Source organism: Moschus berezovskii, chromosome 26 (genome assembly GCF_049115385.1).
Source record: "Moschus berezovskii isolate FMDL1 chromosome 26, NW_MosBer_1.0, whole genome shotgun sequence".
Taxonomy (NCBI): domain Eukaryota; kingdom Metazoa; phylum Chordata; class Mammalia; order Artiodactyla; family Moschidae; genus Moschus; species Moschus berezovskii.
Genome location: NC_142485.1, coordinates 23,127,309 through 23,199,397, shown reverse-complemented (window position 1 = coordinate 23,199,397; position 72,089 = coordinate 23,127,309).

Here is a 72,089-nt window from a genome sequence, read left to right as displayed (position 1 = left end):
TTTTATTTTGATAAAAAGACATCCTTGCTAAAATATTTTTGCTTTAATCTTTATTAACAATTAATTCACTCACAGAAATATGCAGCTTATTTACAAAGATTGTACAAATAGGATTTTCCTGACTGCATCCATAGGATTTTTTTTAGATGGTATAATATGTGTTTTGTTGTAAAAGTATATGATGGGTGATATTTTCAGTCATCTGCGAGAATTATCCACAGAAAAATGTATGTGTTTTAGAGTAGGAAGCATTTTATCACTGATTAAAATCCTAATAATTTTAAAGGAAGTTCCTAGAATCAAATATTATTAGCTTAATAAATGTGTGATGGATGACATTATATGAATATAATACTGAGAAGAAGAAACTGGATGGTTGTGTGAATATGGAGAAAGAAAATAAAGAAACATGTAATCATAAATGCTCGGCATTAAATATCACAAATATAAAGAGAATAAATTCTGAAAGGAAGGCTAAGAAAGATTTCAGTATCTCAAGGGAAGAGACGACCCTAAACATCCCGTTCATTTTTTAAAAATGTAATACCCTACCCATTTAAAAAAAAAACTGAACAGAAAACAGCACCTCTTGGTTGATAGCAGTATTTTAAGTATTTTCATTAAAGGCATACTGGACTTAGAGCAGTAATTATGGGCTGTTGACCACATGTCTCCCTGTGTTAGTGGGGATACACTGTATAACGACTACATTTTAGAAGCCAGGCCAGAAGTGTCAGTCTCATCAGGTGTGCCAAGGAGCTAAGTTTGGAAAGCTTACCATGTGTAAGAGAAGCACCTGGGCAAATTATTGTTGGACACAGAGTGTTTCTCAGCCTGAGTGTCACTGTGTGGTCATGGATGACCAGGGTTGGGAGGAAATCCAGACGATCTCTGAAATTCCTTTGATGTACTTTTCTAACTGTAGTTATAACTTTGAGAAAAAGCCAGGTGGATACAGAGCTTCTCAGTCATCATTTTAGAATTAGTTTTTATTTCCTTCATCGCACTTTCTGTGACAGCAGTGTGGGAATCATCACTAGGCTGTTACCAGAACTTTCTATCTAGTCAATCTTCCTATGGTTGTGAAAGTCACCGAGTCGTGTCCACCTCTTTGCGACCCCATGGACTGTAGCCTGACCATGGAATTCTTCAGGCCAGAATAAGGAAGTAGGTAGCCATTCTCTTCTCCAGGGGATCTTCTCAACCCAGGGATTGAACCTAGGTCTCCCGCATTGCAGGCAGAGTCTTTACTAGCTGAGCTTCTAGGGAAGCCCACAGGCATCTAAATGCATGTATAAGGAGATATGCTCTCTGGTAATTTTTAAGTGGATTCTGTCTTAGAATCTTAAATTTTCATGTAAATTATTACTTCTTAGAAGTGACCACTGTCATAAAAGTAAAATGTTGCTAGCTTCTTCAAAAACTAAAGGGATACAATTCAAGCATATATTGTAACCCTGAAAATCTTAGACTATTGTCTATGGAGATTTCTATGAACATTAGATATATCAGAGTATATTTTAGTAGTAATATTGATACCTGATATTTTGTGTAATGTACACAATTTATAAAATAGTTTCAGTTCAGGTCAGTTCAGTCACTCAGTCGTGTCCGACTCTTTGCGACCCCATGAATCACAGCACCCCAGGCCTCCCTGTCCATCACCAACTCACAGAGTTCACTCAAACTCATGTCCATCGAGTCGGTGATGCCATCCAGCCATCTCATTCTCTGTCGTCCTCTTCTCCTCCTGCTCCCAAACCCTCCCAGAATCAGGGTCTTTTCCAGTGAGTCAACTCTCTACATATGTGTTATTTAATCTTCATAATAAACTATGAGATTCATAATGTAGTTTTTCCATAATATAGTTATTATTATACCATTTGAATATGAAGAAACTGAATTTAAGAGGGGGTAAGGGACTGATGCTAAAGCTGAAACTCCAATACTTTGGCTACCTCATGTGACGAGTTGACTCACTGGAATAGACTCTGATGCCGGGAAAGGTTGGGGGCGGGAGGAGAAGGGGACGACAGAGAATGAGTTGGCTGGATGGCATCACCGACTCTGTGGACATGAGTTTGAGTGAACTCCGGGAGTTGGTGATGGACAGGGAGGCCTGGCGTGCTGTGATTCATGGGGTCGTGGAGAGTTGGACACGACTGAGCGACTGAACTGAACTGAACTGAACTGAACTGAAGGAATGGCTTAAGGGCTTCCCTAGTAGCTCAGATGGTAAAGAATCTGCCTGCAATGCAGGAGACCTGGTTTCTCTCTCCAGGGAAGATCCCCTGGAGAAGGAAATGGCAACCCACGCCAGTATTCTTGCCTGGAGAATCCCACGGACAGAGGAGACTGGCGGGTTACAATCCATGGGGTTGGAAAGAGTCGAACATGACTGCGTGACTAACACACAAGGACTGGCCTGAGGTGAGTGTTCTCCAAGCACGCTCTTCTCTCTTCACTGAATTGCCACTCAGTGGTAGCTACAGTTTCCAGAACAGTCCTGGCGCTTAATGACACAGAGAACATAGACAAAGACCATTTCCCACTTGGGTGTATCCCCAAATTAACCTACTGGCAACTGACCTCACAAACATGCTCTCTAGATAACTCATCTCCTGGGACTTTCTCAGAGTTAATGGTATAATAACAATATCCTTTTGACCACGCTAAACAGACCTGGAATCATCTTAGAAAATGCCTTATCTTTGTCCTCATCCCCTATTGCGTGCCCGACACTTTGCAGCCCCGTGGACCGTAGCCCGCCAGGCTTCTCTGTTCGTGAGATTCTCCAGGCAGGAATACTGCGGTGGGTTGCCATGCCCTCCTCCAGGGGATCTTCCCATCCCAGGGATCAAGCCCCATCTCTCACGTCTCTTGCATTGGCAGGTGGGTTCTTACCACTAGCAACGCCTGGGAAGCCCCGTCCTCCGCTATGAATCATCTCCAAAAGCCACTTCTTAATTCTTTCCCACCCCCTCTCTTCCTCCCTCTCCATTTTGTCACCATCTTTGATCAGGTGGCCATCATCCGGCTTGTGCACCATTGCAGCGTTCCCTTGGTTGTTTACTGTCTTTGTCTCTGAAACTTGTCATCTATCATTCGGGAAGAGGCCGAGATGAACTTTCTAAAGCATAGAGAGACAGGGACGTTGCTTAGTTGCTCCGTCGTATCTGACTCTTTGTGACCCTTTTGGACTGTAGCCCAGCAGGCTTCTACAAGTATACCAGATGGCTGGCTCCAATCAAACCTGCCGTCCAGATTCCGCATCCAGATGTCTCTCATGGGCCATTATTTACCCCACTGCCTAGATTGCTCAAATTATGCTTTCTCACTGAGTGTTTTGCCAGCTATTCTCTATGAAATTATGAGCATATACCCTCTTTGGTCCAAGTATTTTCCATACTATTTTTTTCTCCTTTATTTTTCTTCATAGCACTCCTCACCATCCTGGGAATATTTGTTTATTTATGTCTATCTCCATATGACTGGAATATAAGCTCCATCATTTTCATGTGTTATTTCCACCAGATATTTCCATCTATTATTTTGCTGCTAAAACATCATTCCTCGAATAGTGTTTGGCTTGTGCACACATAGTTAATGGTTAATAAATATTTGTTGAGTGTATGAGCAAGTGACTGAAAGATGAAAATGAGGAGAATTTTTGCAAAGGTAGGAAATAAACAAAGGACCTGCGATAGAAGAGACCTACCACTTATGAATAATGAACATAAGGTCAGTGTGAGATTAGGCTAGAATGGCAGATACGTGTCAGATCATGAAAAATCTCATAATATTGGTATTTAACCTAAGCACAAGGGAAAACTCTTAAATGTATAAGTGGGACATGTGACAATCAGCTGTTTTAAAGAGGATTAGTTCCCTCCTCTAGTTTATTTACTTTAATATTTATTTAGCTACATTAGGTCCTAGTTAGGTATGTGGGATCTTTTATCTCCATTGCAGCATGTGAGATTTTTTTAGCTATGGCACATGGAATCCAGTTCCTTGACCCAGGATTGAACCTAAGGCCTCTGCATTGGGAGTGTGGAGTCCCAGACACTGGACTGCCAGGGACTTCCCTTGATCAGCTTTGAATTTTGTGAAACTGTTGGCAACATATCAATCAGGGTTTTAATAATATTTTGAGTAAGAAGGCAGATAGGAAGAAGCAGATGAATTCAAGAGCTATTTTATAAGATTTATGAGTAGATTGGACATAGAAGATAGGTATGGAATAGATTTTAAGTTTTCTTACAGCACCCTAAGGAGCTCTAGAAGAAGGCAAGATTTGGGGGGGCAGAAATTCATGAGTTAACTGTGGCTATATTGGGCCAAAGTGCTTTGGTGACACCCAAGGAAAGCACCTTTTGCCAACAAAGGCCCATATAGTCAAAGCTTTGGTTTTTCCAATAATTGTGTATGGATGTGAGAGTTGGACTGTAAACAAAGCTGAGCACTGAAGAATTGATGCTTTTGAACTGTGGTGTTGGAGAAGACTCTTGAGAGTCCCTTGGACTGCAAGGAGATCCAACCAGTCCATCCTAAAGGAAATCAGTCCTGAATATTCTTTGGAAGGACTGATGCTGAAGCTGAAACTCCAATACTTTGGCCACCTGATGAGAAGAACTGACTCATTGGAAAAGACCCTGATGCTGGGAAAGATTGAAGGCGGGAGGAGAAGGGGATGACAGAGGATGAGATGGCTGGATGGCATCACCGACTCATTGGACATGAGTTTGGGTGAACTCCAGGAGTTGGTGATGGACAGGGAAGCCTGGTATGCTGCAGTCCATGGGATCACAAAGAATCAGACAACAACAGTCTCCTAATTCAGGGTCTCTCAAACTTTAATGCTCATATAAATCACTTGCAGACTTTGTTATAGTGCAGATTCTGCTATAAAAGTTCAGGAGTGAGTCTGATATTCTACATTTCAACTAGCCTCCCGGTGATAATACTACTGCTGGTCCTTGTATCATATTTTGACAAGCAGAGTACTTATTACTAGGTAGTCTATTTAATTATGAGCTTCCCTGGTGGCTCAGCAGGTAAAGAATCCACCTGCCAATGCAGGAGATATAAGAGACTGCACATTTGGTCCCTGGGTCAGGAAGATTCCCTGAACAAGGAAATGGCAAGCCACTCCAGTATTCTTGCCTGGGAAATCGCATGGACAGAGGGTCCTGATGGGCTACAGTCCATAGGGTTGCAAAGAGTCAGACATGACTGAGCACATGGAAACACACACACACACACACACTGTTAGAAGAAATGAGAATAAAGAATTCCGGCAGAATAAAGAAATGATTATCTTTAGTCTGAAAACTATGCATACAGGATGTAAAGCAGTAAAGAAATGATAAATAATAACCTTTTGCTTTCTAGAATGTTAATATTTCGAGGTGGTATAATTGTATGTGGTTTAAATTCATTAAGGTTTTTAATGGTCTGCTGTATTTTCTAAGTTAAAAAATGATACTATGTGGACAATGTTAGAGCAAAGAATTATGTTTGAATATAACCCACTTTCAGCTTCCTGCTGCTGCTGCTGCTAAGTCGCTTCAGTCGTGTCCAACTCTGTGCGATCCCATAGACGGCAGCCCACCAGGCTCCGCCATCCCTGGGATTCTCCAGGCAAGAACACTGGAGTGGGTTGCCATTGCCTTCTCCAATGCAGGGAAGTGAAAAGTGAAAGTGAAGTCGCTCAGTCATGTCCTAGATGCCCCTAAATCATATGCTGAGATGGGTGGGGAGTTCCAAAGTCCTTTGAGATTTAAATAAATTTGGATCACACTTCTAATTGCCTCTGTATCTCAAGAGACTTTTTGTATGAGGTGGTGGGTGCAGGCTATTCTTTAAAGTTAACTGTTGCTCTGAATCCCACTAAATTTTCAGTTTATACTCTGATCTTCCACACCAAGCTTGGTGCTCTGTTTTTATAATGCACATTGTGTTAATCGCTGCGGCCCTGATCTCTTCAGAATACCAAAAGAGATGACTGTGTTGGGAGCAACATTTGACTGAAGATTTTGGAGCTGAGAGGTGAGGATGTTGGTCATCAGTAAATAAAAAATGAAACGGCTTAATGGTAAAATATGGATGACTATTGACGGGTCTTCCCCAGTGGCTTAGTGGTAAAGAATCTGCCTGCAATGCAGAAGATGAGGGAGAGGCGGGTTTGATCCTGGGATCAGGAAGATTCCCTGCAGGAGGGCATGACGACCCACTCCAGTATTCTTGTCTGGAGAAGCCCATGGGCAGAGGAGCCTGGCAGGCTACAGTCCATAGGGTCGCAAAGAGTTGGACACGACTGAAGTGACTGACCATGAACACACATGTTATTGATAGGGCCTCAGTGATTCCTACCTCCAGGGTCTTCGCACCTGCCATCCTTCTACATAGAAGGGACACCCAGATCACGGTACTTCACTCAACCCTCTGCCACTCAGCCTCCAACTCTCTTCTTTTTAGCTGTTTATCCACAAGTCCAGATTACCTTATTTTTGTAATACACATGGTTGTTTTTTCTAACAAGCAGAGGGCATGAAAACAATGAAATTCTAATATTTTCCCCTTTTTTTCTGTTTCTACACGACTAAGGAGTGCTCGCTTTTACTGATGACAGAAAATGTAACCTTGACAGTGGAGGGTTACTAGGTTATTCTGGATTGATATGTCTTCCGTTTAAGGTTTTCGTCCAAGAGTTCAAGATCTTGATGGGATCCTTGCTTTCTTAGTGAGCAGAACGGTTGAGGTCTCTTCTGCTCTGTGGACTCTGCTTACTCAACTCCATACTTCTACTGAGACACAAGAAACCTGTCTTTTTCCTACACCCTATTGGGGAGCACAGGACACTGATGTAGGCCCCCTTGGGATTATCCTTTTGGGTGGCTTCCTCAGTTATTGTGAAAGTACCACTCAAAAGCCATTTTAGATTTGCATTCCTTACTAGTTTTATGGTATGTCAAGTTATCATTTATTATTCAGGCTACAGATCTTCTAGGCTGGGAATCTCCTAAATTTAACTAGATTTCCATTGCTCTGACCACTACGCTTGGAACTCCTGTTGGAATAAACCCAGGGAGTTTTACTCTCCTACCTACTTGGAGAGTATAGACCCTGTGCCCTGAGTTCTTAATAAAAATCCATGCTGAGAGTCCCATGAAAGATTTTTTTTTTTCTTAATAGCCTGAAATAACAAAATTATTTTTTGAAACTCAAACTGAGCAAATTTTAATTTTTCTAGCCTTCATGATCACTTTCCCCACCAATGGCACTGATTCAGTTAGCAGAGGGCCACATGGCAACTTTGCATATACAGGAATAAATGAGGATTAAAAACTTATCTGGTCATATTCCCAAAATATTTTTCCTCTCCATTTCTTAAGAAAAAAATAAGAGCCACACATTTATTTCTTAACTGAAAGTCTTCTATTTTCTCAGTGAAATATTTCTATTGATGTGTGTTTTTATACATATAGCTCATGTTTTGGCACTAGGATCAATTATTAGAATAACAGATTTTGTTTTATTTTGTCATACAGCATTGAAAATGTTAAAAAAAAAGAACACAGATTCATCAGCTACATTAAAACTACAAGATGATTTGAATTGCATTCAATTCTGAATCACAGTTAATAGAAGAAAACTATTTTTGATTTGTATTTAGGTTAATAATGAATCTTACAGGAAAAATCAAGCTTTTCAAGATGACTAGTGTAAATATAGCTTTCCACAGGAACTCTAAGAGTGTGGAAGCTGTCAGCTGTATGTAATCACATATTGCCTACAGAAAGCATATCATATCATATCATGCGGAATATGGTGACTTTATTGGCAAGGCTGTTTTTTATTCTTAGGACGTTTTTAGAGGATGGGATATTTAACTTAAAATTCACATGTAGTTGATTTTTATTAATATTACTAGATAAGCTAGTTATATTCTTCAGATACCACAGAGTCTGTATTTTTTAAGGAATGAGATGTTTTCATGTATCCCACAAAATGATACACTGAAAATCACTGGAGTGTGTTCTGTATACATACAAATTTTCAAGTTGGGAACTTTCAAAGATGCGAATGTGTGTGTCAGCCTTTGTATGCTAGCTGATGTAATTTACTACTGTACTTTTCAAGGTACTATACTGTAAGATTAAAAATGTTTCCTTATTTTTTTGTTTTTGTTTGTTTTTTATATATGTGAAAAGTATTATGAACCTATTATGAACCTTTCAGTTCAGTTCAATTCAGTCGCTCAGTCGTGTCTGACTCTTTGCGACCCAATGAATCACAGCACGCCAGGCCTCCCTGTCCATCACCAACTCCCGGAGTTCACTCAAACTCATGTCCATCGAGTTGGTGATGCCATCCAGCCATCTCATTCTCTGTCGTCCCCGTCTCCTCCCGCCCCCAATCCCTCCCAGCATCAGAAAGTTCAGTTCAGTTCAGTTCAGTCACTCAGTCGTGTCCGACTCTCCGAGACCCCATGAATCACAGCACGCCAGGCCTCCCTGTCCGTCACCAACTCCCGGAGTTCACTCAAACTCATGTCCTCAGAGTCGGTGATGCCATCCAGCCATCTCATTCTCCATCGTCCCCTTCTCCTCCCGCCCCCAACCTTTCCCAGCATCAGAGTCTTTTCCAGTGAGTCAACTCATCGCATGAGGTGGCCAAAGGATTGCAGTTTCAGCTTTAACATCAGTCCTTCCAATGAACACCCAGGATTGATCTTTAGAATGGACTGGTTGGATCTCCTTGCGGTACAAGGGACTCTCAAGAGTCTTCTCCAACACCACAGTTCAAAAGCATCAATTCTTCGGCGATCAGCTTTCTTCACAGTCCAACTCTCACATCCATACATGACCACGGGAAAAACCATAGCTTTGACTAGACGGACCTTGGTTGGCAAAGTAATGTCTCTGCTTTTTAATATGCTATCTAGGCTGGTCATAACTGTCCTTCCAAGGAGTAAGCGTCTTTTAATTTCATGGCTGCAATCAGCATCCGCAGTGATTTTGGAGCCCCCAAAAATAAAGTCTGACACTGTTTCCACTGTTTTTCCATCTATTTCCCATGAAATGATGGGACCAGATGCCATGATCTTTGTTCTCTGAATGTTGAGCTTCAAGTACAGTAAAGTACTCTATAGTTGATTGTGTTAGTTGGGTACCTATACTAACTTTGGTGGACTTACAAATAAATTGGATTTTAGAACACACTCTCAGAACAGAATTCATTCATATGTAGGGGACTTACTGTATTTTATATGAAAAAAAAGATAGTGGTATGTGGAGGGTCTCTTGGGTAACACCATAAAAATTAAGATGGAAAGCTCATAGGAAAAGTTAAATAGAACCATAATTACATTCTTAGTGATTATTGTAATTAAATTCACTCTGTGTTTTACTTGTGAATTACTTGACTTTGAGACGACACTGACACAATTTCTGCTGCAAAGTTTGGAAGCAAATTAATTTTTCAAAACACTACTGGCAATTTAATACACATATTAATTGATATTTAACTTTATGCAGTGAAATCGTTCCCTGAAAAATTAATTACCTTATTCTCTATTTGGGTTAATTATGAAGCAATACAACTTCAAATTAAAAGTGTAAATGGTTTTGACTTAATTACATTTTGATCATTAATAATGTAGGTATGTTTCTTCCACTTAAGATACCTATGATCAAATGATATTCTCCACAAATATTCTTGGAGCATTTTCACTATATTTTGGAGAGAGATGCCTCGGTATGTAAGTGAGGTGAAAATGGATTAATAAATGAAGTTACCAGTGGGATTTCTATACAAAGTTGAGTTAAAAAATTAACAGATATTAAAATATCTCTTAAATACAATGAGTAGAAAATTTTGTAGCAGGAACATGTTCAGATTACCCTGTGCATGCCAACTATTGGTAGAAATGTTGAAAAATTCTTCTATAAAATATATCATATACTATAAGTGGGATATGTAAAGGACACATTATTTTTCGGTCTGTAACAGAGGTGTTCTGATATTTGAAGTTATTTCATTTCTTCTTTCAATATTTCATTTCTTAGGAAAATTTAGTTTTGAAATTTTCAGTATTTTGAGTCAATGCCACAGTATATCTTCTTTTAAAATGTATAATTTATTCTTCTCTATAAGGATAATTCCTTGTTTTTTAGCTGATCATCTGTAAGTACCTGGAGAAATAACTTAAGAAATCATAGAAACACTGTAACTCACAGCTTTCTAATCAAGATACTTTTGATAATTTTTCTTCTTTAATGTATTATCTGTATGGAACAGAAGACTTAAACTTGACCTACAGACATTTAGACATAATATTTAAAACTCAAACTCATTTTAGGAAAATTATTACATTGTGAATCATCAATTTAAGTGTATCAGTGTACCATTTATAGTCTCACATGTTAGTATTTTCCACAATTATGTTTTTTAAAACCTTTTATACCTCATCTTGTACTGTACCATGATAACAGAATTTTAATTCATGATCCCACATTTAAAATAATATGGAAATTTATGAAAACTCAAATAGACTACTTAGACTTTCATTATTAAATTGGTAGGTCATGAAAGTTTGCCTTGGGCTTCTACAGCTTAATGTTACATGGTGAAGAATCAGGTCAGACAGAGAATTTAGCATTTTACATCTTTTCTCCAGCTAGATTTCAGGCTGATGGTCTCTAAGATAAAATTTAAAAGTTGCATAAAATTTAAAAACTTTAGATGATATGGCACTTAGCCTAAATGTATAATTGGCAAATATAGAAAATTAATCAGTAAATCACTATTCCAAATTTTTACATATTCAGCAGAAAAATTTAATTTACCTAGGATCAAATAATTAATCAAGAGCAAATCACTTAAGATTTGCTCAGTTCCTGCTAACAATTTGAAGGTAATAACTAACAGTTTCAAAGTAATTTACTTAGTCAATGTTGGCAGTCCTGGAGGTTTTCACTAATAGCCTCTCATTGTATTTTTATAGATATTTGGAGTACATGACACAATAAAACATATTTTCTGCAATGTATTAAAAGAGTGTCAACAATACTTATATTTGTCAATTCACTATATTTAATACTTACTGATTTACCACAGTTGCTAATAGGGAATTAGTAAATAGTCCATAATTCTAAATTTTTTTATTTAATGCAAGTGGTTTCTAATTCAATAACACCACATCTACTTGTTTTAGTATTTTATCCTAACTGGATCCCCCACCAAAGACCAAACATCTGAAAGTTTTTATTTCTTTTCTTCTACATTTATTTCCTTTGAAAACAAGGCATTTGCTATTTGACTTGGGGCTTTATTGTCCTGTAAAATTCTAGTCCTAAAATAATAATAATAGTTCTGAATATTCTATAAGTAAATGTAAACTTTCATTGGTATTTCTTGAGATGTTTCTCAGCTACCTGTTCTTTCAGATATAGCCTGCTTTGTTTTCTGATATCTAAATGGACAACTGGGATGTCCTCTGCTTGAGCCCACCCTTGAATCACTCCTGGATGCTTTGACTTGTACACAATACAACAATTCATTTCTGGCAGTGAACTGAATAGAAGGCATTAAACACACATCCTGCATTCTGAACTGCTTTCTGTTTACTTTGAATTGTAATTCAAGGCACTGAGGTCAAGCTCTAAATCTCTGGACATTTTAGCCCCTAGTTTTCTCATAAATTTTTAGCCCCATTTGCTGTGTCCTATGGCAGAAAATGGCCTGAGATAATATGACTTCATGTTGTGTTATTTGGGTGTAGGAAAAGGCACAGTGCTGTCCTTTCTCCCTTCCTAGAGAGGCCTGGCAGTATGCCTTCTCACACATCAAACAGGGTGTGAGAGCATGCCAAAGCCTGCTTTCTTACGCAAAAATGCCAAATAAAGAGAGATGATGGGGGAAAAGTCTGTAGATTAAAGGAAAATTAAGATATACTAAAAATAATCTTTAAATGTGGACTCTGGCTTAAAACAAACTTTTAAAAAGAATCTTAAGACAGGGAAATGCAGATACTGGTGATTTGCTTATACAGTGCTGTTTTATGGATGATAATGCAATTGTATTTGTGTTTTGTCAGAGTGCCATTATTTCATACTGAAATGGTTACAGACCAAATGCTATGCTCTCTAGAAATTGCTTCAGAATAATTTAAGAGGACTGGATGTAGATGATACAAAATCGGCCATGAGTTCATGAGTTGACAGTTATATGTGAGGGGTCCATTATACCCTTCTTTCCATTTATGTATATGATGGGATTTTCCATTGTAGAATAGGGTGTTTGAAGATAATTTTTTATGAGAATACCATCGACATTAAACTAAATATTCAAAAGCACTCCATTCTGGTAGACTTTTATAATGTTCAGTACTGGTGTGGCATAGGTCTGAGAACCTGAGATAATCGGAGTTTGTGGTACATGTATAATAATATAGAATTTTATATAGTTGAATATATAAAGAAATAGAGGAGTATAAATGTATAATAGATATGGATTATACTTCAGGATATATTATGATATAGCAAAATCAAAAATGCAAATGAACCCATTTGCAAAACAGAAACAGACTTGCATAGAAAATAAATATATGCTTTCCAAAGGGCAAAGGGAAGAAGGGAAGGATAAATTCAGTTCAGTTCAGTTCAGTTGCTCAGTCGTGTCCGACTCTTTGCGACCCTATGAATCACAGTATGCCAGGCCTCCCTGTCCATCACCAGTTCCCGAAGTTCACTCAAACTCATGTCGATAGAGTCGGTGATGCCATCCAGCCATCTCATTCTCTGTCGTTCCAGTCTCCTCCCGCCCCCAATCCCTCCCAGCATCAGAGTCTTTTCTAGTGAGTCAACTCTTTGCATGAGGTGGCGAAAGTATTGGAGTTTCAGCTTTAGCATCAGTCCTTCCAATGAACACCCAGGATTGATCTCCTTTAGAATGGACTGGTTGGATCTCCTTGCAGTCCAAGGGACTCTCAAGAGTCTTCTCCAACACCACAGTTCAAAAGCATCAATTCTTCGGCGATCAGCTTTCTTCACAGTCCAATTCTCACATCTATACATGACCACGGGAAAAACCATAGCCTTGACTAGACGGACCTTTGTTGGCAAAGTAATGTCTCTGGTTTTTAATATATTATCAAGGTTGAGCTTAGATGATGGAAAAACCAGGGTCTGATGCTTTCACATGCTACTTGTCTAATTAGGGAAGTCGTTGAGCCTACCAAGCTTGGATCTCCTCTTCTATAAAAACGGTAATATGTGCCCACCTCCAAGGAGTATTATGGAATTTAATACATTGTGACAGCTCCTAATATAATGGAATAAGCTCTGTTACTTACATAACAGGCTTCCCAGGTGGCACTAGTGCTAAAGAACCCGCCTGCCAATTCAGGAGACACAGAGATGCAGGTTTGATCCCTAGGTTGGGAAGATACCCTGGAGAAGGGCATGGTAACCCACTCCAGTATTTTTGCCTGGAGAATCCCATGCACAGAGGAGCCTGGTGGGCTACAGTCAGTCCATAGAGTCGCAAAGAGTTGGGCATGACTGAAATGACTTAGCATGTACACACACTCATACATAGCTCTTACTATGCTGCAAATTTATTATTAGTGTATATTAACTCATTTGTGAGAGTTGGACTGTGAAGAAAGCTGATTGCCGAATAATTGATGCTTTTAAACTGTGGTGCTGGAGAAGACTCTTGAGAGTCCCTTGGACTGCAAGGAGATCCAACCAGTCCATTCTAAAGGAGATCAATCCTGGGTGTTCATTGGAAGGACTGATGCTAAAGCTGAAACTCCAATACTTTGGCCACCTCATGCGACGAGATGACTCACTGGAAAAGACTCTGATGCTGGGAGGGATTGGGGGAAGGAGGAGAAGGGGACGACAGAGAATGAGATGGCTGGATGGCATCACCGACTCTATGGACATGAGTTTAAGTGAACTCCGGGAGTTGGTGATGGACAGGGAGGCCTGGCGTGCTGTGATTCATGGGGTTGCAGAGAGTTGGACACGACTGAGCGACTGAACTGAACTGAACTGAACTGAACTCATTTAATCTTCACAACAACACTGTAAACTAAGTATTTTCATCATGAAGTTTTACAGACAAGGATATAAAGGTGTAGAATCAAAGGAATCAATCAGATACAAATAGCTAGTAGGTGACTGCATTGGGAAACACACCCTGTCATCTGACTCCAGAAACTCCATAACTAGATATATGACACACAGTAGGACAACCCTTGGTAGATGCTTAATAAACATTTAAAGGTTGACTGGTCGTTTTTGCTTTCAGTGGTAGGACATTCATGAAGAAAGCTAGTTTTTATACTGTTTTTATTAGCATCAGCCCCCTCCCAAAGTCTTATCTTGAATTGAAAAATAAAGATACAAATCTCTGTAATTTTGTTTCTCTATTGCAAAGTGTTAACTTGAGCACTTACAATTAAGAATCTCAGTACTTAACACTGCATATGTCAACTTAGTGTATGCTCACAGCAGCCAAATGGGGTAGGAAATATCATCCTTATTGAACAGAAGAGGCAAGAGGAGTTAGAAGATAGTGAATAACTTGCCAGACAACATCCACTTTGTAAATGATGGACTCTTTATACATGAAAGATAGTATAGTTGACTCCAAAGACATTTGGATAATTTTATTACCCAGGTATCTCAAGATGGCATGAGAAACAAGCAACTAATCTGCATCTATTGCACCCCCCACATTTTAACAATATTACACGATACTCTCAATTGTAATCTTCTGAGAATGGTGCCATTTTTCTGTATGATGAGACTGAGACTCAGTGAACTTCAACACCTGGCTTAAAATCACACAACCAGTAAAATGTGAAGGAGATATTTAAGCCCAACTTGACCTACCTTCCTAAAGGAAATCAGTCCTGAATATTCATTGGAAGGACTGATGCTAAAGCTGAAATTCCAATACTTTGGCCACCTCATGCAAAGAACTGACTCTTTGGAAAAGACCCTGATGCTGAGAAAGATTGAAGGCAGGAGGAGAAAGGGATGACAGAGGCTGAGATGATTGGATAGCATCACCAACTCTACGGAAATGAGTTTGAGCAAGCTCTGGGAGTTGGTGATGGACAGGGAAGCCTGGCGTGCTGCAGTCCATGGGGTTGCAAAGAGTCAGACACGACTGAGTGACCTAACTGAACTGAAATGACATAACTTCAAAGTACATGCACTTGGCACTGGATCAAATAATGGTGGTTTTGGCCTTCAGTCACAAGACAATAATCATTAGCTCTCGTGTCTAGTAAAATATGATTCATTTCAGTCTTTGTATTTTCATCTGATGCCCCTCCCTTCTGAGATGCTGAAATGTTTTTTTCCCCCTTGACTAGAAAATATACTTGATATGGTTTTTGCGTTTCTACTTACAATTAAAATAAGTGATAGGGGTACTTTCCTGGTGGTCCACTGTTTGAGACTTTGTCTTCCAATGAAAGGGAGTGCAGGTTTGATCTCTGGTCAGGGAACTAAGATCCCACATTGTCTTGTAGCCAAAAATAAAACAAGAAGCAGAAGCAACATTGTAATAAATCCAATAAAGACCTTAATAATGGTCTACATTAAAAATCTTTTTTTTTTTTTTTTAGTTTTGATGCTTATTTTTTTTTTTTGTAGTTAATTTATTTTTTATTGGAGGCAAATTATTTTACAATATTATATTGGTTGGTTTTGCCATACATTGATATGAATTTGCCCCGGGTTTACATAAGTTCCCCCTCCTGAACCCCCCTCCCACCTCCCTCCTCCCTTTATCCTCCCTCTGGGTCATCCCCGCATGCCAGCCCCGAGCAAATGAGTGGTAGGTCTTATTCACTAAGACTTCTACGTACAGCTTATTATTAATGGTTGTCATACATTTTCCTCCTATGTATACTTATGCCTATGCCGTTCATAGAATCTTGTGTATTGCCTGTAGTAAATTGGAACTTTCAAGGTTTTGGATCATCTGAACAAAAACTCACCAGGATGTCAGTTGGGATAGAATAATGTATAAAAGGATATTATTCCAATCGAGTTTGTAATGCATTGCTTGAAGAGTTAAGGCAATTTAATGCTGAGGATTATCCTTAAGAAGGCATATGCCCACCCTTCTTGCTTTTTCACATAGGAAGCCTACAGAATTCACTCTTTTTATTTTAGTAGGTGCCAAACTTTTACCAACTGAGTTTTTTTCCTCTGTGAGTCATGGGAGAGGGTATAAAAGAAATCTAAATTGTGCTCCTTTCATTCTGACAGCATCCTAATACAGATGGAAAGATAAAAATAAAGGTATTAAAATGTATTCTGATGATAATGAGAAGTATGCAAGATTTAAAAGCCAATTAATTGGGGGCTAATTTAATTGGGCAAGATTTGGTAGAAGAGTTGGGGTTTGAATTGAGTGGCTAAGAGGTAATCTCAGTAATGATGAGGTATGATGAGATCATGTTGGAAGGGCTTTCAGCAAAAGGCTAAGAGAAGATGCTTTATTCCAAAGCACATAAGAATTGATAGTGATTGTGAGCAAGGAAACGATTTTATACAAGCTCCACGTAAGTAGGATTTAGTATGGCAGTCTTATGTTTAGTGAATTGTGTCAAGGAGAGTTTGTGAGCAACGGGAATGCTGTTATAGCCATCCACGACATCAAGGAATGAGGTATGGTGGGACGGAGGTGTGGAATTTTGAGGGAAAACAGACTAAGGATGAAAGAATGTATAGAGAATGCATGCATTGATGATGATAGATGGATCAATTGATATTTCAATGCTAATTAAACATACAGATCTTATAATAAAAATTAGACCCTCAAAATACAGTGACATAAAGATAGGAGAACATGTCTGGTTTTATGTCAATATTCTGGGCTTCCCAGGCTCTCTAATCAATGAGAAGTAGTTAGTTACCTTTCTACTTTTTATTCTGCTTTCCTCTGCTATTCTTCATATTCACATGGGCAGATTTGATTCACTCACTTTCCTTAATGTGGGAGAAAGAGCACAACCACACCAAGAAATTTCCTTTACAGCCAGTGAGACGGTGTCCTATAATATGTGCGCCAGAGTCCGCAGAAAAGGATGCTGTCACTGGCCATGCTGAGCTATCAGAAAGACCAAACCTTGATTTCCATGATTATATTTCTCTGAATGTTGATTTTGCTGTTGGTAATTTTACTCAAACTCATGTCCATTGAGTCGGTGGTGCCATCCAACCGTCTCATCCTCTGTCATCCCCTTCTCCTCCTGCCTTCAATCTTTCCTAGCATCAGGGTCTTTTCTAATTAGTCAGTTCTTTGCATCAGGTGGCCAAAGTATCGGAGTCTTAGCTTCAACATCAGTCCTTCAAGTGAATAATTAGGATTGATTTCCTTTAGGATGGACTGATTGGATCTCCGTGCAGTCCCAAGGGGACTCTCAGGAGTCTTCTCCAACACCACAGTTCAAAAGCATCAATTCTTCGGCGCTCAGCTTTCTTTATAGTCCAACTCTCACATCCATACATGACTACTGGAAAAACCATAGCCTTAACTAGATGGACCTTTGTTGGCGAAGTAATGTCTCTGCTTTTTAATATGCTTTTTAATGTGTCCATTGGTGATGGACAGAGAGGCCTGGCATGCTGCACAAAGAGTCGGACATGACTGAGCAACTGAACTGAACTGAACATATTTCTTAAGTTTGTTATGAGGGATATTTAAGATAATTATTTCAAAGATGATTGTTACAATTTTATTTTTTTAATGTTTACTTTTATTTTCCCACATGATATGTGGGTTCCTAGTTCCCTAACCAGGAATTAAACCCACAACCCCCTGCATTGGGAGCATGGAGTCTTAACTACTGGACAATCCCCATAATTGTTGTTATTTTAAAACATTGTACAAATATACTAGTATTCAACACAGTGAGATAAAAAAAATAAAACAACAGATTAGTGGAAACGGAAAAGGTAAAACTGTTGAACTACTCTTTTTTTTTTTCATTTTAAGGATGATCCATTAACACCTCCCCAAAGCTATCACTTTCTATTCATATCCTAATAATCCGCCCAGCACGTTTAGGAAAAAGTAAATGAAGAACTTATTCAGTGTAGATGTTAGTTGACTTAAAATCCATGGATTTGAACTGTAGGGACTGATACTGATAATGGTGCCTTTGATTGAAGTATACTTAGCAAACATCCAAAATGGAATCTATGCCCAAGGTTTGCCTCATTCACTTTTTTAAGTGAAATTTTCCCAGGGGAAATAATGAGGTAAGCAGTTAACATTATAAAAGCAACACTGAACAAGTGTAGCACAAGAGACATAAAAAGGCACATCCCTTTGAAATTCCAAAGGGATTATGTAAGCACTTGGCATGTTTCTTTCCCATCTTTGTAGATTATTTAATTTTTAATGGCTACAGATTTTCTGGATCCTTGCTTCTGAGTTATAGATACAAATAATTGAATATAAATACTTTGAAAATGAAAGTTAAAAATTGTGAAATATTTATCAGTTGGAATTAGATGTGTGCACATGTGTATATTTGTATGTGTTGTGGTCATACACACTTACTATTGTTATGAAAAGAATAAATCCTTGTTGAAATTCATTTTTGAGGTCACCCAGATCAACAGCTTTGATTATATTTCATATTAGTGACTTAGAATTTTCATCCTTTTGAATATTATTCTGTACTTAAGCCTTATCTCTATAAGAAAATAATAAACCCATTGATAGCAGGAAATGGGTAATCAATTTATTGGTCTCTCTTTGTGTTAAGGAAATAGTAGATGTCTCATAAAGACTTTATTAAGGAAGAGTGCTGAATGGCATAGAAAGGAGAGGAAATGGATATGAAGGCAGGTCTATAGAAAGTTGAGCTGCAGGTAGAAAAACCTAATGAAAGTTAAGTGGTGATAAAATCAGGTGTATGAAATTAAGCAAATATCGCCCTGATATGTTTAGAGTAAAAGACATCAAAGGAAAGCAGACATAAATTATATAAAATAATGTTTAAAAGCTAAAGTAAAACTTCTTAAAAAATAGAGAAGAGTTGAGACAGCATTTGAAAAGATGGTAGAATTCATCTAAAGATAGCTGAGAAAGGGAAGTGTAGGTGCTAGAAATAGTATATTAACACTTAGGAGGAAAGCTCATAGTGTAAAATAATCCCCAATTTGTAAAGAAAAGTAAGAAAATTTATAGTTTTGAAAAAATAATTATTACATATGTACTTATATGTATATGTACACACACATCACATATTTTTCCTGATTTTGAAAGCTGATAATTAGTTTATAATATGTTTAATATTTCTTGAAAAATGTAACTCAATAAATAGAAAGATTTTTGGTTTTCCAAGACTAGAAAGCTTCAAGACTTAGGGCTGAAGTTGACCCCCTGTTTATATGCTTCAAGCAGTTTTTGTTCCCATATCTTCAAGTTTTGATTTTCCTATATTTTAAAAGCAAATGATAGCATCTTTAAGCTTAAATGTCAACCTTTACCATAAGCTAACATGTAAAGTACTTTACAATGTGCCTGGCACACAGTAAGTTCTCAGTGGTAAAATTTAAGAAAATTGAATCATGATATGGATGAAAAAAGATGATGCTGCAGTTATGGAAAATGATAAAATGGTATCGCTTAGAACTGGTGATAAAGTGAATATTCATTAGCATATAAAGTAGATATTAAAGAGCTGTTCAGTGCTGAGTGTGAGAATTCCCTCATTAGTCATTCAGTAAATGTTTATTTAGCACTTCCGTTCTACCCAGCACTGTTCTGTGTTCTCGTGGTGACAGGGCAGTTAGCAAGGCACAGAGATCCTGAAAGAGATCTGGAGGCCTGGAGGTGGGGGCTCAATTGTAAAGAAGACATAACAGCTGCCCTCCATGAGTTCAGTCGAGCAGAACACTCTCACCTATGTTCTGCATCAGAGTATGTCTGGGAAACTACTTTTAGATGAATGAATGATATCTGTGAAATGATATCTGAGAAAGCACTCTAGTGCTCTCAATTTCCTCCAGGGCGAATACCTGTAGACTCGTGTACTTTCAGTGTTATACCTGTTTGATGTGCATCGCTCACAAAGAAGTGACAAGTACAGATTTTCAGTTCAGTTCAGTCGCTCAGTCGTGTCCGACTCTTTGAGACCCAGTGAATCACAGCACACCAGGCCTCCCTGTCCATCACCAACTCCCGGAGTTCACTCAAACTCATGTCCATCGAGTCGGTGATGCCATCCAGCCATCTCATTCTCTGTCGTCCCCTTCTCCTCCCCCCGCCAATCCTTCCAAGCGTGAGTCTTTTCCAGTGAGTCAACTCGTATAAATTTTAGGTACTTCTAATTTTAAATGTCATATTATACTTCACCCAAATTTCAGAGCAAATTATTTCAAGATCATAGCACACTGCATATGGTAGGTCAGGTGCTGAACTTGGCCTAGCTATACTTTTCTGATTCTTAGCACTCAGAGCTGTATCATGCAAGTGGAAGCATTGCAAGTGTTCTATAATTCATGAGTTTTAGAGTAAGATTAATATTTATCTCAAGATTACAATGGGTAATGCTGGTATAAGCTTTTTGTCTTTGTCATGTTTTTGCACCGTATATCTATTCTGCTTCCTTCATTGATGCTTCAAGAATTTTGCTGCTAAACTTGCGAGTAACACTGCTTTAAGTGAAAGTGTGTTTTTGATCTTAGGTGGTGGTATCAGAAATTTCACAGCTAGAGGCAATCATGTTGCAGGGGTTAGATGAATAAACATCTGTAACTATATTTATAAGATATTATATGAAGGATTATATAAGGGAGCTTATGAAACACACACAATGAGTTAACAATATGAAATCAGGTATGGTAAAGGTAATGAAAGGCAGTGATATTATTTCAGAGGGAATGTTAGTGTGTAAAATTTCATACATCAAGACTTTTTTGATTCTGAAATAGGGGAACACGTTTAGTTCTGAAGTTCATGGTCAAACAACACAGAGAAAAAGTAGAATTACAAAAATTATATCGTGGGTTATATCTCCTTTGAGAAAGCACAGCATTTCCCTACCCTAGAAGTGGGGAGAAATAGCTCCTGTGGATTATTCTTGAAACATCCACTGAGTTCTGTATTAGATCACAAAGTTACTACAAATGCTTCTTACAGCATCTCTCAATACAAGCTTAAAATCTTGTATAAAATATAATCCAGTGGAAACAATCCTACAGGTAAAAACAAACAAAGTCCAAAAAGATGTCACCCCTCATCATTGAGAGAAGAATCTAGACTCCTTAGCATGGGAGCTTATATATGCATCAGATCATTGTCTATCTGTATTATTTGATGCATCTACACTTTTGATAAGAACTAAACCTGGATTTTCCTTCTAGGTCTGACTGATCATTGCTGTACAATTCCCCTTTAAATGAGGCTGTGATCCTTTGGTATTGTCTCTTTTTGAACATTGCCATGACCTGGATCTTGGACACATAACAGATATAGCCTGAAATCTTTTTCCTACTTCAGAAGGCTGGTTATTTCAAATATCCAGTCACTGGGCCACCTAGATTGCTGAAGTCATGTCATTCATTCCCTCCTCACATTACCTCATTTTTCACCCCAGTGAATTTGCCAAAAGTAACTTTGTTTCCAAGTACTTTTTAAATTCTAGTATTATGGACTACTTTCTAGTATTATGGACTACAGGATGTGTACCCCATGGAGCGGTTGTGACAATCACCATAAAATCATGCATGTAATATACTGAGCACAGAGTTCAGTGGTTCAGTGATTGTCTGCACTTTGGAAAACCTGGGGCACCTTGAAAAAGATTGAGGCTGCCTTTTACCTTGAGAGATTGTAAATTAATTGGTCTTGGGTGTGGCCTGAGCTTTGGAATTTTTTAAAGATCTGCAAGTACCAGATGGTGCAGTGGTGAAGAACCCACCTGCCTATGCAGTAGACGTGGGTTCAATCCCAGGGTTAGGAAAGTCCCCTGGAGGAGGTAATGGCAACCCACTCTAGTATTCTTGCCTGGAAAATCCAATGGACAGAGGTGACTGGTGGGCTACACGACTGACTGACTGAGTGTACATGCACACACACACACAATTCTATACCCTGAGAAAAAACACAGTTCAAAAAGACACATGTACCCCAAAGTTCACTGCAGTAGTATTTATCGTAGCTAGGATATGTAATCTAGAAGGGGCAGATAGAACAAACCAAGAGAACAGCATGAACATATATACACTGCCATGTGTTAAACAGAAACTAGTGGGAAGCTGCTATATAACACAGGGAGCCCAGCCTGATACTCTGTGACCACCTAGACAGGTGGAATGGGGTGGTGGGGGTGTTGGGACGCTCAAGAGGGAGATGCTATATAGAGAGAGTTATGATTGTTTTGCAAATGTTGTATGGCAGAAGACAGCACAACATTGTAAAGCAATTGTCCTCCAACTAAAATTTTAACAATAATAAAGTAGACAGGAATATGGGAATCACTGATCTGGCACCTAATAAATGCTCCTAAGGTTAACACCCCCTCCTTCAGGTGTGCTTTGGATGAAAGCTGTGGTAGCAAAGGCATCACATGCTAATTTTAATTTCCCTGATATGTTGTAATATTACATCAGATACCATATAAAGCAGCATTTCTGTTTTTCTCTTTAAGGTGAGAACTTAAATTATAAACACTTTTTAAAAATACCCATAAAAATGCATTGTGTAACTTAAACAATTAATCACATCTTTTTCTACATTGAAATAAAAAAAAATCATGAGTCCGACAATTATAGGCAGTTCAAGAGCTGACTTTGCACAATGTCAACAAGTAAAAAGATCCGCTGAAGCATTCAGTAATGATTTGCAAGTCAGCAAACAGTGATAGCAGCTGCTTTATAGGTAGAGGGAAATTGTACCTCATTTTTACCCTCAGGGAATATACGTGTTTAATTCATTTCCTGTTATAAATGTGAAAATGTTCATTAGACTTAAAAAAGTGTAGTCTCTTATGTACATAAAGCTGATGTAAATTAACTGATTAAAAGCAAGGATGCGCTGAGTTAGCCTAAATAACCAACAAGTCTCCAGCAAGAATAGAATCAAAGAGACTCTGAATTCAAAGACAAATTAATAGAGCTCCTCATGCAGTCCTCTCCTGTTGCAGAAGAGAAAATCCTTTACCGAAGTATCAGCAACTTTTTCAAGGTCAGAAGAAGATCTAGCAGGAGAATACAGAGTTAATTCCATCTTCCAAACCATTGGGCTTTGATGATTATGTGATTGAGGCTGACTTCCTGAAAAATGAGCTGCATTGGATGCCAAAGCTTAAAAGTCCAAGTCTAGATTCCTTTATATCAGAGAAGAAAGCACATTCATTAAGGTGATGCCAAAGCAAATATTGCATAGATGAAGTCAAACAGGCAAGAGACTTCATTCAAAGTAATTGCAATAATGGAGAGAGATCAGAAATGAGTCTTAGCTCAGCTCTGCTAAAACAGAAGGTAGGGGTGGAGTGGGAGTGAATAGTGTGTGTGTGTGTGTGTGTGTGTGTGTGTGTGTGTGCACGCATGAATGTGCACCCACTTGTGCATGTATGTGCCCTCAGGTGAGAAGAACACAGACCTTCTTTGTTTGCTAATTAGCTTTACCCAGAAGAAAAGTATGGAGTAGGGAATGGCAACCCACTCCAGTATTCTTGCATGGAGAATCCCATGGACAGAGGTACATGGTGGGCTACAGTCTGTGGGGTCACAAAGATTTGGATATGACTGAGCACAGGCACACACACACACACAGAGGAAAAGTAATCATTCTCTAGTAGTTCGACACCTGCATGGTTAGGCTCTTATCTTCCCAGAGAGACTGAGAAACAAGAGCACCAACTCTCTGCAAGAGAGATTCTCATATAAAGGAATCTAGACTTGGACTTTTAAGCTTTGTTTCAGTGAGGGGGCTCGCAGGTCCTTGAGAAAGGTATCATATAACTAACAGGCAAGATTTTTAAAATGCTTTATAGTTCATGGGGGCAAAGAAAGAATGGATAAATGGTAAAATAATAATAAAAATCTATTTAAATTAATTTTTTAATGTAAAATTTTACATTAATGAAGCAACTGATAAAGGATTAATCTCCAAATTATACAAGCAGCTCCTGCAGCTTAATTCCAGAAAACTAAGTGACCCAATCAAAAAATGGGCCAAAGAACTAAACAGACATTTCTCCAAAGAAGACATAAAGATGGCTAATAAACACATGAAAAAATGCTCAACATCCCTCATCATCAGAGAAATGCAAATCAAAACCACAATGAGATACCATTTCACACCAGTCAGAATGGCTGCTATCCAAAAGTCTACATGCAATAAGTGCTGGAGAGGGTGTGGAGAGAAGGGAACCCTCTTACACTGTTGGTGGGAATGCAAACTAGTACAGCCACTATGGAGAACAGTGTGGAGATTCCTCAGAAAACTGGAAATAGAACTGCCATATGATCCAGCGATCGCACTCCTGGGCATACACACCGAGGAAACCAGAATTGAAAGAGACACACGTACTCCAATGTTCATTGCAGCACTGTTTATAATAGCCAGGACATGGAAGCAACCTAGATGTCCATCTGCAGATGAATGGATAAGAAAGCTTTGGTACATATACACAATGGAGTATTTCTCAGCCATCAAAAAGAATGCATTTGAATCAGTTTTAATGAGGTGGATGAAATTGGAGCCAATTATACAGAGTGAGGGAGACGGCAATGGCAAGCCACTCCAGTACCCTTGCCTGGAGAATCCCATGGACAGAGGAGCCTGGTGGGCTACAGTCCATGGGGTCGCTACTAGTCAGACAAGACTGAGCAACTTCACTTTCACTTTTCACTTTCACACGTTGGAGAAGGAAATGGCAACCCACTCCAGTGTTCTTGCCTGGAGAATCCCAGGGATGGCGGAGCCTGGTGGGCTGCTGTCCATGGGGTCGCACAGAGTCGGACACGACTGAAGTGACTTAGCAGCAGCAGCAGCATACAGAGTGAAGTAAGCCAGAAAGAAGAACATCAATACCGTATATTAACGCATATATATGGAATTTAGAAAAATGGTAACCTGAACCCTGTATAAGAGACTGCAAAAGAGACATAGGCATTTAGAACAGTCTTTGGGACTCTGTGGGAGAGGGTGAAGGTGGAATGATTGGAGAGAATGGAATTGTAGCATGTATATTATCATAAGTGACCAGTCCAGGTTCGACGCATAAATTTTCCTCTGTTCATTTCTTTGCATTTGTGCTTTTTTAATAAAATTCTTTTTAAAAAAAAAGAAAAAAAAATATTAAGCTCAAGCAAAAAAAAAAAAATTTAAAGATTAGGTTATATATTTACATTTCTAATATCTTTCTATTACCTTGAGTCTTGAATGAAACAGAACTTTTGGTATCATCACTAAAATAAAAAAAAATAAAAATAATGGAGAATTACAAGTTTTCTAATGTAAATGATTTAAGAATAGGCAGGTCAAGGGCTTAGAGTTAAGAAGCTTGTCTTCTTAAGTTTTGTCAGGCCAAGGCAAAGGTCACAGCTCTTTTAGTCAGAAAGAAATGTCTTGATTTAGTTCTAGATGATGTCATATTTTTAAGCTATTTGTATATTAATATTCACTTTATTTGATTTTTATAACAAATTATGAATTTGCAGCAAGCAAAGTGAAACTTATTTAGTGAAATAGAGTATTGAATCACAAAGATATTAACAATCTGAGTAAACTGCAGAATTGACAGATAATAGAGTCAAGATCAATCATAATCCAATGACTTGAAGTCTTCAAAAGGTACATTCTGTACAATTCCACTTATGTAAAACTAAAAAAATAAAATAAGTACACATTTACAGTGTCTTAAAGTATGTTGGAGGTTGATTGGAGACAAGGATTATTAAAAGAGAGAGGTATTACAAAGTGACAAGGGAAATATTTTAGAGTGATGAGTATGATCATTGTCTATATATCTATATTGGATGATACTGTTATGGTTGCTCACATATGTCAAAACTTACCAAATTGTGTACTCCAGATACCGTTTATATCAATTACAACTCGATGAAGCTTTAAATAATGCTGAAAGTTCATGTTTCAGTGTGCTGTTGTGGGAGACAGGACAGGGTGTCAAAGTAGTGCAATGATCTAGAAATGTAATATCTCATAAAGATCCAAATTTGATATGTGTCTCAATAACAAACATATGTTGGAAATTGTGGGAGAAACAGTTTTTTAAACTTTTTATTGATATTTTATATTGGGGCATAGTTGATTAACAATGCTGTGTTAGTTGCAGGTGTATAGCAAGGTGATTCAGTTATGCATAGGCATGTATCTATTTTTTTTCAAATTCTTTTCCCATTTATGTTGTTACATAATACTGAGCAGAATTATCTGTGCTATCCAGTAGGTCCTTGTTGGTTATCCATTTCAAATATAGCAGTGTGTACATGTTCCCAAATTCTCTTACTATCTGTCCCCCTACCCCTCCCCTCTGGTAATAATAAGTTCCTTTTCTAAGTCTGTGAGTCTCTTTCTGTTTTGTAAATAGGTTGATTTGTACCATTTTTTTTTTTTTAAGATTTCACATGTAAGTGGAATTTACTGGATTTTAAACCACAAGTACAAGCCAATTTCTCTATTCAAAAGAGGGCAAGAAATCTAATTTTAGTGGATGTAAGAGTGTTGTGTTAATTGGGTCATAGTTTCTCAATAGCTTTATTTCTTTCCTAGTCCAGTCACACTTGCCAAACAATACAGTAGTAAACAGAAATGACTTAAATCTTTTCATAATGTTAAAGTAGGCTATATTGTTGAAAGAAATATTATTCTGTGCTTCACAATTCCATCGGTTATCTGCATAGGAAAATATGATTTTCAAGAGAAACAAAGTCCAAGTGAAAAGTCATCCAAGTCATGAAAAGGGTTTAATTTGGAATGTCATAAAATTTGAAAGCCTTAGCCTCTAATTATTACCAACAGCATATAGACAAATAAAATCACAAAATGTTTCCTCTGCCCAGATTGCCTTCCCAAACATCACAACCAAGAAGATATATTCTTCTAGCCTTTCAAGACTCTTATTGAATCATTTTCTCAAGGCAGCCGTGTTTGAACCTTTTCCCCATACCAGTTGAACTCTCTTAACTGTTTATATTCCACTTTTCTTTGTGTTTGTTCAACTATCTGTACAAACATCTTCTGCAGCCCTGAGCCCCTTGATGTTAGTTATCCATATCTTCTGCACTGCAGGCAGATTCGTTACCATCTGAGCCACCAGGGGAGCCTTGCCTATTAGACTTTTAATATCCTAAGAGAATGCAATGTAATATTTTACAACATCTTAATTTAGAATATGCTATATGATGAAAAAATAATGAAATGCTAACTAAACTGATCTGTTTGGAGGGTATATCCTTAGTTTAGAGAAAATCCTGAGAGATCCCACATTTTCTACATTCTTCTTTTCCCACTCTATATGCTCTATAAATCTAAGTTAGTAAGCCTACATAAAATGCTGAGGTTCTAAATGTTCCCAGCTGATCTATTCAAGTGACTTTAATCAATCTGCCACAAAAATCATAATAGTAACTGCAATTGTGTCGTATACTATATGTTTGATGGTATCAAGATGTGATACCACAAATTGCTTGAATAAATCAAATGAAAGAGCCATATGGAGTGTGAATTCTGATAGTAATTCAATCACTAAACTAGAGTCACGCATTCACTTTAACCAATCTGATGAGACACCAAAATTGTTACATTTTATTCTTATGCTTTTTATATAGCCATAGCCAGATTGGGCTCAATAAATTCATGTTGGATTAAACTCTGTACTGGGTACATAGCATCACCTGTTTACTTAATTCAAACAAATGCTTACTGGACACTTCGTATTTGAAAATAATTTCCAGGTGGAAATCTTTATAATAGGAGTGACTGACAGTGGTGTGTTTTGCTCCTCTGGGTCATGCAATTATCTGGTTGTATGTATGGAGATTTAGGCACAGGTAGCTTTATTTTTTGGGGCTCCAAAATCACTGCGGATGCTGATTGCAGCCATGAAATTAAAAGACACATATTCCTTGGAAGGAAAGTTATGACCAACTTAGATAGCATATTTAAAAGCAGAGACAATACTTTGCCAACAAAGGTCCATCTAGTCAAGACTATGGTTTTTCCAGTGGTCATGTATGGATATGAGAGTTGGACTGTGAAGAAAGCTGATCGCCGAAGAATTGATGCTTTTGAACTGTGGTGTTGGAGAAGACTCTTGAGAGTCCCTTGGACTGCAAGGAGATCCAACCAGTCCATTCTAAAGGAGATCAATCCTGGGTGTTCATTGGAAGGACTGATGCTAAAACTGAAACTCCAATACTTTGGCCACTTCATGCAAAGAGTTGACTCACTAGAAAAGACTCTGATGCTGGGAGGGATTGGGGGCGGGAGGAGAAGGGGACAACAGAGAATGAGATGGTTGGATAGCATCACCGACTCAATGGACATGAGTCTGAGTGAACTCTGGGAGTTGGTGATGGACATGGAGGCCTGGCGTGCTGTGATTCATGGGGTCGCAAAGAGTCGGACACGACTGAGGGACTGAACTGAACTTGAAACTAACATTTTATTCCAATCATTTCTTAAATATTTACTTTGTTCAAATGCTTTGCTAGTGCCTGGAAATAAATGACAAAATCAAACACTGTTTTTTTCCTATGGAGTTTATATGTATCAATCAAATAATCATATAAAGCAGGAGGAGAAGCTCAGTTATGATAATTGTCCCAAACAAGAGAAAAAGCTACTGTTGTCATTGTTCAGTTGCTGAGTCATGTCTGACTCTTCGCCACCCTGTGGGCTGCAGCACGCCAGGCTTCCCTATCCTTTACTGTCACCCAGAGTCTGCTCAGACTCATGTCCATTGATTGAGACAATGGTACCTTCCAACCGTCTCATCCTCTGTCACCCTCTTCTCCTCTTGCCCTCAGTTTTTCCCAGCATTAGGGTCTTTTCCAGTGAGTTGGTTCTTCGTATCAGATGGCCAAAGCACTGGAGCTTCAGCTTCAGCATGAGTCCCTCCAGTGAATATTCAGGGTTGATTTCCTTTAGGATGGACTGGTTGGATCTCCTTGCAGTCCAAGGGAATCTCAAGCCTCTTCTCCAACACCACAGTTCAAAGCATCAATTCTTTATGGTCCAGCCTTCTTTATGGTCCAATTCTCATATCCATACAGGACCACTGGAAAAACCATAGCTCTGCCTATATGAACCTTTTATGATTAACCTGAGATAGGAAAAACCAATAGAAATTAAGAAAAAAAAAAGAGGAGAACATTCTAGGTAAAAGAGAGAGAAGGTACGCAGCAGTGTAAGAGGGAATATTGTGAGTAACAGTAATCAAAAGAAGGCCAACTTGTTTGTGGAAGCACAGCAGAGGAGAGTGCTGGTCATAGAAGGAGCCCCTAAAAAAATAAATGAAGACCAGGGCTTTCTCATTGTAAAAAAACAAGGCAAGCCTTTGGTTAGAGTGTTGTTGCAATATGGAGAGTTGGTTGGGTGGGATGAAGTGGAAACTCATAATCAGTTTAGGCCATTATTATCATCCAGGTGAAAGATGAATGGATTTTGAACCAGCCTGCTGTTAATAGAGGGGGAAAGGGAGGATGAATGGATTAGAAATAAAATTAGGAGGTTCAGTAGGTTTGAAGTGGAGAGTCTTAAGATTTGGAGTTTGTATGACTTGATAAATGATGCTTTATTCATTGAGCTATCTGATACACAAAATGGCCAGTATTTTCTGATTGGTTAGAGGTGGACACGTACACTGATTTTGTCTTTAGACAAGTTGAATGTGAGATGGGGTGTGTATACAATAGGGCTTCCCTCATAGCTCAGTCAATTAAGAGTCTGCCTGCAATGCAGAGGACCCAGGTTCGATCCCTGGGTCGGGAAGTTCCCAGGAGGAAATGGCAACCCACTCCAGTATTCTTGCCTGAAAAATTCCATGGACAGAGGAGCCTGGCAGGCTACAGTACAGTGTGTCCCAAGAATTGGACATGGCTGAGAGACTAAGCACAAGCACGTGGATACCGAATTTGATACAGATACAGAAATTGATGTCAAATAGCTGGGTAGGAGAGACTGGAGCTCAGAGGAGGCTTACAGAAGACAGAGGTATGGATGACCTCAAGAGAAATAAAGATTGGGTGAAGAAAATGAAGATAAAAATAGGAAAAAAGTGGATGGAAAATGAGAAGCCGTGTGTATACCTTGTGCAGGTAGACTGGAGACAAGAGCACAGGTGAGAGGCTCAATAATTTGTATCTCAAACTCTAGTCAAAGATGGGTTATGTCTGGTAGGAATGCCAAACCTTGGATACCACAGGAGACCTGCATTCTAATAAGCTTTCCAGGTTATTTGAATGCAGGAAAGTTTAAAAAGTGCGACTCTGTGACACACTGTGCTGCAGGGCAGGGACTTTGCAGTTTACAAGACCATGAGTGACTTAAAATGCAAGACTGGCTCTAAGCTTTGTATTCCTGGAGATTAGCACCATGCTTGGGATATGTAAAATTTGTAATAATTGTGTAATGACTGAATAAGGACAAAACAGACAGAAAAGAAAGTGAATGAGGACATGTTTTTTCTTTTTTTTTAATCCACTACTTTTTTTCTATACTTCTTTCACAAAATTCAAATATGCCTTCATTCAGTTTTGACCCTGGCTACAGTTTAAACTCAAGTCATAGCTTTTCTATATCTCCTTGTCATTCGTTCTCTTTGCTTTGAATATTCTAATGAAATAAAGCTGAGTTCCCTACCCTTCTAGAGGTTGGGCAGTATATCTCTTCTATGATATTTACTTACAGCAAATAGCCCCAGGCCTATTTAGAGAAAGTGCATGCACATTAATATCATGTTACATTTTTTTTTTTAATTTGGCACTTTCACAGAGGCAAATCAATGATAATATTATTTATTATATTCATAAATAGAAACATAATATGGTATTATTAAAATGAGGTTTTAATGTATTTTGTTTTCCTTTGAAATTGGAATAATTTTTGATATCATGTAATTAATACTTGACTTTGTAAAAATTAATAGTTCACAAGTCCTTTATAATCTTATACTCCCCTAGCATTAATCATTGTTAACAATTTGTGTATATATTTCTAGTCTTTTTGCCATTAAGTTATTAAAATAATGAATTCAAGATTGGAAAAAGGAGAGACACCTTAAAAACTATAAGAAAGGCTTTAAAGCACAAAATAAATAAATAAATCAGAAAACAAAAATGTAAAGAAGAGCAGATAACCGTAAATATAGACAAAGCTAGAGTGAGAATCTTGGAGAAGGAAATGGCAACCTCCTCCAGTGCCTGGAGAATCCCAGGGACGGTGGAGCCTGGTGGGCTGCCCTCTATGGGTTCGCATAGAGCTGGCCATGACTGAAGTGACTTAGGAGCAGCAGCAGCAGAGTAAGACTGTCTTCTAGGGAACAGAAGAGCAAAGAGGATTGGGAAATGGAGTTCCAGACCAGAGATAAGAACAGGGAAATTAACAATCAGATCAAGAGGAGATGATAGGCTAAGTTTAAAAAAAAAGATTCATTATAAATAATCTGCATTCAACCGTATATTTTTATTTTGCAACAAAGAAAAATGCACTTTGTTTTAATTATAGATTATATGGTAGGATAAAATAGAATATTTTTCTTTGTTGTAAAATAAAAATAAATAGTTGAATGCAGATTATTTACGATGAATCCCTTTTTTTTTAATTTAAGCACCTATCATCTCCTCTTGATCTGATTGTTTATTTCTTTTTCTTATCTCTGATACTGGAGATCGATTGCCCAGTCCTCCTTACACTTCTGTTTTCTAGAAGACATTCTCGCCTTAGTTTTGTCTATATTCATGGTTATCGTTTTTCCTTGTATTTTTGTTTTCTAATTATTTATTTACTTTATAGTTTGAAGCCCTTCTTACAGTTTTTCAAGTGTCTCTTGTTCATTTTTTCTAATCTTCTTGAGTTCATTATTTTAATAACTTACTTGATGGCAAAAAGACTTAAAACAATTTTTGGAGTGCTTATTAGGCAATATTCTATACATTTCCTAATTTAAGAAGTCTATCATTTTACTTTTTGTTTCTTCTTTGATCTACAAATTATGAAGCAACATTTTTAATTTTTTCTTTTAATTCAAAAAATTTAATTTAACATTATTATTAGATTTTCTGTAATGTAGTTTGAGGTCATACCTTGAAAACTGTCTACTTTTATAATTTATCAAGTTTGAAATTATGGCTTGGTATATGATGAATTTTTACATAACTATTCAATGAGCCTTAGACAGTTGTATTAATTCACTATTTTAGAAGTGAAATATTACAAATAGAGATCTTGACATTAGTACAGATAACCAAAAAAATCATTGGTTATATTATTCAAAATCTCCATATCATTTCTACTCTGCATAATCTGTTGATTATAAAAGAGGCATCATTAAATTCCTCCCTGTATTGCTAGCAAATTTTCATTTTCTTTTACATTGTAATACATTTGCTAGGTGCATAAAATTTTGTGATTATTATAATTTCTGTCTTGTATCTCTTTAATATTCTGGCCTAAAATTCTACATTTTAAATAAGAATTATGTATTGCTACCTGTATTTCCTCTCTGTTTTTTTTTTTATTTTCAAATTTAGTTATTTTGAGCTACTTTTATTTTCATCTTACTTGTCATTTTTTTCAAGCGTTTGCTTCTCTAACCCCAATCCAAAATGGTGTGTGGCTCTGGTGATCTTACTCTAGATAAACTGAGTGGCTAGAGTCAATGGGCTGGATATGAGGGTGCCATTGAGGAAGAGATTCCAAATGAGTTAAATTCATAGTCAAGTCAACTGCTGATATCTTGAATTGTGGCTTCATCTTGAATTCTGGGAATTGTGGCTTGGATAATTGTGCTCAGTGAATCCTTTCCAATCATCCTAACACAGTGTTATCTCCCCACTTTCAGTAAATCGGTTATATGACTTTTAGCATCATATAAAATAATTACCTTAAGTTAGCGAACAGGGGTGAGTTCACTGATTCTCCTCTTGGGTGGATTAGAGCTCACTCCCTGAGCAACTGCAGGGAGTTGAGGCTCTGGGTGTTGACGAGCTGCATTCAGTTTGAGGGACGCTGAGCAGTGGTGATGGTAGAGCTGGCACAGCCTTCTCCTCACTTTTACATGTTTGTCAGTAGTGGGTGCCATGGCACACCCCCAGATCCCCTCCTCAGGACTGAAGCACTCATTCCTCTAGGTGGGAATGTCGGACGCTGACAGTTCGTAGCTGACTTCTTCCCTGAGAATTTCTGGACTAAGGGGAGCCACTATTCCTGGGGGCAGCCCACATCCAATAACCACTCAAAGCAGGGTTATACAGAACCATCCTCCATGTTTAGTTCAGGACAATGCTTCAGAGCCATCCTAACTCCAGAGCGCCCTGTGGGACCAGCTGAGTTAAAATCCTGCCTCTACCCAATTCTGTTCCCTGTACTTCCTACAAGTTTTGATCCTAAAATTCCTACATGAAAATTTCCATCTCCGGGTCTGTTTTTCAGGGAAGCTAAATAGCAATACCATCTCCACAGAAACATGGAGCTAAAAATGTCTAGGTAGAGCAAAAAGTTGGACACGACTGAGCAAATAACACACACACACACACACACACACACACAGCATCTTTCTGATTTCTAATGGTGGGAAAGTTTTTCTCTGTATATGTTGAGTCATCTCACAGGGGAATAAGAAATAAAGTTGTGTGTCAAGGCGTCATCTTGGTCACATGTCTCATAATGTGATTTATCTGTCTCCTCTGTAATGGAATAAAGTGTTTTGTGTCGGAATCTTGCACAATCAGCAGGATCAGGCCAAATCAGGGAAGAAAGACTTGATTAGGTGACAAAGCAGTTATGATGGTACCAAAATCACAGAATGGAAGAAGCTGGTGGAATGTCCATTAAACCAAACCTTTCAAGTTACAGACACATACAGCTTATTCTGTTTCTTCAACACATGGCTTATAAGGTGAATTTATTTATTCCTGTAAATTTTACATAGGATATAAAGGGGAAAGAGTTCATTTACTCTTGTAACCTTTATAGGATTCATTTGCTGTCATTTTAGGAACTCTATTGAACAACTTAGAAAAATTTTTATTTTCTTGAGTAAAAAAAAAAGGATGGATGAGATTTTTGACTTAAGAAAGCACTGGGAAGAAATGAATAAATTTGAAAGAAAGTATAAAACTGTAAGACTGCAATGAGCTATCCCTGCTATAGAGGAATGAACAGTGTCTTAAGTAGTAAAGTTTGAGAAAGGCTGCAATGAATTAATTGCCTGGAAGTATTTTCCCTATAATTCCTTAAATTCTAACAATTAGCAGTGAGTTTCCTTGAGCTAGCTTGAACTCCAAACAAATACTATTTTGAAAATTAGAAAATGATCGTATACCTTACCGTGTAGCTCCCAGTTTTTGGAATTTTTCCAGTTTGCCAGTATTCTTCTATTTGTTATATGCATAAAAGTACCCAGATAATTACGATGGTACAATCACTCACCTAGAGCAAGACATCCTGGAATGTGAACTCAAGTGGGCCTTAGGAAGCATCATTATGAACAAAGTTAGTGGAGGTGATGGAATTCCAGCTGAGCTATTTCAAATACTAAAAGATAATGCTGTGAAAGTGCTGCACTCAATATGCCAGCAAATTTGGAAAACTCAGCAGTGGCCACAGGACTGCAAAAGGTCAGTCTTCATTCCAATCCCAAAGAAAGGCAATGCCAAAGAAAGTTCAAACAACCACACAATTGTACTCATCTCACATGCTAATAAAGTAATGCTCAAAATTCTCCAAGCCAGACTTCAACAATACATGAACCGTGAACCTCCAGATGCTCAAGTTGAATTTAGAAAAGGCAGAGGAACCAGAGATCAAATTGCCAACATGTGCTGGATCACTGAAAAAGCAAGAGAGTTCCAGAGAAACATCTATTTCTGCTTCATTGACTATGCCAAAGTCTTTGACTGTGTGGATCACAATAAACTGTGGAAAATTCTGAAAGAGATGGGTATACCAGACCACCCAACCTACATCTTGAGAAACCTGTATGCAGGTCAGGAAGCAACAGTTAGAACTGGACATGGAACAATAGACCGGTTCCAAATAGGAAAAGGAGTACTTCAAGGTTGTATATTGTCACTCCACTTATTTAACTTCTATGCAGAGTACATCATGAGAAATAATGGGCTGGAAGAAGCACTGGAATCAAGCTGGAATCAAGATTGCCAGGAGAAACATCAATAACCTTAGATATGCAGATGATACCACCCTTATGACAGAAAGTGAAGAAGAACTAAAGAGCCTCTTGAGGAAAGTGAAAGAGAAGAGTGAAAAAGTTGACTTAAAGCTCAACATTCAGAAAACTAAGATCATGGCATCCGGTCCCATCACTTCATGGCAAGTAGGTGGGGAAACAGTGGAAACAGCAGCTGACTTTTATTTTTCTGGGCTCCAAAACCACTGCAGATGGTGACTGCTCCATGAAATTAAAAGACACTTACTCCTTGGAAGGAAAGTTATGACCAACCTAGACAACATATTGAAAAGCAGGAACATTACTTTGCCAACAAAGGTCTGTCTAATCAAGGCTATAGTTTTTCCAGTGGTCGTGTATGGATGTGAGAGTTGGACTATAAAGAAGGCTGAGCACTGAAGAATTGATGTTTTTGAACTATGGTGTTGGAGAAGACTCTTGAGAGTCTCTTGGAGTGCAAGGAGATCCAACCAGTCCATCCTAAGGAGATCCATCCTGGGTGTTCATTGAAAGGACTGATGTTGAAGCTGAAACTCCAATACTTTGGCCACCTGATGAGAAGAGTTGACTCATTTGAAAAGACCAGAATGCTGGGAAAGATTGAGGACAGGCAGAGAAGGGGACGACAGAGGATGAGATGGTTGGATGGCATCACCGACTCAATGGACATGAGTTTGAGTAAACTCCGGAATTTGGTGATGGACAGGGAGGCCTGACGTGCTGCGATTCATGGGGTCGCAAAGAGTCGGACACACCTGAGCGACTGAACTGTTTCATCCACTCGAAAGATATTTGTTGAGTACAATAGATATTTATTGAGTCATACTGTGGTAGGTCTGCCTGCTTAATTTTTCATTTTCCCAGAAGTATTAATTATGATTTTAATTAACACAAATTTTTGGGCTTTGGGTTGAGTGAAGGAATATAAAGGGAAAAAATGTCTTCAGAGCAATGTCAGAATATGAAGCATCCTGGAATTATGTATTGCATGCTATAGCAAGCGATTCTGAGCAGCCATTAGGCAGTAAAACAGCATGGAGGCTGGTAACTGGAGATGAGAAAAGAGGTTCTGCTTGTGCGTGGGAGAAAGAGGCATGTGGGTATGACAGAATTCAAAGAAGACAGAGTTGTAATTACTGGCTTTTGTAATTATAAGGGAATTAAGAGATTTTTATTTTTAAATGTCATCAAAATAAGAGATAGATTAAGAGACTTGGAAAAACTTACATTGCCATGTAGTTCAAAAATTGAAAAAAATGCAAAAATCAAACTTTCAGTCCATGAATTCTTCTCACTCTTGACTTGTTCTTCTTCCTATTTCACAATTTTGCCTCGAGCAAGCCCTGAGGAGACCTACTTTTTACTAGAACAGGGCTAATCCCCTATTGCCAGTGACATTTTATATGGATTTTCTTTTTTTCATGTCTGCAATGGAAAAGAACAAACTGTTCTCACAATAGATGGCAGAAATTATTCAAACTCTCTTGTTCTGCTTATCTTATCTCTGGCGAATTTCTTTATACGGGACACTTGCCCAAGTGCAAACATCATTTGAGGAATAGTCCAACTACGTTTAAATATACTGTTTAAACAATTATCTTTGTGCCGGCTTTTCCCATGAAATCCAATTGATTTAGCATTTACTTAGATGACTAGTGATTGTGTTGCTATTCTGATTCAATTACTCAGTCAAACATACCAAAATGAATTTTCCATATTTTCAAATTAGAAAATATTTTTACCCTTTACTAATAAAGAACAGGGACACCAATAAATATTCAAGCTGGATAATGCTGTGTATTTTTAAGTGGGGCATACAGTGTACTTTGGGGCTTCTGAGGTGACTCAGTGGTGAAGAATTCACCTGTAATGCAGGAGACGCAGATTAGATCCCTCGGTTAGGCAGGACCTCTGGAGAAGGAAATGACAACCCACTCCAGTATTCTTGCCTGGGAAATCCCATGGACAGCGGAGCCTGGCAGTCCACAGTCCATGGGGTCACAAAGAGTGGGACACAACTTAGCGACTAAAGATCAACAACAGTGTACTTTATTGGTGGCACATGACAAGTTAGGATTCTTTAAGTCCCTCCCGTTCTTCAGCAGATCAGGGATGAAAACTGTGTGGAAGTTAGGAGATTCTCAGTGTGTTGGAAGATCAAGTTAGGTATGTTTTAAATTAGTTTTTGAGAAACTTGTATGATATTTATTATATCTATAAATAAAAATAGAACACTAATTCATCTTTCTGTGTGCATGATAGCTCATAAATTGTAGAGACATATATGTGATGACCTTGATCCAATTTTTTTTTTTTTTTAGTATTCCTTGTTAGGAAGAGCAATGGCTATTAACATTTTAGGCAGCATGTCTTAATCTCATAGTGCAATATATTAAAGAATAAAATTAAAAAACTATTATCTAGATAAGAAATTCTAATCCCTTGAGGGGAAGCGAGACTGGGGAAAATAAATCAGAACTGATAGACATCATAATTCAAACACCATTTAGGGGATTCAGCAACACACTGGATGTTTCAGGAAGCAAAGGAATAAACCTGTTTCTTCTTTGCCCTTTTCCCTGTCCTTCTTTCTGCCCTACATTTATTGAATGCTTGTTACCTGCTCTTAAAGTTTACAGACTAATTGGAAAGGGAAACAAGCAATGAGATGAAGAATGATATAATAAATTCCCTACAAGAAAGGATAAGGAAAGTATTAAGAAACCCAAATGAATTACAAAATAGATTGACTTACTCCCTTATGATTGTGACAACGGAGAGGTTTGGGTCCTTATTTCTATATACCCTGAGAGCCAGCTTCCATGTTCTGCACTGGGCAGTCTTGTACTGCCCACCTACTTTTACTCCTTGTGAGATTCTTTTCTCCATGCTCTAGCTGCTCCTATGATTACATTTGTAAATAAACATTTTGTTCCTCTGAGGTCAGCTGTGACTTCTTCATATGAATCTAGAAGCCAACAAGGGTTTTCCAAAATGTTTCAGAGAAGTTCACTCTTCCTACAGTCAACAACTGGTCAGTAGTTAGTCCCTTTGAATCTAGGCTGGTACTTAGGATTGGGAGAGATTTATCAGCAGATAAAAATATTGATGAAAGGAAAATGATGGAAGAGGAAAGGTCAACAGATTGTTTCAGCTCATCTGTAGACAAAAAGTACTTACAGACTAGAAGGCAGAATTCTGTGCATTTCAGGCATCAGTGAAGCATTGATTCAGATTATGCTGCCAAAGAGCTTACAGTTAAAGCAATAAGTACATAAAAGGACATCCATGGAGAGACAATAATGCACTCTACTCTTTGACAAAATATGGAATTGACTCTGCAATTTCTGCTTGAGTGTTTGTGTGTACATGCCTTCACCATTTCCTTGGAATAGGAAGATGATATTCTTTATTCTCTTCTGAATGGTTACAATTCTACTGTAAACGGCTATGTATTTCTGTATTTCATGGTACTAAACCACTTGCAGGGTGTGAACATATTATCATTAAAGCCTTTGATTGACACAGTAGACCATTACAACTATTCCTTGATGCTGTATAAATAGGCTTCTTTGGCTGTTTACTTCATAGTTTAGACGTGGTTCAGAATTTATGGGCTCTGATTAATTACATGAAGTATTGCATTATGACTTGAATATTTCATATTAATGTCTTAGTAATGCACAAACTTCTAACACAGGGATGGATTAATTTTCCTCACACTTCTGGTTCTGCACAATTTCTACCCAGAAATGTGATTATTGCAGCTGCTCAGGAGAAAAAAAAAATGAAGCTGTTCAAAATATAAAATAAAGATTATGTTCTTCAGTTTCTTGTGGTGGAGTTCAACAGAGAGTATATAAAAATTTGACTGCCAACAATTTCTTAGAATCATTGCATCTTAGATGTCAGTTCCTGCTGTCAGAAGTTCTCCTTCAGCACAATCCCCAACACTATCAAAGAGAAATGGGGGAAGTAATTTGTGTTCCATGGTGTTTTAACCCATGATATAAATATAATGATCAAGCCACACAAATCATGGAATTTCATTATAGTTAATAAATTTTATTATAATTTTATAGTAATAGCAACTGATCCATAGGTCATGTCCATGTTGCAGTGACTTATACAAAAAAAGTACTGTCTTCTTCCCTCAAAAAGCTCTGGTAAAAGTTGTCATTTACTGATATGTAAGTTGATATCTTAAAAAATTTTTATGGAAAAATGTTCACCATGTTTAGGTTTTACACGTGTATTTTGTTCTTTACCTTTGTAATCTGAGCAATCTCTTTATTCCTTTATTGGGTGTGTGAATGATTTGGCACCAAAGTAAACTAAAAGCTGTTGAAATGGTTGTGTGACCTCTGTAATGAGAGGCTTTTGTAAAACTTTTGACTGGTGTGCTTAATTCCACAGTAATGAGTTAAAACTGGCATTTCTTTCAGGGCATGCTGTAAGATCTGGACAAGCTAATTACATGATTCCTGCATTTTTTCTCTACTCTCCTTTTCTAAAAACAAGATAATGACTCTTTTTATTTGGAGTAAAGATTATTTTCAAATACAACCAGGTAGAATATAAAATAAATGAAACACCAACCTAACCCACTCCAGTACTCTTGCCTGGGGAGTCCCATGGACGGAGGAGCCTGGTGGGCTGCAGTCCATGGGGTCGCACAGGGTCGGACACGACTGAAGCGACTTAGCAGCAGCGGCATCAGCAACCAGTAGAATTAAAAAATGAATAATCACATGGAATATTTAAAAGCCACTTAGGAAGAGTTTATTCCAAATGGACCCATGCTTTCCTCTTGAACATGTATGTACAGTAATGAATTTACATGTTCAAGGAGAGTTTAGAACTGCTGTGGGTAGATATTAAACCAAACAACCCAAAAACCGATATATGGATGTCAGATTTTTTTTTAATAGGCATTTTACACTAGGTATGGCTAAATTATTTATTCATTTCTTTTGCATTCTTTTAAAAACAAGCATCATATATTATTAAGAAAAAGACTATGGTACATATATCACAGGCATCATTGGATTTACTCATTCATTTGGGGCAATACTTCAAATTTGATCTCTCATTTTGTGTCTTTCTTTGAAAATTTGTCATCCACTAATTTTGTGTCTTTTTTTCTGTCTCACTCCTAGTGCACTAAAATCAATATACTGATCAGCTAACCAAGCAAAGCAAACAATATTATCATCAGTTATAAAGGAATTATGAATATGTAGCCTGCATTCAGTTGCACCTCCATTGTATCACTATCTATATAATGATTTCCCAATGAAATATCATGTCTATGGGCCTTTATGTTAATAACATCACATATCATTAGACCTCTAAAGCATTTATAACTTTTTGCTGTTTCATTTTGGTTCTATTGCTGTGGAAAAAAGTCTTTGCAGACTATTGTGCTGTACTTAGTCATTCAGTCTAGTCCAACTCTTTGCAACCCCATGGGCTGTAGTCCACCAGGCTCCTCTGTCCATGGGGATTCTCCAGGCAAGAATACTGGAGTGGGTTGCCATGCTTTCCTCCAGGGGATTTTCCCAACCCAGGGATCAAACCCAGGCCTTCCGCATTGCAGGCAGATTCTCTACCAGGGAAGCCCAAACGGTCAACTCCTCTTTTGAGTCAGAATCGAACCTAAGGATTGCTGCTGTGGAAAAAAAGCCTTTGCAATCTATTAATATATAGTTGACAGCTGTATTTATACAGCAAGTTAGAATTAATTTTGCAAACCATAGTGAAGAAGAAAACAGTTGTTCCATGTACATAGTAGGAATGCTTGATATCCTTTTAATTCTGTTCACACATATTAGAAAATTTTCAAATCTATAGAAAGATTAAAGAGATTTTACAGTGAACCTATATATCTAACACTTACATTTTAAAATTAACACTTCGTTAGTGTCTTACACTCAAGTATCCATCCACTCATCTTTCTATTCCTGCAAACAACTGTGGGATTTTTAGGTATTTCAAAATAAGCTGTAGAAATCAATGTGCTTCCTCCTATATATTTTGGCAGGTGCATAATAGAGTTAAATATTGTTTTTATTTTATACTTTTGAGATAAAATTTACATATAATAAAATGCACAAATCACAAGTGTAAATATTCTGAGTTTATGCAAATGCACACAAACTCTATAACTCAAATCACTATCAAGATATAAATCTAAGAGCCTAAAACGTTCTCTTATGTCTCTTCCCAGTCAGTGCTCACAGGCAATTACCATGTATTTTGTTTTTGTTTTTTCCTACTAATGGATTAGATTAGTCACTACTAGAACTTCATGTAAATGACATCATACAGTGTATATTCTTGTGAAAGTCTTAAATCAGCTTTATGTTTTTTTACTTTATTCATATTACTTCCTATATCAATATCATATCACTTTATTGCTAAATATACCATTGTATTGATTCACTAACAACAGTTGATTTGTCCCAGTTTTTGGGTATCATATAATAAAGCTACTCTTAAGCTGCTTTTACCAGCAGTTTTTCATGGATATTTATTTCTATTTCTCTTGAGTGAAACCTAGGAGTAAAATTTTTGGTTCCTGTTCAAATTCTACTTATAAGAATAAATAAAATAAATTACTGTCCCTTTTTTCTTAAAATATAAAAAGCCAAAGAACACAGAATGTCAAATAAAATAGACCAAAGGACTCACTGATTCTCATCATCATGATGCAAAATCAAAGTATTGTTTCATGAGTAATGAGCTAATATATACCTGAGCACGTGATAAACTAAACTTAGTTTTATGACTTTTAATGTGTTATTGTTTATTTCCTTTAAAGACTGTAGGATTCACTCAGTAGTTGAAAGTATTTTGGTAAATTTATTTCAGAGTCTCAGATTCTCACATAGGATTTTCTGTAAGGCTCTTTATCTATTATTGAATCAACATACATCACATATGGCATCTTAGGCTTCCAGGTAGCAAAAACTAGCATTTGTTGAACTTTGTTTCATGTGCATTTCTACACACAGCATCCAACATGAGTACTTGAATTTATAATATGTAAATTTATAATTATAATATGTAAATTTCCAATATGTATGTATGTATCCAAAATATATTAAATTGAATTTATGAAGTTAACATTAGAAATAAAGGACAAAACAATTACTCTGAAATCTACAGATCCCTAAATAGCTTTAAAAATGTATCCAGACATCATGTATATAAGAAATTTTAACAGTGTTCTTCAAGTAAAATATAGAAGCTAAGGTAGTTTTATCTCACTACAAATTATGTGAATAGTTTATAAAATTCAGGTTTTGGTACTAAACATGTACATTAACAATAAAAATGTTTCAATGCCAAAATAAATCTGTTTTTGAAAATCCACAGTAAAACCAAGTGATTAGAAATGGAAAGATTAATATATTTTCCACAGTTTCCATGAAAAATACATCTGAATAATGTACATAGATATAAATTTTCCATATACATACTGCAGCTATTCCAAATATGTTTACTTTACCACTAAAGTTTTATGTTAACCATTAAATTTAAAAAGAAGATGAAAATTTATGTTCATCAAATAAATTTGGATGCATATAATAATACATATTCATTTTACTGAATAATATTACCATCTGTTTCCATATTTATATGGTTATTTGCATAAGAAAGAGAAAATTATACATATTTACAAAATTTATTTAATGATAATTGTAATCAAGTTCAATTTTATGTGGAGATAAGTCTTCTTGGAGCTTAAGAAGAAATTTTTCCCAAGTCCTTCAAATTAATTTAACCATAAAAGCATAGTTTAACCATAAAACCATAGCATAGTCTGCCTTTACATTATATGAAGTTCCAGGTTTACTTTTTCTTCATGTTAGGGCACATATATGTGTGTGTGTGTGTGTGTGTGTGTGTGTGTGTGTGTACACAGAACCAATTTTATCTTTTTGGAAGGAAAATATGCTCTTAATTAAAAAGTAATGACAACTCACCAAAACTGACCAATGGTAACATTCTTTACTCTTCCTAAAAGGTAGAGCAATGAAATCTGAATTTAGTTGCATGATGAGTTTTATATTAACGAATTATCTCTAATTTCATCAAACATAGTTTTATGCTATGCATTTTGTTATAAAATTTTTCTCTGTCTCAATTAGATAACATATATGAAATATAAAATTTCTCATATTTATTTCTATTTGAGCCCTGGCCTAGAATTTTGCAATGTTGATTTCAATTGCATTACAAGAGAAGCCCATGAATACTGGAATGGGTAGCCTATCCCTTCTCCAGGGGATCTTCCCAGACCAGGAATCAGACCAGGGTCTCCTGTATTACAGCTGGATTCTTTACCAACTGAGCTATCAGGGAAGGTTGTATCTAAGTACCTATCTTTTCTCCATGAGGGTTTTGGGCATAGAGTAATATGTGTAGAACACTTTGTGTGAGATCTTTTCTCTAAAGAGTTTTGCTGGGAAGAATTTCCTGGGTAATATTAAGCACTTGGGAAATTCAGAGTTTAAGGAAAATTAGTATTCTTGTCATTTTTTGTACTTATTTAGAACCTCATTTTAATGAAACCAAAGTTATAGAAACTACCTCCCATGTGCCCCTAAAATATACTTCAACCTGGTCAGAGTTCTACGTTGCTGTTTAGTTGCTAAGTTGTGTCTGACTCTTTCTACTAGCTAAGCATTATTGCACATTCTATTAGTTGTTACAGGATGAAGATTGAAAAGTGAAAAAAAATTAAGGTAAATTCATCAACACTACACATATAACTTCAAAGTGCTTTTAAAATAAACAAAGCCAGAGTGATGATGCTTGACCCATGAGCAAAACTGTGCCTGTACCTTTTATGATCTTGGTGAAATAATTGAAACTAATTCAGATTATGCTTAGTAATAACTTCTATATAGAAAAAATAAAATCAAATGTTACTGTGTAAGTTTTAGAATATTTATTCCTTGTATTTTAGATAAGATATGAACATGAAACATTATTTAACTCATGATGCACAAAGCACATAAAGTAAAAAAGTAAAAATAATGAAAATTTGTTAAATATATTAAATGAATACATCAATTAAATAGGCAAGTCCATCAGATGTTTAACAATGTCCATTAGATAAACAAAAGTTGCTGTTTGAAATAAAAGTGGCTCTTTTTAGAACTAATTTGAAATGTTCATTTAAAAAAGAGGTATTTATAGATTCTCTTCATTTGCTGTCCACGACCAAATTATGAATTTGACAACATACTGGTAACATAATTGAGAAATGCTATACACACGTTTACCAAAGTTGAACATATATCATATTCTTGAAATAAACTCTATATTTGGAGGTTTTGCTATTTTTTAAAGCCTGTGACTACGTCTTTAATGACCATTCCAAATTGCAATTTATCACTTAGTTTTAGAGTTTACAGTGATTACTTGTGATTTTTTTATGTTAAATTGCTATAATGTCGACATAACAATATTTAAACTTCTATACACTCACTAGTATCAGATAAGACTTGACATGTTAGGGCCATATTTATAAATTATCTTGTAGTAAATATATCTAGTATCTCACCATATAATTTCATAGCAGTATTTAAGATTAATTTATTATGGCCAGGATGTAAAAAATATCCTCTTTTTTTTCTCTTTCTAAAGACAATGAATTTGATATGTATCATAGGTATTTGAATTCACTTTCTAGAAATCTTATTTATATGATATAAGCTATTCAAGAAAATATTTTTTAAAAAGCTCCTAATATAATGCTAAATTTGTACAGATTATTCCTTTATTTTATATGCATTTTAATAATATTAATAATTTATATATTTTAATTTGCACAACAAATATGATTGAAGCATAACTATAAAAAGAAAATGGTTTAGTCCAACTTCTCTGATAGGTGTTCTTTAAGATGCTCAGACCATTGTTTAAATAATGTCCTCTCTAATGTAATAACACTCAGGTTGAAAAACAAATTCAGTCATTCATCTGATTTTCTCCAGAAAATTGATGCTAGAAGAAACAGTGTTCATTTATATATGTACTATAATTTCTTACTCTCTAAATTTAACTTATCTTCATCTACTTTTGAACCTTTTGACTTTAGTCCAGAGTATTCATTAATGTTTACCCTTCCCATTTATATTTGAGTTTAATTTATTGTAATATCAACTATTTAATTTTCTCTTGCCTCTTTATTAAAATACATCTAACCCAACTTTATTATAAATCATATTATTAATAGTACAGATTTTAAATTGTTTCAGCTAAATGGCCTCATGTATCCAACTTTCATTTATTGATTGTTTTATTATTGTTCATTTCTCAAATTATGTTCCTCCTCAAATGCCTGTGTCTCTAGAAATTTTCACAGAATTATAGTTTTATTGCTGACAGCCTAACTAAAAATACTGTTCTACTATCAAGTTGAAAACACAAACCCACTTACACATATCCAATGTTGTTTTCACCAAAGATGATTGCTAATCAAAGATTATGCTAATAGTGGTTGTTACACATTTAACCCTTGGCCTTTTTCTACTTCTGAAGAAAGGAGAGAGGAGAAAAGAGAGGAGAGGAGAGAGGGAGGGAGAAAAGAAGGAAATCACGTATATATTTTGCAATACAGAACTTTTTCTTTTGGTCTGTCTCTATTTATCAATTTCTATAAAAAATCTTCTGGCACATTTTTCACCTTCTCTGCAGAATTCTAAGAGTGGTCATTCATTTATTGACTGTTCCAGAAGATGGAATTCATCTTGCAGAAGAGAATAGACTAATCCCAGAGAGAACATAGTTTCAATATTTCAGAAATGGTTTAGAATCATCTAGATCCTGATTTACTGAAATCTGATTTGAAAGCTTTTAATAGGGAGCAAGCTACTGTATTTGAAAAGAACAGACTCTAAGAAAGAAATGGCTCAGTGGTTTCATTTACTGTTACACTGGAAGATAAAATTTCTCACTTTTATTTACCTTAACAACAATGTTGGTTTTAAACATGAGTTATTTTAATTTTCCATCTTTTGCCGAACTCTTTTATACTTCCTTTGGCTAAAATACTTTTTGTTCTAGAATTATTACATTGACTATAAACCTTTATTACTTCATTTCTCATCTGCCTTGGTTTTATTGATCACAGTTATAGAGCAAAACAAAACTTTGAAATCAAATATAAAGTAGCGCACATTGTTAAAACATTTCGGCAGAGATAACTTGAAGAGGTAATTTGTTTTCCTTTGTTTTCGACGGAAATGAAATGAAGAATGTCAGCAAAATGACCTCCAGAGTCCCTAAAATATAAATTCCCCAATGCTCCAGTGAAACATTCCTGCCTTCAGTACTCAATTCATGCCAAGATTTAATGATCTCCAAAGTATTGATTTTATCTTTAGTTTCCTGAAATAATAACTTCTTATGATAATAAGTCTTCATACTCTAGACAAATCATTCATGTGTAGTGAAATCAATCTTCTTTTTACATAATAATTTTGTAGTCTATATATTGAAGTCTTCTTTTTAAAGAAATAGGCACCTATTTCAATGCTAATGATCCATTCTTTTTTATTCAATTTGCATACTATAGTCTAAGGTTCAAAGTAAAGCAGTATTTCTCTGTTACTTTTCCCAGTAGAATCTAGTCAGTAACTTCTTCCTTAAAAGTGAAAATATCTCATCACTGTTATTAATTTCATTTAAAGTTATTATTTATTTATTGGGAGATTTAGCTGGTGGCCTAGATCATAAAGACCCCTCCTGCGATGCAGGAGACTTGGGTTCTATCTCTGAGTCGGGAAGATACCCAGGAGAAGGAAATGACAACCCACTCCGGTATCCTTGTATGGAAAATTCCATGGACAGAGGATAAATTTTTAAAAAGTTATTATGTATACTGCCATCCTCTCACAGTTTAAAGATAATTGTGAAGACCTAGCTTGTATTCTGAAATATTTAAAGTACATATACTAATTTTGTATTTTTTTTAGCTTTATTTTGGTGTTCTGGTTGGAAACTTGAGAAATCAAACTCTGAGGCAATGCAGGTTTCTGTATAAATAAGTTGAATTTATTTCGGACGCAGTGAGTTGTCAGTATATGTAAGAGATGTTTGTGGACATCTCTGTACATAAGATCACCTGGGGAAAATAAGGAGAAAAGAGAACAAGAGAAACAGAGATGAAGACAAAAGCTGGGAAATCCCAGTTTTGAGGGGTAGGTTGGAGAAAGGAAAACTGAACGGAGTGAAAGAATGAATGTGCAGAAAGAAGCAAAATAATACAGGCGACTAGTATGCAGTGAATGTGGTCTTCGGAAGAGGAAGGGGTTCTAGTGGGAGAGAAGGGTTGACTTAGTGAAATGTTACAGGTGATCACACTAACCTGTGAATGCATCCACTGAGTTTGCAAACCAAGAAGCTGTTAATCATCTTGGTGTGAACAGTTTCATTAAGAAGGAAAAATGAAAATCGTGTGAAGTAGGTTATGGAATAAATGAGATGTGAGAAAGTCAAGACTTCAAGTTTAGGGCTTGCTTTGAAAATGCTTGCATGTGAAGGGAAGAAGAATAATAATAGCTAAGGAATAGCACTTTTTATTTTTCTTGTCTCTTTATTTTTAAAGATGAGAGAGATGAGCTTGAGGACAATCGTCCCAAAATATCTATTAAAACAGATGTAATAATCTGTTCATTTCTTTCTTAGTGCTATGAGTGAATTTTAGGAGTTAGGTAGTCTCTTTCATTTTAAATTTCCCTTCACCAGTTTATTAGGGAGGAAGAATAATCAATTGTCCTCATTTTTTTCAGAATGCAAAGTCCTTTTACAGCTTCTATCTCAACCAACTAGGAAATATTAAATATGATAGTTTTGTACATTTTCTTCACTCAGCAATTTAAATCTTGATCAGTCCTAGGGTTATCCTTAAAGTGGAAAGTAAAGTGAAGTAGCTCAGTCGTGTCTGACTCTTTTCGACCCCATGGACTGTTGCCTACCAGGCTCCTCAGTTCATGGAATTTTCCAGGCAAGAGTACTGGAGTGGGTTGCCATTTCCTTCTCCAGGGGATCTTCCCAACCCCGGGATCGAATCCAGGTCTCCTGTACTGCAGGCAGATGCTTTACCTTCTGAGCCACCAGGGAAGCCCAGGGTTATCCTTAATGAGAGAATAAATACAACCATTCTTCTTATAGAAAAGGGGACAATGTCAGGCTGTCCTCTGTAAACCTATAACCCCCGAATCCTACAACAGTGCCTTCCCCTCCCCAACAATGGAACAGTCTTAGAAGCTTTCCTTTCTTCAAAAATACCTTTTAAAAAGCTGTTGCTAGGTAGCTTATATAAGTGGAATCAAACAGTATTTGTCCATACCTCCTGTATATTGGTGGAGTAGGAAATGGCAACCCACTCTAGTATTCTTGTCTGGAAAATCCCATGGACAGAGGAGCCTGGTGGGCTACAGTCCATGGGGTTTCAGAGTCAGACACGACTGACCACACACACACACACACCTGTATGTGAAATACATTTTTGAGGTTAATATATGTCCTACAAACAGGTTGTAACTTCTTTTCATTCTCCAGTACTATCCAGTAGGTTATCAATTGTTATCTGTTTTATACATAGTAGTGTTTATATGTCAATCCTAGTCTCCCAATTTATTTCCCTCTTTCCCCGCTGGTGTCTATACATTTATTCTCTATGTGTGTGTATCTATTTTTGCTTTGCAAACAGGTTCACCTGTACTCTTTTTTCTAGATTCCACATATATACATTAATGTAGGATATTTGTTTTTCTCTTCCTGCTTACTTCACTAGTGAACTCTAGTTCCACTTACATGAGGTATCTAGAATAGTTAAATTCATAGAGTCAGAAAGTACATTGATAGATGCCAGGGACCAGAGTGTGGGTCCGGGCGAGAAGGGGAATGGGAACTTAGTATTTAATGGAGACAGAGTTTCAGTTTAGGAAAGTAAAAAGTTCGGGATATGGATGATGGTGAGAGCTGCTCAGCAATGTGAATGTACTTAAACTGAACCATAAAGTCAAATATGGTGAAAATAGTATGCTTTATATTATGTGATTTTTATCACAGTAAGAAAAATTTTAAAAAGCCTTTGCTATTGTGAATACAGGTTTAGTGGAGAAAGGTAGAAAAATAATTGAATCAACTCATGTCATCAGGTTTTAAAATACAATCTGATAAATTTTGTAAAGAAATTCTTGTTCCTCCATAGCTACCTACAAAGCAAATCAAATGGTTTATTAACGCCGTGTTTATAGTCAGAGTTATGCTGAATGAGATGCCCAATGCCTAATACATTAAAATTACAGGATCTTTGTAAGGTGGCATCATATTTAATGCTTTTCTTCCAAGTGACATCTATAATGGATTAAACACAGTGAATAAAATATCTAAAGATACTTCCTCTTGCTCACCTCTCAAAACTGATTATTTGCATTAAAGAGGTACTATGCCTTTACTAACATAAGCATAAAATTTTTACATCCAGCCTAGTTATACAGAGCAATGTGGATTCATACTGTCCCCCTCCACCCTCCCATCATACTACTTTTGCAATAGAAAAGCACCTTTTTAAAAGGATCAGAGATCTGAAGATTTTAAAATCTCCTAAGGGCTGTCCATGTCAAGACAAAGAACAGTTGTAAACGAACAAATAAATTCAAAAGGTCTAATCAGTGTGCTCTGGGGTACAGTGATGTCTGAATCAATCCCACTCTTCAGTTTCAATCTCTGGGGAAAACAGTGCCATCCACCCAAATCCAGAGCTCTGGCTCACTAAGTGTTGGTTAATGGTCCATTAAGGAACTTGAACAGCTTCCAAGATATTTTACTTTTGTTCCTTCTCTCATCCCTCTTCCTTGTGGTAGGAGCAATTTGTCTTTCCTCAAACACTCACGCCTACCAACACTCTCAGATGGGAGTGTTCCTACTCAAAACTGGATTCAGCTTTGATGTAGCTGGGGTTAATTGTTTTGAGGTAGGAGGGATAAGGGGAAACAGAGGTTTTTGTTTTCTTTTGTATTCTCAAAGCTCAGGTTATGTTTCTAAACTCAATGTAGTGAGGCAGCAATTCATATTTCTAGTAAATCCTCTGATTTAAGCTCCAAGTGGGTCCAACCCTGCTATGCAATAATGTATTTGAACCCTGTATGTGTATTCAAGCATGGTGTCAGACACTCAGTGGAGTACAAGAGAGAAAGATTTGAGCCCTGTGTGGCACTTCGTAACTTAGATAGAGAACCCAATTACAAGGTGGAAATGCCAGAGCACTGACATGAAAGAACACACTCACGTGCACAGAAAATATCCTGCTGAGTCTGGCCGTGGAGCAGCTGGAAATGGAACACGAAGTATAATACCATTGTTAGGTGATGAACAGATGTGGCCATCCCTAGACTAGCAGCATCCACTGGTTCTTAACTTCTCCAACTTTCGAGTCTGCATTCTCTCTGAACTATTCTGACCACTGGGAGAACCTAGCAAGGCTTCAGACATCCACACGTACTCACTGTGAAAGTGATATTGATGTGCTTTGCTCTGTTTGCTCTTCATCCAATGGTAAAGCAACGTGAAAGTAATCTTGAACCAGCAGTGAACTGTCTTTATTGCTAGTCTTTGAAATTCAACCAACTCTTTGTGATATGTCTTAGAATGACTGCCAAGCACAGAGGACTTAGAATAATGGAATACACAGCCTTATAATTATCACTGAATACCTACTATGAGTCCTGCATAGGATGTGAGAGAATTCATTAAGAAAGACTACATTGTGGCAGAGGCTATAGAGGAAATAGGGAGATTATAATGTGAATTTGATCTGTATATCTTTTTCTTGCATCAGAATATGTCTTGTTATAACTTGCCCTTCTCCATAAATTCGGCTTCCAAATGTACCAGAATGATTTCTCTGGCCACTGTTTACAATGTGACCTTTAAGTGTCAGCTCTTATTGTAACCACCTCATCATCATGGGGTTTCCTTATTCATATCTTACTCACATAGGTGCCTCTCTCTTGTACTAATTATCACAGGATAGAAATAGGGAGGAAATGGGTTTATATGGTTCAAAAGATTGATGGTTACGTCTTATATGGATGATAACATGTACTGTGGGCCGCCTAACAGGAATTTTGAGCATGCGGCTCATGTAACTTGATTTTCATGTCTAAAAATATAACATGGACACACATCAGTTCAGTTCAGTCGCTCAGTCGTGTCTGACTCTCCGCGACCCCATGAATCACAGCACGCCAGGCCTCCCTGTCCATCACCAACTCCCGGAGTTCACTCTAACTCATGTCCATTGAGTCGGTGATGCCATCCAGCCATCTCATTCTCTGTCGTCCCCTTCTCCTCCCACCCCCAATCCCTCCCAGCATCAGAGTCTTTTCCAGTGAGTCAACTCGTTGCATGAGGGGGCCAAAGTATTGCAGTTTTAGCTTTAACATCAGTCCTTCCAATGAACACCCAGGACTGATCTCTCTTAGAATGGACTGGTTGGATCTCCTTGCAGTACAAGGGACTCTCAAAAGTCTTCTCCAGCACCACAGTTCAAAAGCATCAATTCTTCGGCGATCAGCTTTCTTCACAGTCCAACTCTCACATCCATACATGACCACTGGAAAAACCATAGCCTTGACTAGACGGACCTTGGTTGGCAAAGTAATGTCTCTGCTTTTTAATATACTATCAAGGTTGGTCATAACTTTCCTTCCAAGGAGTAAGCGTCTTTTAATCTCATGGCTGCAATCAGCATCTGCAGTGATTTTGTAGCCCAAAAAAATAAAGTCTGACACTGTTTCCACTGTTTTTCCATCTATTTCCCATGAAGTGATGGGACCAGATGCCATGATCTTTGTTTTCTGAATGTTGAGCTTCAAGCCAACCTTTTCACTCTCCTCTTTCACTTTCATCAAGAGGCTTTTGAGTTCCTCTTCACTTTCTGCCATAAGGGTAGTGTCATCTGCATATCTGAGGTTATTGATATTTCTCCCAGCAATCTTGATTCCAGCTTGTGCTTCTTCCAGCCCAGCGTTCCTCATGATGTACTCTGCATATAAGTTAAATAAGCAAGGTGACAATATGCAGCCTTGACGTACTCCTTTTCCTATTTGGAACCAGTCTGTTGTTCCATGTACAGTTCCGACTGTTGCTTCCTGACCTGCATACAGGTTTCTCAAGAGGCACGTCAGGTGGTCTGGTATTCCCATCTCTTTCAGAATTTTCCACAGTTTATTGTGATCCACTTAGTCAAAGGCTTTGGCATAGTCAATAAAGCAGAAATAGATGTTTTTCTGGAACTCTCTTGCTTTCTCCATGATCCAGTGGATGTTGGCAATTTGATCTTGTATATTTTTCATATGATTTGGGCAACTATTTACCCTTGTTAACTGGTATAATCTATTGGACTATTGTTTTACTAGTAAACCAGGTTCTGTGGTATTTAATCTGCATCTTGTACCTGTTCTCTTTCATAAGGTGATGTGACATAACTGCCTAATGTTCATTTCCAGGGTAAATGAGAAAAGAAAATATCTTTAAATTTTTGAGTACATTCACATTTGAGTACAGTCCATTGTTATCAAAATCACACCCCTATTGGCAGACCATGTTATATTTTTATTGTTCAGAAAATCTGATCACAGTTTTACTTTTGTGTTGACTGTTTTGAATATGGGTTCCCTGGTGGCACAGTGGTAAAGAATCCATCTGCCAATGCAGAAGATGCAAGAGATGTGGGTTTGATCTCTGGGTCAGGAAGATCCCCTGGAGTAGGAAATGGCAACCCACTTCAGTATTCTTGCTTGAAAATTCCATGGAGAGAGGAGCCTGATGGACTACAGTCCAAGGAGTTGCAAAGAGTTAGATATAACTTAATACATGACTGTGGTGAACAGAAAGGACACTAGTATCCTGTTATCCGCTTCCTATTCATGACTACCTGGTGATGCAGCATCATTGATTTGTGTAGTGATGTACTTTGTGACTCAAAGGACTCATAAGAATAATACAGTTTGTTATATGGGAATTGATGCTTTTGAACTGTGGTGTTGGAGAAGACTCTTGAGAGTCCCTTGGACTGCATGGAGATCCAACCAGTCCATCCTAAAGGAAATCAGTCCTGAATATTCATTGGAAGGACTGATGCTGAAGCTGAACTCTCAATACTTTGGCCATCTGATGCAAAGCACTGACTCATTTGAAAAGACCCTGATGCTGGGAAAGATTGAAGGCAGGAGGAGGAGGGGACGACGGAGGATGAGATGGCTGGATGGCATCACCAACTCTATGGACATGAGGCATAAACTCCAGGAATCAGTGATAGACAGAGAGGCCTGGCGTGCTGCAGTCCATGGGCTCACAAAGAGTCGGACACGACTGAGTGAACTGAACTGAACCTATATAGGAATAGGGCTTATCTTATTAACACCAGATTGGCAACTAGGTTCTAAAGCAGAGGACTACAATGTGCTTAAGAGAGCTGCCAAAACTGTGGCAGCATCCCCTACAACTTAAAAGAGGTGGGAGTCAGCACATTCAGCCTGTCAGCTCCACGTTTTCTAGTCTAAACTCTGGAAGATGGTGAAGGACAGGAAAGCCTGGCATGCTATGGTACACGGGGTCACAAAGAGTCAGACACAACGGAGTAACTGAGCAACCACAAACGATCAGAATGAAGAGGTGTGACAAGGGTTGCATCAGAATCTCCAGTTCTCGGTTTAGCAGGAAATGCATTGGCTTTTCCTTTCCTTTCGCAATGAGGAGAAAGAGGTTAAGAAAGGGCTAGTTAATTCTTGCTTGGACCCAGCAAGCTCCATGGAGCTTCTAAGGACTCAACAACCTGCTCGTTCTAAGTGTCAGTGGCTTGACTTAGGCTGTTAGGTACTTAGTGATGTTTCCTTGTTTTTTTCTTTTTAACCTTGTTTGACAGTTTAAGAGCAACAAACCCTGTTTCACTCCACATACTGGTTGTTACATGTTTAAAATGGAAGAATACAGTAATTATATTTCGCTTCTTCAAAGAATATAGCCATATAGCAAGTAAGAATGTTGCTTGAATCTTCATTCAGAGGCTCTGTTTTATATCTTTGAAAATGGATCCTTTGCTGACACTTAAATAGTCTAGATTTAGTGAGTCAAGGGAACAGTACAAGTATTTTGAATGCAATGTTGTGAATCACTTTTTGTATATTCTGTGAATACTAGTGAAATATTACTGCATTATAACAATTCTTCATTGTAAATAATGTTTTATTTTTCACAGTTAGAAGATATAAGGGCTGAATGTGTCTGAATAAGACTGGCATGATTCAGCGATCAATCTGAAAATATGGGTGCATATGTTAAGCAACACTCTGAAGAGTAGTAATATAGCCTATTGTCAGTATTTGGGGAACTGCAATAAAGTACCTCTAAGAACAGAAAAATGAAGAATGGAAGATGACTTTTCTTTTAACTGCAGGATAAATGCCCAGTGAATCAATGTGTATGTATGGAATCACCTAAAAGAGACAAAATTGTCTTACCGTAGTGATACTGGAGCTATAATGTGAATAAAGGTATTAGTATATCCAAAGGGGAAAATATAGTTGAGCGGAGACATGGGAAAAATGAGTATTTCAGAGGGAAAATTGCCTCATTCAAATGCTGCCAAACAGAAGGCACTTTCACCAATGGACAGTCTTACCTTAATTGATTGATTTTTTTGCATTTTCAAAGTATTTTTTAAATCAAGTTTTATTGGAGTATAGTTCTTTTGCAATATTGTGTTAGTTTCTACTGTACAGCAAAGTGAATCAGTGTATGTATACGTATATCCCCTCTTTTTTGGACTTCCTTTCCATTTAGGTCACCACAGAGCAGTGAGTGGAATTCCTGTTAGTTCTTGTTAGCTTTCTATTTTATACATGGTTGTGGTGGTTTAGTTGCTAAGTCAAGTCCAACTCTTGCAACCTCATGGACTGTAGCCGAACAGGCTTCTCTGTCTATGGGATTTCCCAGGCAAGAATGCTGGAGTAGGTTGCCGTTTCCTTCTCTAGGGAATCTTGGCAACACAGGAATTGAACCCAGGTCTCCTGCATTGCAGGCTTTTTCTTTACCGACTGAGCCACTGGGGAAGCCCCAGTTTTATTTTATACATAGTGGTGTATATATGTTAATCTGAATCACCCAATCATCCCACCCCCATTTCCCCCACCCTGTTCCAGTATCCGTATGTTTATTCTCTACATCTGTGTCTCTATTTATGCTTTGCAAATAAGTTCATGAAATATTCAGTAATTTAACTGGCCTTAAATATCTGAATACTTAGGTGTTGAGCAGTCTTTTGATTATACTTTGACTTCCCATTTATGTCAGCCCACATTTTAATTTCTCTGATCAATGTTACTGTTATTTCTCATGGTAAGTAAATACATTAGGGTTTGAATTTTATCCTGATTGGAACTATGTTTTAAATGAGTCCATTGGCATTCTGGTGTTATATCTCTCTCTCAGTTGAACATGAGCTCTCCAATGAGAGAAGGGTTTTTGTCTCTACAGGGACAGGGTGGGGTTAAGGTACACTCGAGGTACAAGATCAGACCTAGGACCCAGACAATCCTCATTAGCCTGAGAGGGTCCTATGGGAACAGCCCAGCTTCAAGGTATGTCTCTTGCTGGAGATTCCTAATGATGTTCTGGACCCATTGCAAGGATTTTAATCAGTTTTCATTAGCAAGCTCCAATATTGTATGATAACATACGTGTAGTGAAGTTATATAACTATCCCATTGGGCTCATGGATTTTGCATTTTTACTTTAAAAAATTTGAACTACTTTACCTTATATAGTTATTATATTTAGTATATAATAAGGTTTTGTTGTTGTTCAGTTGCCCAGTCGTGTCCAACTCTTTGCGAGCACGGACTGCAGCATGCCAGGCCTCTCTCTCCATCACCATTTGCAAGTCTGCCCAAGTTCATGTCTACTGTATTGGTGATGCAACCCGGCCATCTCATCCTCTGATGCCCTCTTCTCCTTCAGTCCTCACTTTCCCACATTCGGGACTTTTCCAGTGAGTCAGCTGTTTGCATCAGATAACCAAAATACTGGAGTTTCAGCCTCAGCATCAGTCCTTCCAGTGAGTGTTCAGGGTTGGTTTCCCTCAAGATTGACTGGTTTGATTTCTCCTTGCTGTCCAAGGGACTCTCGAGTCTTCTCCAGCACCGCAGTTCAAAGTCATCAATTCTTCGGCACTCTTCCTTCTTTACAGTCTAGCTCTCACAACAGTACATGACCACTGGGAAGTCTATAACCTTGACTGTACAGACCTTTGTTGGCAGAGTAATGTCTTTGCTTTTCAACACACCGTCTAGGTTTGTCATAGCTTTCCTGCTAAGAAGTAAATGTCCTGATTTCATGGTTGCAGTCACCATTCGCAGTGATTTCAGAGCCCCCCGAAATAAAGTCTGTCACTATTTCCATTGTTTCCCAATCTATTTGCCATGAAGTATTGGGGCCCGATGCCATGATCTTAGTTTTTTTAATATTTATTTTTAAGCCAACTCTTTCACTCTCTTCCTTCAACCTCATCAAGAGGCCCTTTAGTTCGTCTTCACTTTCTACCATTAGAGTGGTATCATCTGTATATCTGAGGTTGTTGATATTTCTCCTGCTTATCTTGATTCCAGCTTGTAACTCATCCGGCCCAACATTTCTCATGATGTGCTCAGCATATAGATTAAATAAACAGGGTGGCAGCAGACAGATTTATGAGCGACTAGAACAAAAAGAGTTGGACACGACTGAGCAACTAAACTGAACCTAACTGAACTGAGAACAAACTTTATTCCATATCCCATAATTTCCTACACATTATGTTGGAGTTTTAGTAGCTGTTAGAAAAGTATAAACATTATACATGGTACTTTGCCAATGTATTTATTTTCCTGTTAATAATGCAAATAAAATTTTAAAGAGCATTTTTTAAATACCTGCATACTATTTCATAGTGAGTTTGTACCACTAATGCATTTGTTTTTGTCTAGATAAATATTCAGATGGCTTTCTATTTTTGCCACCATAAGTATAATTATAAAAAGTATCCTTAGATAGAGATGCTTTCACACTGTTATTTTTATATTTGCAGAATAGCTTCCTAAAGATGGTATTGCTATGTAAAAATTTGCATTTTTTAAATTTGTGAAAGCTATATCACATTTTGTTTTCTAAAATGATATTAATATTTTACACTTCTGCATGTTTGCTGCTGATGCTGCTGCTAAGTCGCTTCAGTCGTGTCCGACTCTGTGAGACCCCATAGACGGCAGCCCACCAGGCTCCACCATCCCTGGGATGTTTAAAAGTGTTCAATTTCCAGCTTCCTTACCAACTCTTGATGCTAACTCTCTTTGTAAATTTTGCTTATATGATGGGAAAAAAGGTATTTTTTTGTCATCTTAATTAGCATTTTGGGCTTCCCAGGTGGCAAAGTGATAAAGAATCTACCTGTCAATGTAGGAAACACAGAAGGTGCTGGTTTAATCCCTGGGTTGGGAAGATCCCCTGGAGAAGAAAACAGCAGCCCACTCCAGTATTCTTGCCTGGAAGATACCATGGACAGAGGAGCCTGGTAGGCTGAATAGTCCATGGGGCTGCAAGGAGTCAGACATGACCGAGCAACTGAGCATGCATGCAATTTACATTTTACTAAATATTAAACAGATTGTACATTTATTTATATGTTTTTTAAAGATTTTTATTCTCTTCCAAAAGTTACCTTTTTATATGTTTTTTCTATCAGAATGTCTTTTTTCTTATTAATTTGTAGGTGTCCCCTCTTTTTTTTTTTTTTTTTGCTAACACTGTAGTATCTTTTTTGTTCATATATGTTGTAAATCTCTCTCCTTATTCTGTGGCTCCTCTTCTGACTTCATTTTTGGTGACTTGGGTTTATCTATAAATACATACATTTTATTCATAAATAGTTCAATATACTTATCTGTTACTTTTGGCTCCAGGCTTCCTGCCTTACAGACCTCTCCTAACAGTTAACAGACTATTTTTATAAATTTATTGTAATATTTTATCCTCTTGTTTATATGTGTAAATCATTGTTGTTTAATCTATTTTTATTACATGGTGGTGGAGGTTTAGTTGCTATGTCGGATCCAAGTCTTGTGATCCCATGGACTGTAGCCCACCAGGCTCCTCTGTCTGTGGGATTTCCCAGGCAAGAATACTGGATGGGGATTGCCATTTCTTTCTCCAGGGGATCTTCCTGACACAGGGATCAAATCCCTCTCTCCTGGTTGGCAGAGGGATTCTTTCCTGCTGAGCCACCTGGGAAACCGTGTAAATCATTAGCCTACCCCAATTTAAATTACACGCTTTGACCTAGGATTCCAAGTTTGTTTTCTTTTAGTACATATATTTTAGGTAGGAAAACTCAGAACATTACTGATGATATTAAGATATACATTCTTTGCTGCCAATTCGTATATCTTTGAGAGCATAAATAGAACATCTAATCAAGAAATAGACTTATTGAATAAGTAAGACTATTTAGACTGTTGATCTTCAAATCTGAGGACATGTTGATATTTTATGTGCTGCATAATACTTTAGGTAAGATGGCAAAGTTTTCAGGTGGTCAAAAGGTGAAGGTATATTTTATTGTCCTTATAGTGATATGTTACAGATTGCTACTTTCTAGTTTATGAAATCTTGGGATGTCTCTGGGATGTCGAAGCCCAGCAGTGTACACTGGTGCCAGATTACATTTTTAGAGACCAAGTATCGGGGACCAGCCTTGATATGGCCCAGGGTATCCTCGGGATGAACGGCGTCGGCATCAGAGAGAGAGAGAGAGAGAGAGACAGGGGCTGATGATTCCTTGGTTTACGCAGGAAACCAATAAAACCCCAGCACGGTGTTTGCTCTGTTTACCTAGGCCGCAGGAGCCCTCTCGAATCACTGGAGGTACCCCACCAGGGCACCCCCTCGAGTGGGTCTTAGAAGCCCAGGCAGATAAGTAAACTCAGAGGGCCCAGCGCTCCAAGGATCTCAACCAGAAAAAGGAGAATAGAGAAAAGGACGGAAAAAGAGAAAGAACGACATGGGGAGACCAAGCTTCAGTGAGCAAGGCCCAAAACTTTATTTTCCAGTGCTGCTTTTGTACCCTAAGCTGTGCACATAAAAAATAGAGAAAGAGAGGTATAGAGTCACGCCAAAATCACGCGGGGTCAGCAGTCTTGACCCTTATCAGGATCAGGGCTCATTTTTGTATGTCTCGTGATATACAAAAGTTTTAGGTGGTTTACATCATCTTCTGGCCAGGTGGCCTGCTAACAGTTTATGGCCCTCTCTCCTAACAAAGGTTAGTTACCTAGAAAAAGTCTTATATTCTTTTAAGATGATTTTCCTAAAGTCAGGTGCTAGACCCATGACAAAGTTACATTCCTATAAGGCACAGGTGTAGTGAGCTACAAGAAAGGAATTTATTAACTTAAGATCTGATGTGGTTAAATCAAAGGCTACTACTTATATTCTCTATATGTGATTAATATATTTCCAAGGATACAATAGATAGAGGAAACTTTGCAGCAAGCATTGATTCAACAATGAAATCTTTTTTAGTACTATTCTAATGATTTTAACTTCTTCAACAGATTCTTGTATTTTAGAATATTAGGCTTTCTGTCCTTGCATGGCTGGGAGGCTATAAACAGTCACACTCATAGTTGTAAGAGCCTGGACAAACTTGTCATGCAAGTTAGAAAGCTATCAGAGGGGCTTGGATTGGAACACTCCTATTAAGCCGAGGAGAACTTTTAAACTACAGCTCTGAATTAATGTTTTCAGAGAAAGGTGGTTGGGGGGAAGCCCCGGTAAGTATTAGAGAACTTGGTAAGAGGCGTAAGATAGTAAGGCAGTCAGACTCCGGTTTTCTTTGGGGTAGATGCTCAGGTAAGTCCAGGGGGTTCCTCGAGTCCTGATTAGCCTTTGCCCGTCAGGCCTCTTCCCCAATTGACCTTTGCCACGGGTAGGATTTCCCTCGCTGGCTCCCGGCAACCAAGTTTTGGGTGAAGTAGAAAGAAATAGCTTTATTGCTTTGCCAGGCAAAAGGGGCCACAGCAGGCTAATGCCCTCAAGACTGTGTGTCCCACCCTGGGGATAGTGAGAAGTTTTACAGTGTTCCAGGAGCACGGTGTGATCAGCTCATGGACATTCTTCTGATTGGTTGATGGTCAAGCAATTGGGAGTCGGTATCACCAACTTCCTGGTTCCAACCCCTCTGGGGTCTACATGGTTGTGGGCAGCATACAGTTAACTTCTTCCACCTAGTGGGGAGTTTCAGTATCTGCAAAACAGCTCAAAGGACATGGCTAAGGATATTATCTCTAGGCCTTGCTGCTGCTGCTGCTGCTGCTAAGTCACTTCAGTCGTGTCCGACTCTGTGTGACCCCATAGATGGAAGCCCACCAGGCTCCCCCATCCCTGGGATTCTCCAGGCAAGAACACTGGAGTGGGTTGCCATTTCCTTCTCCAATGCATGAAAGTGAAAAGTGAAAGTGAAGTCGCTCAGCCGTGTCCAACCCTCAGCGACCGCACGGACTGCTGCCTACCAGGCTCCTCTATCCATGGTATTTACTCTAGGCCTTGAGGAAGAACCAAAGATACTTGACTTTGTTGAATGGATAAAGTAGTATTGTCTTTCTTGACTATTGTCCTTTCTGCATTTTCTGACTTCTCTGATTAAATGTATTCTTTGACTAAAACTTTCATACAGACAAAAGGCAGGTGGAAGACATGCATGGGTGTCTATCCTGGGAATGCCTCATAAGATACTGCTCAGTTGCATCTTCCAGGTTTTTTGGCTTGTCTAGGATGATCCCATGGGCGGAGGAGCCTGGTAGGCTGCAGTCCATAGGGTCGCGAAAAGTCGGATACGACTGAGCGACTTCACTTTCACTTTCCACTTTCATGCATTGGAGAAGGAAATGGCAACCCACTCCAGTGTTCTTGCCTGGAGAATCCCAGGGACGGGGGAGCCTGGTGGGCTGCCATCTATGGGGTCGCACAGAGTCGGATACGACTGAAGCGACTTAGCAGCAGCAGGAGGATGAATCCCAAGACCCTGGGTGGCTATGCCACTCTGACATTTTGGTTATCATAAGTATCATAAGGTAGAATTAATAGGTTAGAAGGAAAGATTTTTCCCATTTAAGAATGGACCTTAAGCACATATTTATATAAACATAAATAAAACCTGTGAACAGCTGCCTAAATGAATTCATTCCTTTGATTATATATTGTGCTGTTTCCCTAACCACTGAAATAAATGATTCAATAAAAGGATTATCCCGTTTATAACTATTCTGTTAAACTAGGTAGGAATGACAGTGAGGAATACTTAGTTGAAATCAATATGGTTTTAGTTCTTTTAATTGTGACAAAGTGGGGTGGAAAGTAGAGTCGAGAGGAAATCAGGACAGTAGCACACGAAGAGGTTGTATTCCCCGAAGCTGCTTCCCCTATTTGCATTAGTCTTACCTGGGATTTCCTTTGTTTTCACGTCAAATATATCTGCGGACTGCGGATGAATTTTCACCAGCTCTTAGCCAAATGAATGTTTACCTAGGGCAGTATTAATCTGCAGTAGTCCAGTATTCTGAAATGATGTCACTCTCTTATTTTGTATTTGTTAAAGTACCATTCATTTTATGAAGCCATAGCGATCACTTTTGTTGCTTGATTAGTTTTATTTAATTTTGTTTAACCATCCTTACATCACAAAAGTCTCCTCCATTTTATTAACTCATTAAATTTGCTTAGGGACATGGGTGTATGTGTGTGTCCGTGTGGTGGTGGTGGTCTGTGAGATTCATAACTTTGGAAATCACTGTTTCAGAAAGCATTATCTGCTGAAGTATATTAATCCCAACCATGTTTTGAAGAATATATTGACAGTCAGGTAGGTACTTAGTAGTGCTAGATAGTTTAAAATTTTTACTTCTCTACATATCAGGCTTACAGTTGGCTTTAGTGACCCTTAGAGTACAAATCAAGTCTTAGGTGCAGGATTCCAGCTGGTCATTATTCTGCCAGTGGTGCCCTGGACCTGGAGCAGGCGTAACCTCTTTAGTCCTTAGTGTTTGCTGGAATAGGATCCTAACTGGAAAAGAGCACCCAAGGTTGCAATAGAAGTCAGGAATCCTGGAATGAAGTACCTGAAAAGGCTGTCGAGGTAGTGAATGAGTTCTCTGTGTGGAGTGGGAGCTCTGACTGACTGTCTCTATTGCTTTCGTCAAGCTTCGCCAGGGCTGAAGCATAGACTAAGCGGTACCAACCACAGCAGTGCTGGGCCTCCTGGGAGAGACTGCAGTGCTTCCTTAGTAATGTCTCCTCTGGCTCAGCCAGGTGAACTATCCAGGTATTTGTCATACCTGTTTCAGTTCATTTATCTAAAACAGCTGATGCACCATAAGGAAGTATTTTGCAGCATGGTGAATATGAAATAAATGAGAACATTTGCAATAAAAATGTATTATATGTGGGAAATTGAACCATAAACATAATGGATACAGAAAAAAAATCAAAATTTCTTTTTTGTTAGCTGAAAGCTTAATAATTCAGTTGTATATTTCAGTTTTTAGAAATTAATAGAATTTTATTCATAGAATTATGTGTGTTGAGAAGCTATAGAACTCTTAAACTAAAATATATTTTAAATCTTAATTTTCAAAAATTAAGTCAATTTTTGTAATTTTTTAAATGTGTATCAGTTTTTAATCATTGCTGCTGCTTCTGCTCAGAGAAGGCACTGGCACCCCACTCCAGTACTCTTGCCTGGAAAATCCCATGGATGGAGAAGCCTGGTAGGCTGCAGTCCATGCGGTCGTGAAGAGTCAGACACGACTGAGCGACTTCACTTACCCTTTTCCCTTTCATGCATTGGAGAAGGAAATGGCAACCCACTCCAGTGTTCTTGCCTGGAGAATCCCAGGGTCGGGGGAGCCTGGTGGGCTGCCGCCACGACTCTGTGCGATCCCAGACGGCAGCCCACCAGGCTCCCCCTTCCCTGGGATTCTCCAGGCAAGAACACTGGAGTGGGTTGCCACTTTCTTCTCCAATGCATGAAAGTGAAAAGTGAAAGTGAAGTCACTCAGTCATGTCTGACACTTTGCGACCCCATGGACTGCAGCCTACCAGGCTCCTCCACCCATGGGATTTTCCAGGCAAGAGTACTGGAGTGGGGTGCCAGTGCCTTCTCCGTTAATCATTGCTAATATAATAAAAACATGAAGAAAATCAATTTTATTAGGCCATTTGAAGTCAGAAAATTATCAGTTGCTCTTGTTTTATAAAGAATATACTCAAAGTTTTATTAATTCTGACAAAATTTTGAAGTGAACTTCTAAGATAAATTCTAAAAATATATTTAATTAAATAAGCCGGTGCTTTAAAATGATGACTATATGTATGTATATATAGTATTATATATAATTTTATATTATATATAGTATGTATGTGTGTATTTTTACATATTCAAGTCATACATCAGTTCAGTTCAGTCGCTCAGTCATGTGCGACTCTTTGCAACCCCATGAATCACAGCATGCCAGGCTTCCCTGTCCATCACCAACTCCCGGAGTTCACTCAAACTCATGTCCATAGAGTCAGTGATGCCATCCAGCCATGTCATTCTCTGTCGTCCTCTTCTACTCCCGCCCCCAATCCTTCCCAGCATCAGAGTTTTTTCCAGTGAGTCAACTCGTCGCATGAGGTGGCCAAAGTATTGGAGTTTCAGCTTTAGCATCAGTCCTTCCAATGAACACCCAGGATTGATCTCCTTTAGAATGGACTGGTTGGATCTCTTTGCAGTTCAAGGGACTCTCAAGAGTCTTCTCCAGCACCACAATTCAAAAGCATCAATTCTTCGACGATCAGCTTTCTTCATAGTCCAACTCTCACATCCATACATGACCACTGGAAAAACCATAGCCTTGACTAGACGGACCTTTGGTGGGAAGTCATACATAGTGACTTGCAAATATATGTACTTTCGGACTCATAGTTTTTCTAATTTGCGTTTCTGGCTTAGTGTATCTAAAGTTGTTTCTGCTATAGTTACACTATCAAACTGGGTGAATCTACTTTCTTTTAACATGTAAAACCTACATTAGCCAATATGAAGCAGTGAAAAACACCTAAAAAACACATTTTATAAATAAAATATACATCGTTATGTATTTATGTGTCAATGTATATATATTTTTCTAAGAGTGGATGAGTTATGGAGATGAATTTCCAATGTTTCAAGTATTTTCAGATTAAATATTTCTTTAGCTGACTTTGCAAAATGAAAATATGTACTAAGCTCATAAATCCTGTCTTCCTAGATTGCTAGTCAAATATATTATTTTACTAATCCATTTATTATGAAATTTTAAAAATCTCTGGTTTTATTCTCTATAACATTTTTGATACTTCAATATATGTATATATATTTAAGATTTTATTCATTTCTTTATTTTGGCTGTGCTGGGCTTTCCTCCAGTTGCTGGGAGAAGGAGCTACGCTTTGGTTGTGGACTGCGGGCTTCTGCAGTGGTTTCTCTTGTTATGGAGCATGTCTCTAGGGCACCCGAGCTTCAGTAGTTGCAGCAGGTGGGCCTGGTAGCTGTCCCGTGGCATGTGGGATCTTCCCTGACCAGGGATCTTACCTGTGTCTCCTGCATTGACAGGCAGATCCTTTACCACTGAGCCACCAGGGAAGCCCCATATTTTTATTCATTACAATTTGCACTCATCTTTGAGATGATTTATGGATGTTATATAACATTTAAAAATAAAACGGTCAGAATATTTACTTGATGAGAAGTGCCATTTTCAAGAAGAACAATTTGTAAAATAAATTTATAAAATAAATTATGGTAATCAAATACACAAAATATTGGCTATATCCCCTGTGTTGTACAATACATCCTCATAGCCTGTCTTATACCCAATAATTTGTTCCTCTTTCTCCCCTAACCCCTATGTTTCCCCTCTGCTTCCTCTACTTATTGGTAACCACTGGTTTGTTCTCTTTATCTGAGAGTCTGTGTCTTTTTTGTTATACTCACTGTTTGTATTTTTTAGATTTCACGTATAAGTGATATCATACAGTGTTTCTCTTTCCTCTGTCAGAATTATTTCCCTCAGGGTAATTCCCCTCAAGTCTACCCATGTTATTGTAGATGGCAAGATTTTGTTCTTTTATAATGAATGAGTGGTATCCTATGATACGTATATACCACATCTTCTTTAGCTATTCATCTGTTGATAAACAGGTTGCTTCCAAGTCTTGGCAATTGTAAATAGTGCTGCTGTGAACATTTGGGTGCATGTATCTTTTCAAATAAGTGTTTTTAAAATATATACCCAGGAGTAAATCGCTGGGTCACATGGTCGTTCTATCTTTAACTCTATATTTTAAATAAGACATTGATATTGTTTTCTAAAAACACATCAGGTAAACACGATGATTTCTGCTTATACTTTTCATGTTTGGCAGTTATCATTGTTTTGCTTTTATAAAATTATCCTTTTTTTTCTCTCCTTTATCTTCCTCTTTAAAAGCTACTTTTCCTGGGTAAACAATTCTGGGTTGACTTTTTGTCTTTTACAGTGATGTTATTATTCAATGACTTCAGGCTTTTGCTGCTCATATTTAAGAGACATCTGTCAGTTTAGCTGTTGTTCCTTTGTAAATAACTTATGATATTTCTTGGGATGCACTTGGGCATTTTCCATGTCTTTGTGTTTTTAGTTTCACTTTAGTATGCCTGGCTAGGTCTGAGATTTCTTTAGACTTCTTTAAGTTGAAGATTTACTACTTTCATCAGTTTTTAAAATTCTTCCTCAATATTATTCCTTAACATATTGTTCCTATCTCATGCTGTCTTTATTTAACTTCTAGAAATGTAGGAAGTTCTTGGTCTATCATCATGTATCTTAACCTCTCGTTTCATGTTTCTCTTTTCTTTAACTATGAGATGTAGCATGGGTACTTACTTCAGCTCTCTCTTCCAATTTGTGAACTCTTTCTTCATCTAAAATTGCTGTTTAAACTACCTAATCGCTACTTTAAATTACTCTACTTTTTAATTACTAGAAGTTCCGTTTGGTTCTTTTTTAAAATAATCTTGGTCATTTTATAATGTCTTATTCCTTATTCACATATTCAGGCCTGACACATGTATATCTTTAAATTTATTAATTGTCTATTTTATATATGTGTGTATATAATAAATATACATCTGCTCACCAGGGCAGAGCCCAAATCTATAGTCCCCACTAGATATTCCCAGTATTCAATATTTGCACAGATTTGATTTTGCTATCTACTATTTCTTGTAGTTTGAATGCAGAGTTTTCTTGTTCCATCTCTTATTTTGTGTTTGGTGACCTCTGATTGTGAATACATGTACTTTAGAGCTTTAGGGAAAGGATTATTTGAGACTATGCATCTCAATAAAGACTGTGTTTCTGGAAGCACTAATAACTTGGGAACATTTAAGATGAAATATCAGGTATTAGGTCTTAGGAAAACAATGATAGTGGTGAAACCATCTGGGATTCCCTTGGTCCACAGACATCTCCTCTTAGAACTGTCTCCTGGGATGAGACCTAGGTTCTGCGTCTTCTTTCTGTGTCTGGCAGTGTTCGAAAAGCAGGCTCAAAGTTACAGATTTTAGTATATGGCCAGGAAGTGAATCCTTGCTTGAATGCTCTCTTACCACTAGATACACACTTTTCAATGGACTCTTTTTGGTTTTAACATCTTTGGTTTTATTTTAAGCTCTGCCATGCATTTAGAAATTTTTCTTTTTAATCCAGAAATTTTAGTTATTTTGGTGTAAGAAGTTTGTTTAGGTTGTTATTTCCTTTAATTATATACATTTTTGAAAGTGATATGTATTTTCTATTGGATACACAGTTCTATACTACTAGCTCTTTCTGCTTACTTCTTTGTTTTGCCTTATTTAGCTGGCGTATATTGTCAGGATCATTGTTCTTTAGGTAAAATTGTCATGTCAACAGCTAAGGTGAAATATTGAGTCTGTAAGTGCCCTTTCTTTCTCTCCAAATTAAGTAAGTGAAAATTTGGAAGGCCAAATTCTTTATACAGAATGAATGTACCAATTTTAGTTTATAGAGCATGAAGTAAGACTCATTTTATTGCATTCCTTGCATCATGATGAAAGATATTTTGCAATTCATCAGTTATATTAAGAGGACAAACAACTTCTGTTTTCATAGATGAATAAGCGAAATTGTTATTAGAGTTTTCCAGAAGCCACTTAGGTATAAATTGAGAAATTTTTAACCAGTGGTTTTATGTTATTTTGAAACTTTAAAAATTTAAGCATTCTAACTTTCATAATACATTAATATTGATTTAATTTTATTAGGGCAGACATAATTTGTAACTATCACAAGTGAAATGTACACTATATAATTTTCCTTATTAAAGGAAATTTAAAACAAATTTCAAAAAATAAAATTCACAGAGGTCAGATTCTGTTTCCAGGGGGACAGTGATATTTATGAACCAATCACAACTAAAAATATTTAGGAAATAATTAATATAGTTTATATTTACAAAATATATACTTAACAATAAAAATATGACATTAGGAAATGACTTTAATATTACATAAGCTATCTCCACAGAGACACATTGCAAAACATATTATCAGTAATTCTTCAAGATAGTATTTCAAGCATAGATCACAGTAATGTCAAGGTTAAAACAAAAGTTGTTTTTGAATTAAAAACAAACATTGAAACTAAGAGTTTACTGAAAAAAATGACATAATATTGTTGAGAGTGATTTATTCAAATTTCCCATTAAATGTTTATCTCTAAATATAGCCTTAATATCAGAAGTGTTTGATCTACTTTATTAATTTTGTAACTGTAAATAATTTACATATGTAATGTAATATTTTCAGTATAATAATCTGAAAATTATCTATTCAGTATAATAATCTTAAATTATATTTCACTTTGAAAGATGGATCATCATTAGATCTCTTGCAAATAAAGACCAGGTTGCTAAAATATATTAAGATCTTTTGGGAGGTGGGCTGCTAGTTGTGTTTTCATTCTTTGGAAGACTAAGCATAGGTTAAGGGAATCGCTTTCTTTAGATTGGTTTGATTCAGACACCCTGAGGCCTAGGGCTTCCCAGGTAGCTCAGTGAGTATAGAGTCTGCCTGTAACGCAGGAGACTCAGGTTCAATCCCTGGGTCAGGAAGATACCCTGGAGAAGGGCATGGCAACCCACTCCAGTATTCTTGCCTGGAAAATCTCCATGGACAGAGGAGCCTGGCAGGCTACAGTTCAGAGGGTCTCAAAGGGTCAGACATGACTGAAGCAACTGAGTACAGCACAGCACACAGCCCTGACACTCATGGGCAATGATCAGTGTGTTGGACTTCCTCAACCTCCTGGGTGCTTGCTAAGTTGCTTCAGTCATGTCTGACGCTTTGTGACCCTATTGACCGTAGCTCAGCAGGTTCCTCTGTCCATGGGATTACTGGAGCAAGAATACTGGAGTGAGTTGCCATGCCCTCCTTCTGGAGATCTTCCCCACCCAGGGACTGAACCTACATCTCTTACATCTCCTGCTTTGGCAGGCAGGTACTTTACTACTAGTGCCATCATCCTGCTAACATCTACAGTGCTTATTTTGCTGTAAGTATCCTGTAAGGCATTTTCATCATGATGTGTCAGGAAGAGAGTATAAGCTTGGCATTTAAACTTTTGGAGCATAATAGCATTTCGGTCTCCCCTTCATATTCAAAGCCCACACCTCTTACTTGATACAGCAGCACAGAGTATCTACATTAGGGGCACTTTTAAATGCAATCAGAAATTGAATATAATCAAGCTCCTGTCAAAGAAAGGCATTTGATATTTGAAAAAATTTAATATTTGAGAGATGATTTAATGGGCATGGTAGACATATATATATTCTCTATATTAAAATAACACATTAGTGTCTACACTCAGTTTGATCTCCAAGGAGGAAAATACATAGACTAAGTTGTCACAAGCCCTACATGTAGGAATATCTTCAAAGTTGTTATGCCTTTAGCATTTATAGCAATTTTATATTTTAAAATGTCAACTTGTATAACAATTCTGTCTTTAATAAGTCTGCAGTGAAATATTTTCTGCCAGTGAGGGCCCAAACAATGTAATTTTCTACCATAATTTAATAAAATAAAAGCTGTGTAAGCCACTTTCTTTGATTTTTTTAAACATTAACTATCAGCACACCTAAAGCCAAATACAAAGATAAAATTATAAGAATCTGCCTATCTCTTATGTCTGGTAATATATATTTCTCCTATGCCCTTAGGCAGTTTCTATTCTGTTTTATTTTTATCTCCCTTTGTATTTCTTCCTATTACTTTTCACATCCATATCATCAATTAGCTTAGAGCTCTGTAGGATGTAAGAGAGTTACCACAATTGTATCATTGAGCATAGACATAGTTCTAAGAAGAATGACCAGAATATTTGACTTTGACAATTAGTAATTCTAAGACATATGCTTATTTCAACTTTAAGTCACATGCCAGTATTTAATTTTAAATATTTGACATGGTCCACCTTCAATCTAGAATGATGTCATTGATATAAATTTTTTATGACTTGGAAAAATCCTGCCAAGAAATAAATGTATTGGAAACATTTTGGCTTTCATAAAATATTTTCAGTTGGCATGGGTGGCAGTGTGACAAGCCAGTCAGGAGGGACTAAGACCTGAAACTATGTAAAGGCACAGATATCTGGCAGATATGGACAAATAGTCAAGTCTCTGGAGGTCAGCTAAGGCCAGAAGGAGTCATCTATGATAGAGCATAATCACTAATGACCAGGTTCTTGGGATGTTCCAAAGATGATAAATACGTGCTAATGCGGGTGATTGAACCCCATGGTAGCTGTTTCTGCTCTATGTGGGAAATCCTGGTATTTACTGATATTAATTGTTGATAGTAGGAAAACATAGAGTAGAACTTAACCCTTCATGAAGCAGGATGGTGCTCTGTCTTTTATGTCTTTCATGTCTCAAATAGATTTTCCTTTTTGCAACATGCTAACATGTTGAAAAGACAAGGAAATATCCTAGAAACATTATTTCAACAATTTCCTCCAATAAATATCCAGATATTTTCCTTCTAATGCTCTGTCCCCTTCTTTCTTATAGCTCTCTCCCTCCTGCAATTTTTCTATATGTTTCTTTTCCTCTGTTTTCTCTATGTAATTTCTCTCCTCCTTCCTTCTTTATTCTCTTCCTCCCTTACATTTATCTACTATAAATAAAATCCAACTTTCAAATGTTTTATCTTTTTAAGAATCAGATACTTTAATATGGCATATGTCAAATTTAAATTTTCTATCAAAGTAGAGTTGATACTTAGAGACCATCTATATGGTGCTGTCCATTGGACTCTGACATTCAGGAAATTTAAGTTAATTCTTTTGATGCTCAGTTCTTTTTCAAAATCAAAGTATCAACTGAGTTCACCCAGCACAAAATATAGTATCATTGTTTAGAATTAAGAAACTCAGGGCATTTGAGATGCTTAGATGATAAGTACTCATGCTCCAGTAAGTTTTTCATAAGAATGATGCTAGTGAGTGAGTTCAGTCACTCACCTGTGTCTGACTCTCCGCGACCCAGTGAATCACAGCACACCAGGCCTCCCTGTCCATCACCAACTCCCGGAGTTCACTTAGACTCATGTCCATAGAGTCGGTGATGCCATCCAGCCATCTGATTCTCTGTCGTCCCCTTCTCCTCCCACCCCCAATCCCTCCCAGCAACAGAGTCTTTTCCAGTGAGTTAACTCTTCGCATGAGGTGGCCAAAGTATTGGAGCTTCAGCTTTAGCATCAGTCCTTCCAATGAACACCCAGGACTGATCTCCTTTAGAATGGACTGGTTGGATCTCCTTGCAGTCCAAGGGACTCTCAAGAGTCTTCTCCAGCACCACAGTTCAAAAGCATCAATTCTTTGGCGATCAGCTTTCTTCACAGTCCAACTCTCACATCCATACATGACCACTGGAAAAACCATAGCCTTGACTAGACGGACCTTTGTTGTCTAAGTAATGTCTCTGCTTTTTAATATGCTGTCTAGTTGGTCATAACTTTCCTTCCAAGGAGTAAGCATCTTTTAATTTCATAGTTACAATCAGCATCAATCTAAAAAATTAGCGAATACGAGACAGCAAAAGAGACACAGATGTATAGAACAGGCTTTGGGACTCTGTGGGAGAGGGTGAGGATGGGATGGTTTGGGAAAATGGCATTGAAACATGTATATTATCATATGTGAAACGAATTGCCAGTTCAGGGTCAATGCATGTTACAGGATGCTCGTGGCTGGTATGTGGGGATGACCCAGAAGGACAATAAGGGGAGGAGGGAGGTGGGAGGGGGGTTCGGGAGGGGGAACTCATGTACACCTAGGGCAGATTCATGTCAATGTATGGCAAAACCAACCAATATAATAATATAAAATAATTAGCCTCCAATAAAAAAAATAATAAAAAAATAAAAACTTAGCAAAGTCAAAGAATAATG